General features: G+C 41.7%; 3 protein-coding genes across 3 annotated transcripts in view; 1 reads left to right on the forward strand and 2 right to left on the reverse strand.

Annotated features, from left to right (window-relative positions):
• Positions 1–8,125: 8,125 nt before the first annotated feature.
• On the reverse strand, positions 8,126–34,426 carry LOC310907886 (mycolipanoate synthase-like). The gene is made up of 8 exons (XM_083858395.1): positions 34,415–34,426; positions 20,780–20,884; positions 19,605–19,673; positions 18,753–18,906; positions 17,668–17,828; positions 14,800–15,003; positions 14,515–14,696; positions 8,126–14,230 (listed from the first exon to the last, which is right to left on the reverse strand). The coding sequence occupies exons 3-8, from the start codon at positions 19,663–19,665 to the stop codon at positions 8,672–8,674; spliced, it is 6,321 nt and encodes a 2,106-aa protein (XP_083714521.1). The 5' UTR covers positions 19,666–19,673; positions 20,780–20,884; positions 34,415–34,426; the 3' UTR covers positions 8,126–8,671.
• An 8,044-nt stretch (positions 34,427–42,470) lies between these two features.
• Positions 42,471–48,048, forward strand: PTCHD3 (patched domain containing 3). The gene is made up of 4 exons (XM_083858123.1): positions 42,471–43,331; positions 43,551–43,672; positions 44,076–44,221; positions 46,187–48,048. Exons 1-4 carry the CDS (start codon positions 42,600–42,602, stop codon positions 47,764–47,766), a joined length of 2,580 nt encoding a protein of 859 aa, XP_083714249.1. The 5' UTR covers positions 42,471–42,599; the 3' UTR covers positions 47,767–48,048.
• Positions 48,049–50,854: 2,806 nt separating this feature from the next.
• YME1L1 (YME1 like 1 ATPase) overlaps positions 50,855–67,266 on the reverse strand; it is an 18,399-nt gene continuing 1,987 nt past the window's right edge. Inside the window, exons 3-19 of the mRNA XM_083858112.1 lie at positions 66,407–66,572; positions 65,400–65,498; positions 63,827–63,936; positions 62,670–62,820; positions 62,472–62,579; positions 61,521–61,603; positions 60,583–60,673; positions 59,646–59,798; positions 58,236–58,368; positions 57,712–57,774; positions 57,122–57,234; positions 56,640–56,795; positions 55,712–55,863; positions 54,671–54,797; positions 54,499–54,572; positions 53,769–53,855; positions 50,855–52,648 (exon numbers count right to left, since the gene is read on the reverse strand). Of these exons, the coding sequence (XP_083714238.1) occupies positions 52,505–52,648; positions 53,769–53,855; positions 54,499–54,572; positions 54,671–54,797; positions 55,712–55,863; positions 56,640–56,795; positions 57,122–57,234; positions 57,712–57,774; positions 58,236–58,368; positions 59,646–59,798; positions 60,583–60,673; positions 61,521–61,603; positions 62,472–62,579; positions 62,670–62,820; positions 63,827–63,936; positions 65,400–65,498; positions 66,407–66,572 (2,010 nt within the window). The 3' untranslated portion in view covers positions 50,855–52,504. The remainder of the gene's footprint in view (positions 52,649–53,768; positions 53,856–54,498; positions 54,573–54,670; positions 54,798–55,711; positions 55,864–56,639; positions 56,796–57,121; positions 57,235–57,711; positions 57,775–58,235; positions 58,369–59,645; positions 59,799–60,582; positions 60,674–61,520; positions 61,604–62,471; positions 62,580–62,669; positions 62,821–63,826; positions 63,937–65,399; positions 65,499–66,406; positions 66,573–67,266) is intronic.

The following is a 67,266-nucleotide window of genomic DNA, read 5'->3' on the forward strand; positions in this document are numbered from 1 at the left end:
TATGATTACAATTATATTACTATTACTATTAATTATATTATTACTATTATTATTACTATTACTATACTTTATTTCAATCACTAAACTGTTCTTATCTCTACCTACGAGTTTTAATTCTTTTTGCCTCTTATCCTTATCCCACCAGGGGAGGGAGAGGTTTACCAGGTAGCCACTCATATCCTGGTAGTTTGTGACCAGCTGGAGTTAAACCATGACAGTTCTAAAGCCAAATGTTTCTGAAAAGCACCAGCAAACCTGACATTTCTACGGGCAGGTGACTTGGCTAGTCCAGAGAGAGCAATTGATTTTTCACTTTCAGGTGCTCAGGTGTGTTTTATCTTTTGAGAAAAGAGAAATAATTCCAGGCTTCCTCTACTGGGAGGAGCAGTCTATATTTTCATAAGTGTTTAAGGCTTTGTTTCCCATAAACCTCTCCCCCCCAGCCCCATATTTTCCCAAACTCACCAGCTTATTCTTGCTTGCATAAAGACACTTAAAACAGCGAGTTTCACTTCTTCATAACTCTGTTGTGCATACATTCAAGGACCACAGATATTGAACAATTTCTTCACTGATGTGATGTAAACATCCTTTGAAGAAAATTTAATTAACCCTAATTGATTTTTAACCAAGTCAGCCTTCAGAGTAAGCACTTTTGAAGACTGCTTAACTGATCAAAGATCAACTTGGTAAATAGACTAAATGAAGTCTCGTTAGGAACTGAGCTGGGTTTGCAGCCAGAGTATGGACGGTCTGTTCTGGTTTACCACACTAGTATTTATAGCATGTAATCCATGAAATGCAGCCATAATATTCATTCATAAATTTCAACAAGAATTATCAAAGCTGTTCCTACCATGTTAAATCTAGTGTTCAATCACTCTAGCGTTTCCATCTATTTTAGTTCCTTCTTTGTACCTGAGGAGATACATGTCTCAAGTTGTAACAAACAGCACTCTCTCACCCTGGGACTACTGCCTTTATGACCCCCAAAATACTTGAATCTGTATCTCCCGTCCCCATATCACAAATTTCAAATGTCTTTCTGCTAACTGAGAATACATGGCTTCTACAGTATCTTCCTCCCATCAGAGAACCCTGGGAATCTCTGCGTATTTATTGCTGGTCGAAGCACCAGCTAATGAGGAGCTCATCATTACCTCAGAAATTATGCTCTGAAAAACATAACCTGGTGTTTGAAGACCTGGGCTATCACCATTATGCTGCTTCAAAAAGATACTTTCTTGCTAATCACAGATCATCTCTTGTGTTTTTAAACCTTAGGATCACTCCCTGGGAGTTTACACTCACGTTATCAGCTGTAAGTAAAAAAATTTGTCACTTCAGCAGGTCTACCCAGTTTAATAAAGGGATTATATTTGCTGTAATGCAACTTTAGGTAGCAAATTTTAAACAGATTTTTGTCTAAATAACATTTAAGGCAATTTGAGTCCTTACTCATTGAAATCATTTGGAACAATAATTTTTAGCAAAAGAATTATTTCCCATACCCATAAGCCCTATCTTGAAAACTCTTTTCTCAAACAGATCTCCCTAAAAGTAATGTTAGCACAGCAACTATGGTGCTGCTTAGAGGGTGGTTTCTTTATTTTTAAAAATATTGCAGCATCAGCAAGTAAGTTACATGTGGATTTAAGCAGTTTCCAAAGAAGCAGACACATTCTGCTGAGTTTGCTCAGTGCCATCCTGGCCACAATTTGGATTCCATATTGTCCCCATGGCCACATCTAGCCACAGCAGCCAGCATGGGAGGTGAAATTAACACAGGTAACATTGCCCTGTGCCCATCTCCCTTGTAATAAAGGGTTTTATCAAATAACAGCTGAAAGGTGAAGAACTGTTAATCCAGAAATTACAGTAAAAATAGATTAGGAAACATGCAGACTGTTCAGGTAATTACATGGGAGATAAAATCCAGTCATCACCACTGTTTCCTATGCCCCTTCCTCAATGTAAAGCCAAGAAGATTTACAAGACAAAACAAGGGTTCAGTTCCTGGAAGCCTAAGGGGTGACTGTATGCTCACTGGGGCAGGCTTCCACATGAAAAACAATGAAAAACAATGTCATTTACTTCATAGAGAACAGTATTAGAGTCTCCAGGCTAAAAATCTGATTTGAAGTTTCAGATTGCAGTAATATACCTTCTCAACAGGAAGACGGCTCACGCCATGCGCATTTTATGCTGTGTACATAATGTTTTGATATTAAATCTTTGCAATAGTATCTCCATCACATTAATTTTGTCTGTTCCCAGAAATTATCAGTTCCATCACCTAGTGGCTTTATTACTTAAAAAGCAGAACAACCAACTTTTTTCTCTTCGGTTCACCTATGGAAGTAAAGGTACATTATGTCAATATGAAATATTGCATTCTCTGAATTTCTTAATGGTTTGGCAATAAACGGTATCATGACAAGAAATTGCATTTCTGCACAGAAGCCTGTTCTTCCTCTTCTGAGTATTGAAAAGAAACCCATTGTCTAAATGAAATCTTCCTTTACTCTTACATGAAAGATGTGTGTCTTTTTGAGCCAGTACTGTGGCTCAAGGGGTCCCATCAGCTGTCATCTGTGTCACAAGCATGGACAAGGCTACTCCTCTGCTGAGGGCTGATACAACTAGACTGGAGTTACACCATAATGAATTTTGTCTGACATTTTCCATACTCAGCCCCCTGTCTAGTTGCACAGACTTCTGCCAAGCACAGGCCAGAAGGCTACAGATTGTCCATTCACGCTTATGCAGGTTAAGTTTCTGTGAATATTCAACAAAATCAGTTTGGCTGTCTCCAGGAGAGCACTATGTGAGCTAACTGCCCTGGATTCCTCCTGCTGCCAATGGTAAAGCAGGTGTTTTAGAGAGGGGAGTCATTAGGCCTCATTCAAATCTATTGAATGGTTTTATCTTGGAAAAGATTTCTTTTTTCTTTGGGTATGTGTGCATGGAGTGTCTTTGACTAACTTTGCATCAAAGATGTCACTCTGCTAAATCCATCCATGAAAATAATATGAGAATGGGTCAGCTTGCAGGTTTCTTGCAGGGTCACATGCTGCTGTCCAAGTCATCAACACTAACACTGCAGCTGAAAGAAGCAGCCTGTCTGCTCTGCAAGGTGTCAGCTATTCTCAAAGTACTGTTCTCACCCTCAGATAATCTAGAATGATTTGGCCTGACCTGAAGAGATTAATTGAAGAGGATCTTTGCATGAAGCTGTAGATAAGACTGTCATCTCCTAATGAATTGCAGGTAGCATATAAAGTCACAGGTAATGACAGCATGCATGGAAATTGTATTCTGTGTTTTACTGATGCATGGGATTTGCTTTTAAGTTTGCAATAGAAAATGCTTTCATAAAAGTATAAAAATTACATCTTATAGTTAGATGTCAAACCGAATATGATGGTCTGATTTTTAACAAAAATACTTTTTACAATACTCTGGAATTTGTGGAATTGTCTTACTAATACATAAATATCACTATTTTTTCTTTCTGGGCACTTTTTGCTAAAGTGGGGGGTTAGTCTTCTCTTAGAGCATAAAGACTAGTCAAAAGGGATGTGAAAGGGGAAGTGGGAGATCAGTCACAGGCTTCTGAATTGATTGAGTTTGTTTGGGTTTTTTTGCAAGGCTTTATTTAATGTGGTAGTGTCACATATTACCCATGTTTTGAATTGATGGAGATCATCAAATCCATCTGCCAATGAATTTCACAGAATCACAGCAGCTTGGAAGAGTTCTCCAGAAGCCATCTGGACTAACTCCCTGCTCAATCCAGAACACACAGAACCTGTTGCCACGACCATGTCTAAAGGGCTTTAGAATACCATCAAGGATGGAGACCCCATATCCTCTCCAAGCAACTTGTGCCAGTGCTTGGTCATAATAAAATATCATTTTCTGGTGTTCAGAGGGAACCTCTCATGTTTCAGTCTATGCCTGTTACTTCTGGCTTTGGCACTGGGCAGCAATGAAGCCAGGCTCTGCCCCCTTTGCACCCTCCCCTCATGTATTTATATACACTAATACGATCCCACTGAGCTTTCTCTCCTGAGCAATCCCAGCTGCCTCAGCTTTCCTCACATGTGAGGTGCTCCAGTCCCTTCATAATCCAAGCAGCCTCATGTGTCTGAGTAAGTTTGCTGTAGCTTTCCGAGGATCCTGCAAAATGTATGTCTTGTTTTGTTATTAATGTCACCATTTCTTATAACTGGCTCTGAGGTCACAGGTGTAAACACTGAGTAGCAGAGTCAGGATTACATTCCACCAGCACCATAAGAACAGCCTGTTGAGTAAGACATGTTTTAATATGTTGACTACATTAAGTAAAACATTTACATGGGTCCCTTTAGGATACAGCATTTTTACTTTACAATGATAATCAATGTTTGATGCTCTTGTAAGGTATGACTGAAAGAAGCCATTATCAGTAACATTCTCACTATCAACTGAATGCCTACTTCTCTGGAGTGTTATCTGAAGAAGGAAACACATGTTGGCTTCATGAGATCCTGGGGTTTGGCTGCCTGGGCCTGGGGCCAAGGCTGTTCAGCTGGGACCACGGGGAAGAGGCTCCCAGAGGCATAATGGGGAGGCCATGGCCGCAGCCAGTCCTGGTCTTGGGCCCTGGCAGAGCTTTGGCCACTGCTGTGTCCTAGTCCTACCACAGGTTGCTTGTGGCCCCTGATGCAGGTGCAGAACATGCCTCTGGGCTGACATGGATGTTATCAGGAGTTTTATGATCCAGGTGAAACCAGAAACAGACATTGATTTTCTTGCAGGATAATGCATTTATTAGTTCAGCCTGCAAGGCTGTTATGCAATAGGAGGATGTTTTGATGAAGTGCCTAAGCAAAAACTCCATCCATGAGCACATTTTCCAAAGAAACATTAGGGCTGTGCCATTAATTCTGTATTTATGTTGCTTCTGTTTAGAACATACCTGACTAATTGCATTTATGGTTGTACTCAGAGAAGGGGAGGCAGGTGTTTTAGCAGTTTGTTCAAATATTATATCACTTCAGGCTCTGCCTGGAAAAATTAATAGTTTTTCAAGCATTGTCCCAGAGTCACATTTATCTGATTACTGAATATGCATCCTGTTAATGGGATCCTCGCTCTGATAACAGTATTGAGAGTTTGGAGACTGAGGGCATAGTTAACAATCTGAGATTTTCATTGCAAACTCCAAAGAACATTGTCACTAAAAGCCTTCTGTTAAACACAGATACAGATTATTTTTTCACAAGTGATTTATCTAAGTACAATTCAGGTTTTGAGAATATTTTCACAGGAAGTGACAGTACAGGTCTCTGCAATCATGTTTGACAGCAGCTGATGAAGCAGAAAAAAAAACCTTTTAAACCTATTTAAACTAAACTGGCTGAACGCCAGATCCCAGAGGGTGATAATCAGTGGCACAGGGTGTAACTGGAGGCCTGTCATTAGTGAGGTCCCTCAGAGTTCAATACCAGGTCCAGTATTGTTTAGTTTATTCATCAAGGCTTGGATGAAGGGGCAGAGCCCTCCTCAGCAAGTTCAGTCAGCACAGAGCTGAGAGGAGTGGCCGATACCCCAGAGGGCTGTGCAGCCCTTCAGAGGGACCTTGACAGGTTGGAGAGATGGACAGAGAAGAACTGACTGAACTTCAACAGGGGCAAGTGCAGGATCCTGTACCTGGGGAGGAATAACTCCCTACACCAGGACAGGTTAGGGGTCAGCCTGCTGCAAAGAAGCTCCGTGGAGAAGGACCTGGGGGTCCTGGAGGACAACAAGTTGTCCACAAGCCAGCAGTGTGCCCTGGGGTCCAAGAAGGCCGATAGGATTCTCGGCTGTATTAGGAAAAGCATTGCCAACTGCAAAGGCCTGTTTATCTGTTCCATTTATGACGTTTGGTAGGACAGAACAACACTCAGGGCTTTATCACTGCTCTTACAGTACTGCATGTTGTTTCAATGTTTTTGCAGTCCGTTCTGTTTCTTGTAGATATCTTTGCCTTCTCCTCCAGCCGGTTGCTGCCTTCAGGACATCAAACATACCTCTGAGCTATTGTGTCATCTGTTTGGATTTTCCAGGCTGTTTTTCTGGTCATACGTTCTATGTATTTATCAGACACAAAGGAAAGAGTAGTCAGCACTCTGGCATTGCTGCCTTACCCTGTGTTACAAATTGCTAATTCTAATTGCCCTAGCTGCAGCTGAAAATCCCTTAGCCAGAGCAATTTTTGAGATTAGGTTTCTCACTGTATTTCTGAAGGCTGGCAATGATCTTGTTTTTGTTCAAATATTCTGACCTTTGGGACATTTATGACAGATTCACAGGAGTCAAAAGCAAAACACATAGAAGAGATAAGAGAGAGATTTCACAGTACTGACAGAGCAGTGATTGCTTTGGTGAGAGAAAACCAAAGAGCTGCAGGCAGCCAAAGTTGGTCTTCACTCTTTCAGAATCAGACCTGTCTGTATAAAGGCTGAAATCAATAGGTTCAGTGATAAGTGTGCAATGTGGAGATCTATGAGAGATTGTCATACACCTAACATCTGTCTAACATACCTTCAGCTACTTCTGTGCAAAGCAGCCCTGTTAGATTACTGCTTTGACCTTGACATCAGTGCTGCAAGATTCTTGTGTTTTTGCACAGGGAACAGCACAGAAAACAAGTACAACAAATGTGTTTCTCTGCTTTGTAATTTGCCTAGCTGTTGGTCAGGTTATGCCACACCAGAACCACTCTGGATTGGAAATCCTCCCTCTGCCTTTCTGCATATGTATATGTGTATATATACATATGTATATGTACACAGTTAACTGCTCCTCATTTCATTACCATATTTCCCTCCAAAATGTTTGGGCAAGGTCACAAGGATCTCTACAGAACCAAAAGCTCAGAGTGACTCAGGTAGCAAGGGGCATGAATGAAGAAGTGGTTAGGAACAATCATCATGGATTTTCCCCAGAGATATGGTGGCTGACTAGCCTGATTATCTTGAAGAATGAAAACACTGGGGAGAGAGAGTTTTTATGCCTTGATTCCATAAAAACTTTCAGCAGTGTCCCAATGCATCCTTCTAGCCAAACTGATGCCAGATAGATTGAAAATTACTATAAGCTGGGTGGAGTATTCACTGGACTGCCAGGCCTAAAGGGTGATGTCAGCTGTGCCAAATCCATCAGTGGCAGCACCCTGCCGGCTCTTTATTAACAGCCTAGCCAACATCAAGTTAGATGAGAGCATTTGGCACAATGAAAGGGAGGTCCACTATTCAGAGGGACAAACAACTTTACAGAATGTTCACTATTTCCAACCATGGTAAATGCAAGGCCTTGCACCTGCTTAGCCTCCCTGCACCTGTTCTGCACATGAGGCAGGTGAAGCACCACAGTGTTACATTCCAGGGACTGGCTGGCTGCAGAGCAGCCTGGATGAAAAGGAATGGGGGATCCCAATGGGCAGTGGACTGAACACAAGTTCACTGTGCACAATGACAGCAATGAAAGCAAACAGCCAGCTGGGCAGGGAACTCTTGGCATCACACTGGTGTAACCTGCACCACCAATACATCACGCTTGACTCATTACACCTCATCTAGAACCCTGGTCCAGCTCTGGGCCCTCCACTCTGAAGTATAAGCCTGAGTACTTTTGGCATAAGTATTGTAAGATCATTGAGGCTAGTGCTATGAGGGACTAACAGAATTTTTCAGCTTGGAGATCAGATTATTTCAGGAGGCCCTCAGAGACCGTGGATACTCCATGTACTGGAGAATACTACCAGATCTGCAAGGGACAAATCATCATCGTTAGGAAGAAAATATTTCAATACCCTATTCCCATGTTAAGAGGCTATAAACAGACTCATCAGTGTCTTTATGCAAAAGTTTGGCTTTTTCTCACTGAAAAAAAAGCAGGGCAGGTATTAGGGTTATGAAAAATTTAAATAGGAGAGCAGATAAGGGACAAAAAAATACACGTTAGGGTTTTTTTAAAAACATTTTACTACTCTTGTTTATTTGGGTTTTCATAAAAATTGCTTACTTCATAATAAAAACATATGCTTTACTGTATGCTTCACAATTGGTAACCATTGGTAAATTGTTAATGTTTTTATAAGCAATATTTAATAAGCAAAGCAATAGGTTTTTGAAATTTACATCAGACTGTCAAAAAGATGCCTGTATTTATAAACATTTGCTAATATTAAAAAAATATATTAACAATAGAATATGAAAAATGCAGATAAGTGTATGCAGCTTTATGTGTATATTTACTGTTTAGAGGTGCACATATACAATTTTCATCAAAACGTGAATACAGTTAAAAATGCAATGTGCAATAAAATGTATAGGAATTTACCTACTTATTTCCAGTTTAAACTATTGAAAATTAAGGTAAAAGATGTTGAAAATAAAAAGTCAAACAACTGACTGAAATTAAAAGAGCTAGCAGAATAATGGCAGAAGAACCTGGCGCAGGGTCTTCTGGGTCAATGGAGATAAGTGCATTCCTCAATGCAGATAAGTGCATTCCTCTACCAGAGGACTCTAGAGAACTACCAGATGTTCTACACTGTCTGCAATGACAGATATATTCTTAGATGCTGCAAAGGGTCTGACTATTGTCAAAGTTACACAATTCCTGATTGGGAAGGTTCCTATAGCCAGCTCCCATTTTCTGCGCTTTCAACCACAGCATCCTCCTTTTCAACTGTTCCATTTGCATTGCTTGTTTCTTCTAAAAGTACCACTAAACTTGACAGGGTTGTGTGAGGATCAAGCAGTTTCACAAGGGGTATGTCCACCTTTCGCTGCTGAAAGACACGGTTCTGAATTGTCATAGCTAACATAGAGTCAATGCCCAAAGAGGAAAGTGGTGTGTTCATGGTTAGTTCATCTGCGTTCGCCCCTGTGAGGTCACACACCAGTGAGGTGATGTAGTCCTCAGATTTGAGAAAGGCAGTCTCTGGGACTTCAGTTCCCTCAGAGGCTTCAGTCTTGTTCCTGAAATCTTCTGACATAAGTGATATGAAGCGATTTTTGAGAGAAATAATCTGAGTAAAAACATGATGATACAAAGCGTGAAAGTTCAGTTTGACAACAGCTTGCTGCGGGTTGTTTATATGTAAGGTCTTCCTGAGATAGTCATGAATTTCATGCACTTGCAGAATGTCTATGCCCTTGGATTCCAGAATGCTCTGAATGTGGTTTTGATTGAGCAGAATGCCAAGGTTCAAAGCACCCCAGTTAATGGCCTGGCCTGAAAGGCCACAGTTCCTCCTGTAGAGGCAGAAGACATCCAGGAAAGAGTTTGCAGCTGCATAGTTTGTCTGGGTGGCATTGCCCAGAAAGGAAGTGACAGAGGAGTAGCACACAAAGTAGTCAAGCTCCTGGCCTCTGGTAGCCCAGTGAAGGTTTAGGGTCCCTGCTACTTTTGGGCTCAGCACTTTGTGAAAGTCAGCCAGCTTTAGGACTTCAAGGTGGCCATCGTGTAAAGCCACAGCACTCTGGAATACCCCTTTGATCGGACTCCCCACAAAGGTGTTGGCAATGGACTGGAAAGCTTTCTCAACATCACTGGTCATAGTCACATCACACTGCACTGACACTACTTTGCTGCCTTTGTAGTGCTGCTGCAAAGCCTTGATTTCTTCTTGCTTCTCACTGCTGGGAATCCTCCTGGAGAGTATTGCAATACACCCTCCTCCATTCTCAGCTATGAATTTCACTGTTTCAAAGCCAAGTCCAGTGAGCCCCCCAGCTACTACATAAACAGCGTTCTGCTTAAACAGCTGCTTCTGGGGCTCGTACAACGGGATGTCTGAAAACACACTGATGTCCTTCTGCCTGCTCAGAACAGCAAGGGGCACAGAAGTGCAGGTGAAATAGGACGTCACAGGGTTTAGCCCTTCAAAGTTCTCAGTCTGCTGAAAAACAGAACCTGAGAGATGTCTAAACAGTTTCATATCCATGGAACTGATCCAGGCATGTACGGTCTTCTGCAATTCCTTAAGAGGTGCCTTCCGGAAAAGGCTGGCAACGGTGAGGATATGAAAGCTGATGTTTTCATGATCAATTTCACTGACATTCTGGATACATTCAGACTGTTGATTGCCACACACCATCACCACATCTTTAAGAAAGTGCATGTGGGCCAGATCCTCCCAAGACAGTCTGTTGACTGGAGGAAGAATAACAAGAGCACTGCACAGGTTGATATACTGGAGTACATTAGGAGTGGGCTTTGCAAGGACTGTTCTCCAACCCATCTCTTGTGCTGCTGCAGAAAGAACGTGGCACAAAACTGATGATGGCTCTGTAGTTATAATACCCAATGTTCTGCCATGGTTCCGCTTGGGTAACCTCTGAGTGAAGATTTCCCATGCAATGATGAAGTATGACACACAAGGGACATTCTGGAGGAATGGGAATTTTTTTGCATTGAAGCAAACTGTTCCTGGAATCTGAACTCTGGATGATGCAGCAGTGGGAAAACATGAAACCACATGATCTCCCACTTTCACTTTCTTCACATCAGTGCCTGTTGCAGTGACCGTGCCACTGAAATCAAGACCTAGAAGCCTGTGTTTGTCTCCAGCTTGTGAGTTCCAATACAGTGTATTACCAAAGTTGCAGCTAGAAACACTAATGGGAAAATAATCTTCTGAGTGCAGACAAATTTTATCCACTTGAATTTCAACACTCTGTTTGCCAAGCTCAGTAGCAGTGCTGGTGGATAATTCTCCTGATAAGTCTTTTACTGCGTATGGATCAGAAGTGTACAAAGTGAATGGCTCTGATTTCTTCAGAGATCTTACAGGGTGAATGTAATCTGCATCTACAAAAGGTGTGCGTCTGATTTCAGACACATAAAGTCTTCCCTGGCTGATGCAAACTTCTGGATAGTCCCCACCTTTGTATTTGACAAGAACATCTGCTAACACTGAGATGTCCAGGGAAGTGGAAGAGCTGAGGTCAATCAATTGAAATGTGATTTCTGGAACTTCAACAGTACAAGTTCTGGTCATGCCATACAGGGCAAACCCACAGTTAACGTGGTCCACGTATCTCTCTGTTGTCCTGTAGGTGATCACTCTGACGGAGCAGCGGGATGTCTTCTCTCTTAGGGCCACCACCACCTGGCGATAGGCTTCGCAGCACTTGGCCAACTGATCTACCACATTCATTGGGAAATCTTCATTTAACTTTTGAATTCCCCACAGGAAGAGGATTTCATCGTAATCCTTAACCTCTGCTCTCATTTTATTCTGTGCATCTCCTTCCACCAGGCATTCCCAGCTGTCATACATAACAGATCTTGAAGCAGGATGCAAGTATTTTTTGAGCTGCTCAGCTATCCCGAATTTGTCTGCAAACACAAGGACTCTGGGCTTAAACCCCAGATGTCCAATTGTCTGTGAAAGAGAGACTTCTTTCCACTTGTTTTCAAACAGGAACTCATTGTCTCTGGAAGATGATTCCTTCATGAAAGAGATGGCAACGCGCTTGAGCTCAGCCAAAACTGAGCCCTGTTTGTCCATAAAGCATCCACAGACCTCAAGGCAGCTCCCGGTGGATTTGCTCATTCTCATGTATATCATCATTTCCTCCTCCAGTGGACGGAGCACCACCAGGCTGCCTATCCCTGAAGGAAAACCTGCTCTGGACTGGACTGTCCTTGAGGTCAGGACAGCAGTCATCTGCAGAAAACAGTCGAGCAGCACCGGGTGGATACAGCAGCTGTACATGTCTCTGATGGTCTCCTCATTGACCTTTATGCTTGTTATTGCTTCCTTTAGCTCCTGGCAATAATGAACATCACTGAGCTGCCTGAATATGGAGCCATACTGAAAGCCAACCTGAGACAGTGCTTCATAAACCTCCTCCCTGCTAATCACTGACCTGCATCTTCGATAGATGGCTTGGAAGGAGATGCTGTTTTCTTCCACCACACATTCAAGCCTCTTTGCCACTTGGCCAGCAGCATAAACTACATTGGAGGAAGAAAGAACCTCAAAGGTTGTCACGGCTTCTTGCGGACTTAGCTTGATATTTAGCACTTGGGAACTCTGTGTAAGAACACACGGTGCAGAAAAACTGATACTCAGCTGGCAAGAGCTCAAAGGCACTTTAGGTCTTGAGCTGCTCATCACAGAGGCCAGACCAAGCTCCACATAGAAAGCACCAGGGACTAAGGCCACCCCACTGTTCTTGTGCTCATACAAGTATGGTGTCGTGTCCTGGGACACCAGGCAGCCAAACTCCACGTTGTCACTGTTTATACCATAAATCAAAGGATGACTGGCATTGACACCTCTTTGGCTCGCTTGTTGATGGATATCCAGACAGCTCATGAGCTTTTGGCGATCAAACTGATATTGTGGAATGGCCACAGGAACACTTTGGTACCCGTCATAAAAGTGCTGCCAGTTGGGATTAAATCCCAGTTCAAACAGATTTCCTACCAGGGTGAAGAGTGTCTGATATTCTGCATCCGTTTGCAAAGAGGACAACACCTTTGTGCCTTTTCCTAGCGTTTCTTTTATGCTTCGCTGCAGTGCTCGGTGAGGACTTATTTCCACAAACACCACATTTTCTCTGCCACTGACTGCAGTTTGGATGGCTTGTGTGAAAGCAACAGGCTCACGAGTGTGCTGCGCCCAGAATTTGCCCTGAGTAAAGTCATTTTCAGATGCAGCCACCCCAGTCAGTGTTGAAATCACTTCCATTTCCCCCTTCTGCTTTTCTAAAGGCTCTATCTTCTCCTCCAGCTCCCCAAGTATCATATCCATGCTGGGGCTGTGATATGCAACTGGAACATTTAAAACATGAAGAAAGATATTTCTCTGCCTGAAAGCTTCAGCTAACTCTCTCTGCACAGCTTCCACAGCATCTACACTCCCAGACAAGGTGCAGGAAACGGGGCTGTTGAAGGCAGCAATGCACACCTTTCCCGAGTAGGGGTGCAGGCGTTCAGCAATCTCTTCAACAGGGATGTTTCCAACCACCAGCATCCTGCCACTGCCAGTCTTTGCCTGCAGCCTGCTTCGGTGATAAACCACTTTGACTGCATCTGCCAGGGAAAGGTACCCAGCAATATGTGCAGCAGCAACTTCCCCCACTGAATGGCCAACAACAGCAACGGGCTTAATACCCCAGTGCTTCAGGAGGGAAGCCACAGCAACTTGCAGGGCAAACAGCAAGGGCTGGGAAAGCTCTGGATTCAACAAGTCATTTGGGCTACAGTTTCTTGCTGCCAGGAGGCTGATGGCATCATGCTGCTGAAAAAGGTCTTCTATCTCCTTACACTTGTCTCTGAACACTGGCTCTGAGCTCAGCAGTGCCTCACTCAACTCCTTCAGTGTTACACCGTTGCCACAGAACACAAACACCAGCTGTGGTTCTACTTTGGACATGGCAGGTTCTGTGCTCGCTGCCAACTTAAGCTCTTGCTGCAAGTGTTGGAGGGAATTTGTGACAAATGCTTTTCGATACCTGTAGCTGGCATGGCTTCTTCTGCAGGCAGAGGTATAGGCCAGGCTTGGGAGAGTTACAGAGCTCCTTGTGCTCAGCTGCTCAGCTGTATCTGCCACTGTCATCTGAAGGGACTTAGGGGATGCTGCTGACAGCAGAACTAATTCCAGGGGCTTCTTAAAGGCAGGAAGAGGCTCTGGCTGCTTCACCTGCCTGACTACAACATGAGCATTGGTTCCGCCAAATCCAAAGCAGTTGATACCAGCTACTCTTCCATACTCACTGGATTCTTCCCAGGGCTCCACAGCTGTGGCAACGGCAAGGTTTAATTTCTCTGTATCAATGCTGCTCATCTCCTTTGAGTAATGCAAGGATGGAACAATCTTTCCATGATGCATCATCAGGAGCACTTTGATTAACCCAGCTGCTCCAGCAGCTGATTCAGTGTGTCCAATATTTCCTTTCACTGAACCAATTTTCAGAATGGAAACTCGGGAAGGCCTGTTCTTGCTAATGACACTACCCAGGCTCTCAGCTTCAGTAGGATCTCCAGCAGCAGTTCCTGTGCCATGGGCTTCAATGTACTGCACAACTGAGGGATCAACATGACTTTCATAAATGCTGCGCAGTAACTTCTCTTGCTCTATTTGAGAGGGTCTCGTGATCGGAGTGGTGGACCTGCCATTCTGATTGACTGCACTGACGTTTATCACACCCCAGATTTTGCTGTAGTCTTCCTTTGCCTGTCCCATGAAAAGTTAAATTTTCTTTAATAAACTCATGCTTTCTCTATAGAGAAGACAACAAAACACCACAACAAAGCCAAGAACAACCAGAACATGATGCTAAATTTAAATGTGGGATCCTTTTCCTAGGCTAGGGAAAGTGCACAAGTTCTTAAAAAATTCTTTAATCTTCAACTTGAATTGGAAAAACTTCTCTGGAATGGTCACTATTAGAGCTGAAGATAAAAAAAAATCAGGCAAGCAATCAGTCTTATTTCAGGCTGCTTCACAAGCAATCTTACCTTCTTCAGTGGTTTGAGGAAAACAACACCACAGCCTTCTCCCCTTCCATAGCCGTCTGCTTTTTTGGAGAAGGGTTTGCTTATTCCCTCCGGGGAGATCATTTTGGCTTTACTGAGGGATACAAAGGTGCGGGGATCGATGATACAGTTCACCCCACCACAGATTGCTGCCTCACAGTCTCCTGGAGTCAAACAGAAACATACTCATGTTGAGATGGCTTTGGTGATAGACAGAAACAGTAACAATCCTGATTTCATTGTCCAGCACCTCTTCAGTCCCATTACCTGATTTAATGGCTCGCAAGGCGTAGTGCAGAGCAAAAAGAAAAGATGAACATGCAGTGTCGACAGTCAGAGATGGTCCAGTCAAATTAAATGTGAAAGAGACCCTATTGGCAGCAATGCTCATTGCTGCTCCAGTACCATCATAATGATTTATTTCACTCACTGCTCTGCTTGTTATGATTTCGTAGTCTCGATTCATGAGACCTGGAAAACATCAGATACATGTCAAGTTAACCCACGCCAACAATAGGTATGTACAGCCCAAAACCTGATGGTGTGGTTTGGTTTTCAGTGTTAAGACAAAACCATGTGGCATCAGTGCTCCTGTCTTGAAGCTTTGCTCCAACACAAATCAAAGGTAAAACTCAGAGTAGTTTCCCCTGGACTCAGCTTATGCAAACACACCAAACACTTGAAAATCCTTTCAGGATGGCTTTGCTCATTGTAGGATGTAGCTCTCTGTAGCTTTCTAAGATCCCTGTATCTTGGTTTGAGACAGGTTGTTTTAGTTTAGCTATGAGAACATTTATCAACAAGTTACAAGGAGGGTAGTTCAGACATTAATGTACAAGACATTAGCTTCAGTTCCTCAGATGTACCAAGTTAAAGGTCACAGCACAAACTACATCCAATACTTTGTATTTATCTTTTTCTTTTCTTTTTTTTTTTTTTCACACTTGCAACCAGTAAGAAATAGTAAAGAAGAACAGGGCCTGTGAGAGCAGTTGTGTCCTCTTTCTGGGAACACTATGCTAGAAATATTGTGGATCCCCAAGAGCATGAACACTTGTGGAAAATGCTGTAGCTCTGTTCAGAGAGCAAGGAATAGTGCTCTCAGTGGAGGAAGAGCATCTCTCAGACTAAAAAGTAATCTAAAGCATTTCCCCTGTAGGTACATCAGCCAAACTCCCCCAGAAAACTCCTTTTCAAAGAGACACAGATTACACCCGCAATAATGTACTGTTACTTTAGTATCTGCTTTTAAATATCTTTCAACAGCATCTGATATCATCTCCTCCATAACTGTTGTGATACTGACAAAGGCAGTTAGACAAGTGCATCGTGGTACCATTCTAACATCCACAAGGAGGATTTCTGCTGCTTTAAAAGAGTATTAACTCCCAGAACACCTTAACCAAAGTAATACTGGAAACCAGTATCCTGGGGGAAAAGTGCAGGCCTGTGTAGAAGCCCAGAAGATAAGGGACTAATAGGTATATGTCAAACACTGATTGCCAGATATCCATGAGCCAACCAAGGATTGTCAGTAATAACCAGGAATTGTTGAAAGAACAAGAGGAGGAGGGGGCCATGAGGAAGTAGGGCAGTGCTTCTCTGGGATAAACATCCTTGTTCTGCCCCACAGAGACTCAATCACAGAATCAGTTAGATTGGAAAAGACCACCGAGATCATTGAGTCTACCCTGTGACCAAATACCACCCTGTCGACTAGACAATGGTATGAAGTGCCATGTCCAGTCTTTCTTCAAACACCTTCAGGGATGGTGACTCCACCAGCTCTCTGGGCAACTGATTCCAATATCCAGTCACCCTTTCTATGAAGAATTTCTCCCTAATGTTCAACCTGAAACTCCCCTGGCACAGTCTGAGGCCTCTCATCCTGTCTCCAGTTGTCTGCAAGGAGAGGTTGATCTCCACATCATTACACCCTCCTTTCAGGCAGTTGTAGAGAGCAATAAAATTACATCTGATTTTATAAGCGTCCTCTTCTCAGGCTAAACACCTCCAGCTCTCTCAGCTGCTCCACACAGGACTTGTGCTACATACTCTTCCCCAGCTCTGCTGCCTTTCTCTGGACTTAATCCAGCATCTCAATGTCCCTCCTGAATTGAGAGGTCCAGAAGTGGATACAGGACTCAACTTGTGGCCTCACTAATGCCATATACAGGGGAAGGATCACTGCCCTGCTCCTGTGGTCACACTATTGCTGATACAGGCCAGGATGCCACTGGTGTTCTTGGCCCCCTGGGCACACACTGGCTCATGGTCAGCTGCTGTCCACCAACACCACCAGGTCCTTTTCTGCTGGGCCACTTTCAGACCACTCTGCCCCCATCAACAAATGAAAGACAGCATCAGCACAGACAGTCTGGGGAGGGGGAGGATCAAGACCACCCAAGAATGAAGACCTCCAGAAAGAAGGGACTGGACATGATAACTAATTTGCATAGAAAGAGAGAAACCTGTCTTCAGGACAGAGAAACCTATCTATAAAAGGTATCCCCAAAAAACCTGGGGAAGGGCCTCCAAGACCTTAGACATCCCTTTGGGCAGACCAATACTGGAACCAGGACTAGTGATCTCTATTTCTCTTTTTTTCTCTATCTCTCACCCTTTTAAATTAATGCCTTCCTTTCTCTCTTTTTTCCAAACTACCACTTTATCCACAACCCACTACCATGTGCTGATAGAGCCAGGGACCAACATTCCAATTTCCATGCAAAGTGCGTATTTTACTATTAAAACTTCGTGATTTTTTACAGAATCTAACGATTATGCATTTTCAGTGTTCCCTTCCCCTTAAGGGTGAAACACCACAGCCTGCCTTGGGAGTACCTTTCTCAAGAAAGGTTGGGTTAGGAATGCAGTTTTAACTGTTTCCTGCTTCAAGTCAGTGCCTGAGCACAGGGAGAAGAGCACCAGAAAGAGATACAGGAATTGTACCTTGAACTTCTAGAGTAGCCTGGTAATTCTTACCAAAAATAACCAGTAGTGCCATGGCACAGTAGCCTTAGATCTCCAGTCTAGATCCAGCCTAGATCCAGTGCTATTGAAAGGTTATGAAGGATTGCTGCAAACTTTGTGAGGTTCCAACACACTTTCTTTGCCATAAAATTTTCATCTTACCAATAAAAACACCTGTTTTGGTGCCACTGACAGATTCTACAGGAACTCCTGCATCCTCCAGGGCTTTATACGTGCACTCTATCAGTAATTTCTGCTGCGGATCCATACGTTCAGCTTCCATATTATTAATCCCAAAGAGGTGGTTGTCAAATGAATTAAATCTGAAATGCACAGACCAGAATAGGATAGGACATATGGATGTAAGACACATTTACTTCTAGACTCGCAGTAAACATTTTCTGCAACTTCATGAAAAGCAGAGCAGTAGCTGGGGTATAGGCCACAGTTCCCGTTTATGAAATTCAGAAGAAAATGTTTATAAGCCAAAGATGTTTTATGTCCCACCACAAAGTGTGTCATTTTTTCAAGGATTCTGCATTTCAGAGGTAAGGGCCCACTCCTACCCATTTTTATCATCATGGTTATTGCACTACTGCCAACTGGAATCCTCAGATCATGAAATGTGCAGAATGAGGCTCCCTCTGCTGTAATGTGGCTGTAGCCAATAATTTATAAACAAATACTGTTTTCTACATTGTTCTTAACCAATACAGACCAATGCTTTACAATTTAAAACCAAAAAGTAGAGGATTCATTCAGGTGATTTCAAGGGATACCCATGCTTCTCTAACAATACATTCAAAATGCTTTCTGTGTGGTATGTGCATGTTTGTCCTTAAAAGCATCTTCAAAATAGGCCCATGCTTACAAAAGACCAAGTCCAACTTTAATCTTGTGTCCCAATATCAGATTTATTTGGCTTTCTATCATTTCCTGATCTCAGAGCAGGATTCAGTATCTAACATGGGACTAAGCGCTAAATTAATTCGGGGTCCTATGGATCAACCCTGCCAAGTACAAATCTCAGGACACAATAAGATTTCTTCGGTGCATGTCAACTTCTCCTTCGACTGAAGCTCTACAGCCTGAAGATTTAAGGTGAGTGTGGAATTCCAATGAAAGACACTTATTTTCTGTCACCCTACTGTAATTTGCTATTCTTCACACTATCACAGCCCCTGAGAGGCTGTACCCATAGTCTAAATACTACAAAAATCAGTGGTGCAGCAGGGTAGCAGACTCACTCATCGAGAAGAGCAGCTCGTGTTGTACATATTTTTCCCGGCTTGTTATCATCTGCATCATACCATTCCTTGGCATTAAATCTCTCAGGAGGAATTTCTACAGTGCAGTTTCTGCCTTCTTCCAGGACTTTCCAGAAATTGTCAATTCCATCTCCTGTTGTACAGAGTTTTAAAAACAGATTAAATTATGCCCTCCTCCTCTCTGTGCAGACTCAGAAATGCACAATCAGCTACAAGGACCACCTACATGTCCATCCAAGCTGCTCAAGCAGACTTGCCACAGAAAGAAGTGATCATTCTTTGGTGAGAGGAAAATGAAAAAGCATGACTGATGCCCTCACTGCTTGTCTAAAAGCAAAGGAACCCCACAAAATCCTTAACCACTTTCTCTCCCCATTTTTCTGCCATCTCACTGCATCTACTCTACATACTGCAGTAAAGCAGAAAGCTTTCTTTTAGGAAAACCCAACCTGTTTATATTACAGGCATTACTGATAAGAATGTCTGGTCCTGTCCCTATGGATGCAGGGTCCTGTAACAACGCACAATCACCCAGCCAGGGAACACACAGAAAGTTCAAATCATCCCACGCCCATCCAGCTCATTTGTACAAGCTCAATGCCCTGTTCACAGCCAGCACTGCAGCTTCTTTTGTCTGTGTGTCCCTCTGTCTGCAAACAAATTCAAGCCAAGCAGTTTCCACCACAACACCACCTTTCAAAAAGATCCCACAAGCAGCAAAGCAAGAAACTCAACAAAGGGACAAACATGTTGGTTTTCCTCCATTTCAACATTAATAAAAGACTCTGCTTTGCACACTCACAGCCTGCTTTGCTTTTACCCCAAACTTACCTCCAGGAAAGTTGCATCCTATTCCAACAATAGCAACTTCATCTGCAGTCTCGATCTCCATCTCCTCGGCTGAACAAGACAGAAGTAGTGTCAGTCCAATCCAACAACTGAATAATTTTATTTATCATTCAATAAATACTAGGTTAAAAGGTGAACTTTCCACAAGCACACAAACTTGTTCAAAACTTAGTTAATCTGGAATGATCTACTCTTGGTTGTGATGACAAATGACACTGCCTACAAGTGACCAGAGCTGTACCATATACTTCCTCATCTCTACTTTTAGAGGAAATTCCCCACTTAAATGCCCAAGCTCTCTCATGCACAGGCTCATCCTTTTTACTGTTTAACCTCTGCTGACAAAAGTTGAATCTTTTCGACAAATTAGATGGCAAAGACAAGAATTCTCTTTGGGGTCAAATTAAATACTCCAGGATAGAATTGACAGATGATTTCATTTTCCTTGATTCTGGGAAAGGAACTTGTCAGATGAAAATCAGTTCAACTGAACTAATTAGAACTCACTAGGATGCCCACTTCTAAGCCCTGTAGTCCCTGTGGACTTCCTTCAACACCCAAAGAGGAGGAGGAGATTCCTCTAAAAAGGTTTTGTGGAGGACTCTTGGCAGTGGAGGGAGATTCTCATCTCAGGGATAGCACAGCAGGTCCCAGAGAGGCTTTCTCAGTCACTGACTGACAGCAGTGAAGCAGAGATGAGGCTGTTTCACAGCCCCACACATCACTCAGAGCTATCATTTATTTTTTGGAGGTTTGCTTTGAAAGGTGAAATTAAGAATAACTTCTTAGATTCATACTTTGAAAAATTTACTTCTAGGTTCCATTAAGAACAGAAAAAGACAGAAAAAGTTAAAAGACCACCTAACAAAATAGGGAAACCAGAATCTGGCTTTCTAGGAGTAATTTCTATTTTACCAATAATACAAATGTCTAAATTCTTTCAGAATTGTCAATGATTTCTATGATTCTATGATTTCTTATTTTAATGTAACTGCTAAACTAAAGTTGCAAAGCCCAACAAAATACTTTTATCATAGAGGTACTTTTAAGCATTTTTCCTAAGTTAGTACTTAAATAGGAACTAATAGAAAATTAAGGACCTTCCAACCACAACATAAAACATATCTTTGGCATCTCTAGAGCTATATAACTCTTACCTTATATCATCCCAGTGGGGTGGATCAATAGGCTGTCTGTGGAAGTCCTTTATATAGGATTCTGTGTGGTTTCTTTTTTAAGTGGGCATGCTAAATTGTTAACGCCTTTGAAAGGAAGAATGAAAATGAGTCATGTGGTTAGTCAGTAAACCTGACTAAAGTTCAAAACTAATTCCCTGAAGCAGTAAATTCTTGATGTCATAAGTTTTCACACCAAAACAGTAATAAAACCTCTGTCTTATCTTTTTACAGTTAGCAAAACAATTAATTTGAGATATCTTGCCATAAACTAGTCCATAAAATAAAATCATTAAAATAAAATCTTTCTGATTATTTGAATCATAAAATCTTTATGATTCTAAGACTATGATTTAAAAGACTCTGTCTTTAAAGTAACAACTCAATTTGGTTTGCTCTTAATACCAGTAAATAGGAACAAGCCACATCTATTTGTTGGAGGCATCATTTATGAAAATGAAGAATGCTCTATAAACTTGAAACCCAAGTCTCATGTTTGACTCCACAGCTGCTTTCTTTTACTGAACACGACCATTTAAATGTACAAGCACAAAAGCCCTGTCAAATGACAAGAAGTCTTAAAATATTTCTGAGTCTACCACAACATTCAAGGCAATATTGAGCTTTCTTTCTAAAAACTGCCATGTGCTTAAAAGCCAAGCAACAGTGGAATATCCAGAAGTAACCTCTGAAGGGATCAAGTCCAGTAGTCACTGCTAGATGCCTTTTTCATTCTCCTTCATCTGAATTCATCCCAACCACCTAAACTCATGTTCCTCCTCTTCTGACTTTGTCATGGAAACACAGGCTTACATTCACTTATGGTTAAAGTTTTCCTTGATGGTGGGACCCAACTCTTTCCACAAAGGCAGCCAAAAAGCACTGTGCTGAGAATAAACAATTTATTCTGCCACCAAATAGCTTCATAACCTGCTCTGAAAAGTTTTAAATATTTCATAGCTGAATATCTCAGTCACTCACTTTTCTGAATTCTGAGGTGGTTGGGAGTTATTTAATGATTTTTTAACTTAATTAACCCACTTCCCTGATATCATTACAAGGCTTATTAACAAGATGGCTAGTCTGAAAGTGACTTGAGAATCTCCATGGTTTACACATCTCTGAAGAGCACTCTTGATAGTGCTGGTAGCATTAACATTCTCTGGAAGAACAGAATGTGGATTCATCAAGTGAATCAGGAATGCACTGTGGAACCAGTGCACAATCTGCACCTGAAAGCAATGGTTGCTAAGCCGTATTTTGAGGTATTGGTCAGGTATTGGTAGAATATTGAAATGAATCCTGCACATCTGTGGCCACTAATTTCAATGCAAGTTAAACCAATCTGAACCCCATTGATCCAAACACAATATGAACAATGTGAACACTAGTGCAGGACTAAGAGCTGTTCATATCATTGGTTCTGAATTGGTTTTGTTTACTGTTTAGCAGTGTGTTGCCTGCGTGTTGATGACTTGCACTAGTCTCATCAGAGTTGGAATATAATAATAAACCCAAGTGCTTGCCCAATCCTTTTAAGCAATGACAGAAACAGAAATAGGAACTAAGTATGGATGAACATGTAGCAATAATAGATTGAGTCTCTAGACTGTCTATTTATAACTGAACTACATGTTGTTTTGTCATCAAGTTACATGTTGATTTGTCATGTATTTTATCTAAATTTAAAAGTTGAAAAGGGAGACAAAGACCTGTCATATAAGAGTCACTATATTTGTTTTGTCTCCCATGCCATTACAGTGTTCACCTCTGAATGAAACCTTTGGTTTCTTCCATCCAGACCTATGTCTGATCATTCCAAAAAGAAAAATAAAATATATGTGTATTTCACCAAACAATTACATCAAACTGAGACTCAAATGTAGGCAAATAGCTATTTATTTGCCTAGTCTTCATTATTTCAATCAAGTTTTTACTGTCTTCTGGTGGGAAAACATGCATGACTGAAGTATCTGTGAGACTGCATGTGTTTGAAAGACAACACAGACAAAAAAATTTGAATGCTTTTCAACTCCAAGTAGATATTAAGACTTAAATACTTGTGGGATCCCTGTTTCCATCAGGACAAAAGAATGATTACTACACAAATCACTAGATATTATTTCTTCACTGAAGCAGTGTCTGACAAGATAGGAGGTTGTGACATAAATATGTCATTCTGCATTATTATGGAAACCTAGTAAGAAAAGGCACTGGGTCTTGGGCAAAACAATTTCCAATCAGTCAAATCTCAAAAATTAGCTTTGTACAGAATTATAATTAATAATACTTAATTCATGTGTCATTGAATAAGGGAGCAGTTTTTACCTTTTTCATTCTACAGCTATGAAGTTTTCCACTTATTATCACTGTTGTTGTTATTGTTATAGAAGTTTTAACACCAAGCAAAGCAGTGTTCTGCTATGCCAGGAGCTATTCCAATCCATAGGGAGAAAAAGGACCCCACCACAAAGAGTAGCATGTGTGATAACCCCTAGTTCTTTTTATTAGCTCTGCAATATAGGGCTACTCAGGAGGAACAGAAGTAAAAGGAAGAGCAGCTTCTGGTCTCTAAATTATTTTTCTTGGAATTTTTTTTCCACTTTAATAGTAATCTCATGTATGATTGCAAAAACAAGATTTTCATATGACAGTAAATGATGCAAAGCTGTCTGCATGCATTTGTTGAAGGCCTGGAATAATATCCAGGCCCTGCCTCGTCCAGACCAACCGTGGATAGTGTGGTACCATCGCTAATAGTTTGAGCATGGACAGAAACAATTATTTTCCTCATGATTAGCAAGTAGAAGAGAAGACATGACATCATAGTATGAAGATGTTTGCAAAATTTTCCTAAAATTTGAAAGACAAGGAAAGGATGGAGAACAAAATGATTTCTCTTAACTTCCTAGAGGTGGAATCTGGAAGCTGCATGCCTCATGTAAACTCTGAACATTGCTGGGACATGGATAGGGTTCACCCCATTTAACCTGGGCTACACAAGTGTTATGCACATTGTCTATGGCAACTGTCTAGCTTTCTTCTCTAAAGACAACAGAGAAAAGCCTGCAGTGGGAAAATCAGATTAATTTAGAGAGTTAAAGTTATATAAAACCACTTTCCCTGGCAAACACAGTAGAAAAGCGATTTCCCTGTACTTATTCAATATTCTTTTTCACGTATGCAGGGATGAAATTAATTCTTTTTTCCATACACTTAATCTGAGATGTGAAATAAGATTATTATCTAACAGGACTCCCAGTTTCTTTTTCAGAATTGCAGCTTCTCAGAGGGAAATACCACATCCTGTCAAATCCTCGCTTTCTCTGTTCCTCATACATGACGTTGCATTCAGCTACCTCGAAAAGTTCCTCTGAAAATTCCACTATTGAGTAACTGCATCCGGTGTCAAGGCTTACATTTAGACGTTTAAGAAGTTCCAATGATTGGTTGTCCTTGTTGTGAAAAACGTTCATCTTCTGTCCAACTAGAATCTCAATTGTTGTAGTTGACCTCTACATATTCTGTTTTTCCTTATCATACAGCATGACTAATTTTCCTCTTCATCCCTGCCTGGCTTTAAGAAACAGTCTATTGCTATCCATCATAATTCTTCAGTCATGTGAGTTGTCCCACCATGGTTCAGTTATCCCTGTGATATCATAACTTTCTGACTGATGTACAAAGTTCCAGCTCCTCCTGTTTGTTCTCCAGACAGTGTGCATTGATCAACACACACATGAGGTGTCAGGTGGCTTCCTTCTGGTTCTATCTGGCCAGGCAAATAAGGAAAATTCATCACTACTCTGTTGGCCTAACTTATTCCAGGATTAGTTGCATAAGTTGTTGCTACTTTGGACCACACCCCAGAGTCCTCCTGTTTAAAGCCAAGCTCATCAAGTTGTCCATGCTGCTACCAAAGATTGCCCTTCCACTTCCAGAGATATGGATTCCATCCCTCCTGAATAGGCTACAGTCATCAAGGAATATCCTGTTCTCAGGCCAGCAGATGGGTGCCTCAACACCCCTTACCAGTGCATCACCCACTGCAAGCATTTATCATTTCCTTCTGTGGCATCCACTGCCTGTTGCTCATACAGTTTCTCCTTGCAGACCTTGTTCATGGGTGTCTATGGCAGTTAAAGCTTCATATCTGTTTTTGGTTGCAATGCTAGAGGGTGAGAAATGAAGCAGAGTCATGATTTTGTGGATCACGAGGGTCAAAGAGGTTCACATTCTCTGTGTTGTCTGCTATGGGTGTATGGTTCTGAAGCCACTTATCTCCATCTCAGCCTCTCTAGTACTGCACAGCCTTTTAACTGTTTCTTGCAATTCATACAGCTGATGCGATACCCTGTGCTCATCTTTTGCAAACATTTACCTTTTCTCCAGGAGAAGAGTGTGGTCACTCATTGCAAGCTACTGCTTCTACTCAAGTAATTTCTTTCTTACCAGTCCCATCTGCATGGAAGCCTCAAACATCTCAGAGACTTTCTCTGTAGAAACATTGGCTTTATATCTGAGGAATGTGCCCACCATTATGGCAGAGACTTCGAGCACTTCCCTGGGCTGTGGGCCCACAGGCAGGGTGCAGAGCCCTCATGTCCCCTTCTGTGCAAACTGCTGCACTCTCAACCCCTGTTTGCCCTCTTAATCCCCACCTGCTCACCCTGGTCCCATTGTTCCTCAGGGCCATTTCAGTCTCCCACAGCTCCTGGCAAGGCCTGAACTGCAGAAGCCTCTCTCAGGAGAGCTGCTGGCTGCAGGCAGGAGCTCCCTGCCCTGTCTTGGGTGTTCCTGGCACCAGGAACCCCCTGTACCCTTTGATCTATGCTCAGCCATGCACCTTACTTACCATGCAGCCACCACTGCATGACTCACTGACTCCCCTTAATATTCAAGAGCAGAGAATTTATCCTTTTCTCCAGTATTAAATTATTGAACAATTAAGAATTTTAATGCAAAAATAAATCATGTACATTTTAATCTAGCCTGCAACCAAAATGATTATAAGCAAGGCAGAAGCTCTCTATTTGACAGCTGGTAAATTGCAACCTGAGGCCTCAAATAACAGCTCAAGCAACTCAAAACTGTTCCTTTAAGAAAAGCTGGTTTTCTTCCTGGTCCCTATAAACCTGTTAGCAGCTGTCAACTGACAGCATGTATCAGGCTTTGCAGATTGGCAGGCTGTTACTGGATTACTGACAGCAAACAAGTTTTCACAGAAATTGCATCTTCTGGCAAATCACAGGGGTCTTATGCAAGTGGTGAGACAACCATATAATTCTGTTAAAATATACACAGGTATTACTGAAGGGAGCCTCTATCTGGCCAAATGTATAGGTTGCTTTTTCAGTCTTCTAGGCAGCAGTAACATAATTAACTATTTTAATAAACTTCACCTACATCGACACAAGATATGCACACTTCCCAAACATACACCAGGCTATGAAGTGCAAATGGCTAAATGTTAGCCAACAGAAAGATAAGCTAAAAGAATTGAATAATCCTTGCTAAAGACAAAGGAATTAAGAAATCCTTGCAGGATCTCAGATATACAAATCATACACATTCATACTCACAGTGAAAAAAAGCAGCCAACATACACCTGGTCATGCAGTTAAGCACTTCACTGTAGAGATACCCCTGGGACTAAGGAGTGGGCAGACTAAGAAACAGAGTTTCTCAGTAACAAAAGTATTCCTAAGATGCAATATGTGTTGTAGCATTTACTTGGTCCTAGCAAAGTAAACTCAGATCCACCTCAGACATTTGCAGTTCAGTGTACAGTTCCAGTATTTATTAATAATTCTTTACAGCACAATCACCAACACAGGGAACAACAGGTGAACAACAGCCCAGGAGAAAGACTACTGGTGACTCTTTGGTCTGCCTGTGTGCTTGCTTCCCTACAGGCATGACTAACTGGCATGTCAAAAAAAGTTGTGGGAAATGCAAGTTTTCCTAGAATCACAGAATGGTTTGGATTGGAAAGGACCTATAGAGATCATCTGATTTAACTTCCCTGTTCAAGCTGGAACTTAAAGCTTGTCAACAGAGTTCTGTGAAAACCGGAAAGTTGAAGCAAGGCTCCTAAACACATTAGTAATGGAAATAGAAAAAAATTACTAAATAAGTGAAACAGTGGTGTAGAGACCAGCATGCAATGACCCTTTTATTTTCTGTACTCCATTCTGCACTCCAACAAAGATTATTTTTGTTCTCTGATTAAAAACATCTTACAAAACATGTTCATGTACCATTGTCAACAGGCAGGCAATATGGACTATATCCGAATAATTATTTCAAGAGCTACCTAAGAATTTCAGTGAGTGTTTGGGACTTAACAGACAAATTTAATTAAAAACAAAACCAAACCAACAAAAAGACCCCCAAAATTGCTCACCCAGCAGACCAGAATGTGAACTGATGAGATACCTCTGTCTCCAATTTAGAAGATCCCTGAGCTCCTGTTGTTGCCATCCTGCTCACACCCATAAGTTCTGTGTGCTGAAAAAGTATCTTGTTCTAGCAAGCCTACGAGATCCCAGAGACACACCAGACACTCCCGCAAATTCAAGCTGGTCTAACAGGCCCAGAGCACAACCAACACATGTAGATTATTTCAAAACATAACACTGATGACATTAATTTCATTTAGCTTTGTGGGCACTGAGGATGGTGACACATTTTCAGCCTTTAGTCAGAGCTAATAAATTGCTCACCATAATGAGGTTCTCTGTCATCTACACACCTAATCACTAGAGAATCACCAAGAAGACTTTGAACCATCTAAACTGAATTATTTTTCTAGTGGAAGCAATTTTATCTGTTTCAGATAAAACCCTTAATCTTGATTCAGAAGCAGAATCAGTAATTTTCACCTCCCAAATGAGCACCCTAGCTGCCAGATTGCAGAGACAAGCTCCATTGCTTGCCTTCTTGGCACCCTCTTTAACATCCTCATGCAGCCACACAGCTAAAGGCACTCACGTTCAACCCTTCCTGGACAATGGCTGTAGATAATAAGAGGCTATTGAAGAAGTTGTCTACCTTTTAACTCCAGGTACACAAAGTTACCCATCTGCAGCCTATAAAACATGCCACCCAGAGTGGTAATTTCCTCTTTTTTACTGGTAGTAGAGCTTATTCCCACACCTTAACCTCTGCATTTCTTGTTGTTCAGCCTCCTGAATCTCCCATTTCCTCATCCCACTGGGGGATTACAGCCACCTACCTTTGGCTTCTGGATTCACTGTAAAGTATATAAGCCTGTCAGCTAGGTGAGTGTCCACTATTAAAGTCTTAAAGTCTTACCCACCAAATGAGTTTATCCTTTCTGGCTACAGTCTTTCTTATAATTCCACAGTTGATTTCTTCTGAAGGCTGTAGAAAAACTTCAAAGTGTCAAGTGAGATGGCATTTCTTGACAACAAGGTTGACAACAACCTATGTCATGGAAAATTAGCCTAAAAATACTCATGAATGGATCTTCATCTTCCACATATTTTCTCAAATGACAAAAAACACAAACAACTCCCTCCCAAAAAATGAAAAAAAAAAAAAAAAACACTTAAATACCCAAAGAAACAAACAAAAAACCCCACAAGCTATGAAGGAAAAGTTTTGAACTTTCAAAATCACAGAGAAGATCCCATTCAGAGACAGGTATTATGCTTCAAATGAAAACATAAAGAGTATGATGCACACTTGACCCAATTATCCTGTAGCAGATAATTACCTTGCTTATTCCTGAGCAGGGCACTCCCTACCAGAATTATGTTCTCTTGTTTATCTTGCATGACAAGAACTCTCTGTGAGAGCAATCCCAAAACAGAGGAAGGAAGACAAGTAAGTACCAATTTTCAAGGAGTCTTGAGGAGAGGAACAGCAGTGTTGTGTTGTGCAAAAATAATTGCTCCTTTGGTCTGCCTCTCTGCATAGCTTCTGTTCCATCAACTAACAGTCCTTGCAATAAGGCAGAATGGGTTGGTTTCTTGGTCTTTTGTTTATTGATATTTTTTAACTCAAGCCATTCCCATTAAGCAAGATATCTCAAAGTGATTTGAAATGTAATAGTTTGGGTGGGAAGGAACCTTTAAAGTCGTCTAGTCAAAGATCTTCAACTAGACCAGGTTGCTGAGAACTCTGTCCAACCTGATCTTGAATGTTTCCGGGGATGGAGCACCTAACACCACTCTGGGCAAGCCACTCCTGTGTTTCATCACTCTTACTGTAAGAAATTTATTCCTTATATCTGCTCAGAATCTACCCTCTTTTATTTTAAAACAATGAGACCTTGTCCTATTACTACAGACTCTATTTAAAAATCTGTCTCAGTCTTGCTTAATAAGCCTACTTTAAGTGGACACAAAGGATACAACAAGGTCTTTCTGGAGCCTTTTCTTCTTCAGGCTGAACAACTCCAGCTCTCTCAGAGCTGTTTCATTGCTTTGATCTTTTTTGTGGCGTTCCTCTGTACCGCCTCGAACAGGTCCATGTCTCTTCTGTGCTGAGGACTCCAGAGATGAATGCAGTATTCCAGGACAGTATCACAGATTAAGTGATGCACTTCACCCATCAGAGAGAAGTAGCAATATGTTTATTGATATAAACTAGCAATTTAATGAAGTCTGATAGTAAATGTGACAGTGGTTTAACAAGAATTAATTCAAGGTACATTTGATTTTTTACTGCATAAAGGTCAGACTCAGACAAAACTGTCAAGGGCACCCTCCTACCGAGTTACGAGGTTCAGAAAAAACCCACTGCTTTCTAAACTGCTTTCTGAGGGGAATTTAGGTGGATGCAGACTTAGTCCCAGACTAGGTCAGTGGTTTTGTCTCAAGGATAACCTCTGCACAATCAATCCTTTATATCATTTAGCTATGATTTCAAAGTTTAGCATGCTATTTAATCACTTATCAAGAATCTGTTGCAGTAAGAAGTCTCTCAGCCATAAGGAGTAGACCTGAGAGGCGTTTCTGCTCAAGGGGAGATCCTGGCATGCAATTCACTCCCATGCAGGACAGCTCAATGGGCCCAGGCTGTCCAGTATTCATGGAAAAAGAAGATTGACTTACAGTCATATTTACATGCCAGATGTATTTTGGGTTGTTGCAGGCTAAGCTAGCCCTGAGCTGTTAAGCAAAACTAACTGCCCTTAGTTCTCAAGCAGGATTTAGGACTCTTGGCTGTTGTGCTGTTATCTGTAAGTCAGACACAATCATCACAACCACCACTAGAGGCTACTACTTAAGCAGAAAAAGGCAGGGTGGGGACCACACTGTCACATTGGTGTCCCACAAGAAGAAAGCAGAGGGGCAGAATCACCTTTCTCAATCTACTGGCCAAACATCTTTTGATTGAGCCCAGGATGCAGTTGTCTTTCTGGGCTGTGAGTGCATTGCTGGCCAAGTCCAGCTGCTCATCCACCACTGTATCCCCAAGTTGTCTCAGCAGAGCTGCTCTCATTCCCAGTCTGTATTGCTACCAGACATTGTCCCAACTCAGGCAGAGAACTTTGTACTTGGCCTTGTTGACCCCCATGAGATTCCCATGGGACTTCTTCTCTATCTTGTTCAGCTCCCTCTGGATGGCATCCTGTCCTTCAGGGCTATCAACCACACCACTGAGCTTGGTGTAATCTACAAATTTCCTGAGGGAGCACTCAACCCCACTGTCTATGCCATTGATAAAGGTATTAAATACTACTGATCCCAATTTAGAAGCCTGATGACACCATTGATCACTAATCTCCATTTGGATATCAAATAATTCAGCACTAGTCTCTGGTTGTGGAAATTTGGCTCTTCCTAAAAATTTGTTTTGGTAAACCTGTAGCCTTAGAATGAGCCAGAAGAAACTAAAAAACTGAACTTTTGCTTTAGTGACAGAAAAGTTCTTTAGAAGACAATATTCTAAACAGACCTCATGGAAATGGCAGACAGGCACATGAACTGCAGATTTACATATTGATCTGGCACACATAAATTGAAGCCTCTTTACCTAGAACTACCCACCCACTCCAGATGGTGACTGTGTAAGGACCTACTTACATGGGAGATGAGTGACTAAGTAAGTGCCTTTAACAATTCATGGAGATCTGGTGTGCTGTTTTGGTCTGTGGTAGTTAACTGTCCTCACAGTGGCTGATATAGGGTTGTGTTATGGATTTGTGCTGAGGAGAGCTGATAATAGAGAGTTGTTTTTGTTATTGCTTACACACAGCCAAGGCCTTTTCTGCTACTATTACTGCCACTCTGGCGAGGAATTTAGGGGTGCACGAGAGGTTGGGAATAGACACAGCCAGGACAGGTGACCCAAACTGACTGAAGGGATATTCCATACCATATGACATCGTGGCCAGTATATCAAGCTGAGGAGGAAAAGAAGGAAGGGATAGGAGAGACACAACACATTTGGAGTGATGGCCTTTGTCTTCCTAAGTAACTATTGCACGTGATGGAGCCCTGCTCTCCTGGAGATGGCTGAACACACCCACCTGCCCATGGGGAATAATGAATTAATTCCCTGGTTTGCTCTGCTTGTTTGCACAGCTTTTGCTTTCCCTGTTAAACTGTCTTTATCTCAGCCCATAAGTTTTATACCTTGTATCCTTTTAATTCTCTTTCCTAATCCTGCAAGTGAGGAAGTGAGCAAGTGTCTGCCTAGGCCTTGGCTGCTGAGTAGGGTTAAACCACAATAGTCCTCGTTTGGTGCCTAATATGGGGCTTGAAGGGCTTGAGATAATGACAGATCTGATTGGGATGTGCTAGACTGAATTTATATCTGTTAGTGCTGTTGAGCTGGTAATGAGTGGGCACCTATGCTTGCCATGGGGTCCACGCTGCATGTTAGAGCCTAGTGCTAGTTGGTGACTGCTTTTTGCTTTTGCTGCTTGCTGTAGTGCTCTGCTACTTCTCCCCTTACTGAATTGTGCCTGGGAACATCTTGATACCAGCCATGGCAACGTGCTTGGGCTGGCAGGTGGCCAGGGTACTCCTGCTGTTTTTGTGCTGCTGCACTGGACAGGCTGGAGCATTGGTCTGAACTTGAGCTGAAGGTCAGAGGGAGTGAGCAGCTGCCTGGTGCTTGGTTGCAGCCTGGGGTTCAACCATGACATCGTGGTCAGCTAAGGCAATGCAGCACTGAAGAGAGCTGGCTGTGGAACCAGTGCAAGTGGTCACTGCTCTCCCACTCCAAGTCTATGCAATGAACATGAGAAATGGCTGAGAAAGGAAGGAAAAAGTCTCTCAGAGGATAATTCCTATCTGAGAAAAGTAAAGGGAAAGAAAGGCAGCCAGCATTACATTTGTGTTTTACAATTAGTAATCTGAGAGCATTGCTAACTGAACAGGAGTGATTTCCCTAGACCATATTCCAGTAGCTGACCAGTGAGGAAAAAGAAAGGGGTGAAGAACGATGAAGGTACCAGGGGAATACCAAGGCAGGATCAGGATGCACTCTGGTTCATTTATGAGAAGTAATATTTAATATGGTTCTCAATACTCAGGGGTCAAAAAGATCTTTATCTAAGGACATGAAGTCTCCCTGTGACATGTCAATATTCTAAGAAACATACTCCCAAGCTGACAAGAATTCAAAAAGCTAAAATTCTCTATAAGGTTCTGCTATATTGTATGTAAAGCAGGTACTGACATATCTGCAAATATTCTGGCTCACAAAACCACACGTTGACAAAAATATATAGGCATAGATAGAGCCAGACAAGCAGACTTCCATGTTTGCACCAGCAAGGGAAGAAGATATTATCCTGACATGCATACCCATAATATATCAACCTATGCCAGAGACTGGATTACCCTAAAAAGGAGACACTTTCTCTAATACCCTGTTGGCACAGAAACACTGTGGAGCAGGAGGGCAGTGGTTACACTAGTTGTGTGTTTGACAGAAAACTTCCTTGTCATGGAAGTATAAAATTTCCTTCCAGTAAAGGAAATGGGGAAGGATTTGAAAGGTCATCCCCTCCACAGATAACAGTATAAATGCTCACATTAGCCCCTGCAACATCTTTGTTGTGTTTCTGAGCTCTAATAAATCAGAGTTCAGTTCATGTTCAGATCAGTATTCTCTGATATATAAACATACAAAATAATAAAGTAGTGTTTAAAATAAAAGCTACCAGAAAATTTCAAGCAGACATTGCCTGATCAAAGAAGGAGTAAAAGAGAGGCACTGTAGTTCTACTCTGTGGTTTTTCTCCATAAATAATGTGCACTTATCACTCATGTACATTTAGAAAAGTGAAATATTATGGACTCTTTATAAGGATGTAAAAATACAAAAGTTGATTAGGTTCTTCAGTAGAATGATGTTCACATTACATCATATCATCATGTTCCAGGGTTTTTATGCAGTCTTCTTGGGAAACCTCATGATTATGAAATCACTGTGGATTTTTTCACAGGAAATTTTTCTTTAAGTCAGCTTGGAAATAAATATTTCCCACAATTAAAGTAATAAAATATGGCAGTTCACCTTGCCTTTCTGGTATGCTACACTGATGAGTTGAAATTCTGAATTTCATCAGAATTGAAACAGACAGTTTCTATCCACAGTATCACCCAGACAGTCAAAACACTTAGGCATCTTCATTCTTCCCAAAAACAAAAATGAAAAATCAAATGAATGCAGTCTCCTCATGCAGCAGAGAAGTCACCCATCCTGCCAGCGCCCAGCACATGGCAATTTCACAGTGTCATTGTGCACTCACAGAGGAAACAAAAAGCAGCTCCTCAACATGAATAAACATCTGTTAGTTCTGGGTCCTGGTGCCAGAATAATTTCTGGGGTTTCTTTGGAATCTTATATTCTAGACAGACAAGCCACCCGAGAGGAAACCAGGAATTCACCTCCCATTCTGCTGCCCCCATCACCCGGCCACCCCCATCATTCCTTTGTGGGCATTTTCCTGAAGGCCAAAAGAAAAGTGATCCTTTCTTGCATGCTGGCTGAAAGCACAGAGGGCGCACACACATCTCCCACTGGCAGCCCCCAGCTTGACAATTAAACTGCTCCCTTTGGACACACGGCTTTGAGGTGCTGCATTTCCCACATGCATGGAAAGAATAGGATAGCATAGCATAGGATATAATTTCTCTGTCAGGTGCTGTGGGGGGCACTGTAGAGATCAAGTCCATCAAATTTCCTTTATAAATGGCACTGGCATAATTATGCTACATCATGATGGAAGAAATGGGATAGAATTCTTCTTCATGTCACTTTGATTTACTTCAGTGCCCAGTGTGTCTCACACAATGTGCAAAGCACTTTCCAAGGGCAAACTGGATGCATATGGAAATGCCCCTCTGTCCTGGTATTCCAAGGAGAGGGTCAGAAATAAGCCATCTATGCTCTGACTGAAAAAGTGGAACTACAAACATCCATTCCTGATGTAAGAACACCACTCTGCATTTTGAAATTAAAATACACCGTGCTTTCTGAGACTCGGTTGTGTGGCACTTCACCACAGTTTACCACTGAGCTCAAAGTGTTGGGGAAGATGAATCAAGGAAACCTTATAAATATGATTGCTTAGCAAAAGATTCTGAAAATATGAAACCTATAATTGAAATAGAAATGGAAGCTTACTTTGAGTTGTAGGATACCGAGTCTTAGTTACTATATAACCTGAAGACAACAGCCTAACCAGCTGAAGGAGAATCCCTTTTGATTTAACAATACCTTTTGGCTGGCTAAGGGATCCAAAGGTCAATGTAGCAAAACAGAAAAGTCTAAAGAGTAGTTTTTAGAGTTTAAAATATAACACATGGTAAGGTAGTAGTTCTCATAGGCTGTATGTAGATTCTATAGGATTTTGTGTCTTGTATTGGTTGGTCACTGCAAATTAGAATATTCATCACAAAAGGGGATATAACGTATTGTAACCAGGGCCTCGCTCTCTTTTCTCCCTCTCTTTTCCCTGCTCTTTTCCCTGCTCTTACCTCTGCTCTCTTCCCCCTGCACTCTGACCCCTGCTACCTTGCTCCCTCGCTCCCCTCTTCTTAGCCCATACCCTCTTGCTCTCTCTCCCTCTCTCTTTGGGACTTCCCTTCAGCCGAGGCTGGTGGCTGAAGGGAAGGCCCTTTCTACCCACAACCCTTGCAATAAAACCACATACTCTAGAATATCTCAGGTTTGCAGAGTACCTTGTCCCTGTAAGTCACAGATGCTCCTACACAAAGACTTTATGTAAATAGACAAACAAGACTGATTCAATCCTTAGCTTCTTGAGAGCTGCCCTGGTGTTCACAGCTGATTTTACAAGTTTTCTAGAGTATCTCTATAGTAAGAATCAAAGCAAGACCTTTTTACAGTGAGGATTCTCAGGTACTGGAACAGGTTGCCCAGACAAGTTGTGGAGGATCCACCACTGAAAATGTTCAAAACTGGACTGGACAATGTCCTGAGCAACCTGGTCTAGTTGATCCTTCAGCAGGGCAGAGTGGACTAGTTCTCCAGACAGTTCTCCAACTGGAACTATTCTGTGAAATTTATTTTGCTTTACAATTAATTATGACATATTGATTTCCTATTTTTTCATGAAAGCAGACAGCTAAGAAATAAAAAATAGCTAAAGAACAGTATTAACATAACTTGAAAAAAAGCATAGAAAAATTGTCATTTCTCCTGTGTAAATGAAACATTCCAAACAATAGAACTACAAACTAGAATTCTTGATGAAGTTTTCAAGAAATTGGGAAAACTTATTTGAAATGCTATCTCATGGCATTTTATTTCAAATAACATGATTGCAAAAGATCTTTTCAGATCTTTAAGGAAATTACTTTAGGCTAAAGGGATTTATTGAAAGGACAGAAATCACAATGATATTTTCTACCTATGAAACACAGAGCAGACAGGGATTTTCATTAATTCATGCTTGGAAATAAATACTCATGGAGCTGAGAAACTAAAAAGTGCTAAGTTTGTTGACATCCCTTCCTCCTTATTTCAAAACAATTTTCACTTCACAGTTTTATTTTAGGACTACATTCACCACCCACACAACTTAGCATGAGTTAGCAGTGGATGCTCATGAGTCAACAACACAACCTTGTGGTGGCGACAGCCAACCACATTGGGGGCTGCATCAGCGAGAGCGTAGGCAGAGCTTCAAGGAAAGTGATTATCTTCTTCCATTCAGCACAAGACTTCATCATCACTGTGGTGCTCAGGGCAGGCTCCCCAGCTAAAGAGAGATATCAGCTCACTGGAGTGAGACCAATGAAGGGGCACCATGATGGTTGGGTTGTGGAGCACTGAATGTAGCAGGGCACAGGACCTGGATCTCATCTGGAGATGACCCTGGGTAGGGAACATCTTCTGGCTGTCCTCAGACATGTGATGGGAAGGTACAGGAAAGACAGAGACAGGCTGTTCTCAGAGGTATCTTGGGAAAGAACAAAGACAAACTGTTAAAAAATGTATCAGAGAAATTTCTGTTAGATATTGTCACAGGCAAAAACTGTTTCCTCCTTCAGGGAATTTCCATGAATTTCATTTATTGCCAATTAACAATCTATTAATTACAGATTACAGGTATCAAGGGAGACTGAAAAAAACAAACAACCCTCAGGAAAAATTCTGCTTTGCTTCACACACTTCTTCCTCCCCCACCAGGCCTTTTGCTCCTCAGTGCCCTGACCCCAGGCCATGCTCAGCTCTTTTGCTGAGGCAGTGGCCAGCACAGGAGACTGGGACCAGTGCACAGGGGGCTGGTTCCTTCACTGGCAGCAGCTTCTCCAGGCTGCACCTTTCAGCTCCTGCTCTGGCAAAACCTTGGACCCAACCCCTGCCCAGGTATCCTCTTCTCTCTTCCTTCCTCCTGCTCTGTGGACTTCTTTTGAAGAGTTTTCAAACAAAAAAAGCAGAGACTGAACCAGGGAGTCTCACCAGCCAGGCACATGTCGATTCTTAATTTCTAATGCTGTGCAGAAAGTCACACATGCAAGAGACTGCATTTGCTCTTCCTACCCCAGTGTCTCTTCAGCTAGGAGCTGGCTCACCCCTGGAGCCATTGTGACACTCAGGCCATAACTGAAGTCATGTCTGCATTTGCAAGCCTGCCTGGGCTGTGCCTGAAAGACACCTGGGCTGAATTATTCTTCTGGCTTCTGGCAGGGTAAAAATGCCCCAGAGACAGATGGTGGACCCTGCTGTGGAAGAAAGAAGGTCCTGGCTGTTTCAGTGTGGGGTTGAGCCTAGGTCTCCTGCTCTCTTGAGAAATGATCTGACCATGAGCTGTGCAACAGAGATGTAACTCAGCCACCTGAATGGGGTCTGCTCGTTCTTTTGTTTTTCAGGCTTTCTCTTATAACTGCTCTTGACTGGTTTATGTGGACTTCAAGTGGACAGTGTCAGGCATATTCTGACACCACCTAGAGATGAGGCCACTGGGGATATTAGTAATTAATTGATTGTCTTGAAAAGAGGCAAATACAACCTGCTTAAATGTGGGGCACCAGCTATCCCTCTCAGCTCTCTTCTCAGGCATGGCAAGTATCTATCAGCTTGTTTGACCATCCAAATAAAATGTCCCAACAATGGAGTTCCCCATCTTTCTTCACTTACACCATCAACAGTGGATTTCTTCCACATGATGATGAACTGCAATCAGTCCTTTGTCCTTTTTGTTGTGCTTGCTTCAGTAGGAGCTTTCTCATCAAGGTGAGATTGATTCCAATCGGGGTAGGCTGCATAATTATCTTGTATATAATTAAATCATAAGAGTAGGTAAGTGCATAATTTAATAATAACAATAGATAAGATATAACAGGAGCTGAATTCTATAATCACATCTTATAATTTCAACAGTTACGCACACAAATATAATGATGATTACTTGAATCTATCATAAGGTTGTCTACAAGTACAAAGTCACAATAGGTTCTTATAGAGGTACATCCATTCCCCCAGGGCCATAATCTGTTCTCCAGGGGTTAGAGTGCAGTTCTGATGTGATTTAATTCTCACACAATGATTTGTACAGTATATACCATAGCATTGTGCATTGTTAAAACAAAAACTGTGCCCTTACTGCTAGTTGCACTATAAGTGAAATTAACTAGCTAACACCAAGAGTGGAACTCCCTTTTAAATCTACTTGCATTATCTCAGGTTATCTTTTGAATTTCAGTGGGAAAATTGCTTTCCTCTCCTTTATCATTTCTGCCACAGTAAATTGCACCCACAACTGAGAAGTGTGTGTGGTGGGGAATGTAGTAGAGTTTCTGTACTGATTAGCACAAATAAAGAAGTGAGGGTGCCGTGTTCCTATGTGGGAAACTGCAATGAGTTCTTTTAAAAATATGTGGTCAAGAACAAAATTAAGCCAAATGAGGCAAACATTGTATCTGAGAACTGTTTATTGGTAATGAAAGAGAAAAATAAGAAGGAGTTACCATATTAAAGAGAGGTAGAGAAGACAGAGCAAAAGGAAGAAAAATGGGAGGGAGAGAGAGAAAAAGAGAGAGAGATCGAGAGAGATCACGGTGGTGGCAGGCTCGGAGGCAGGCAGGGCTGGACACGGAGGGCTCAGGCAGGGTGTTGGTCAGGGACATAGGGAGGCAGGACAGACTTGAGGGTGAGCAAGAGCCAGCGAGGGCAGGAGAACCAAAAGGCAGGACTCCAAAAGCAAGTCAAAAAAGCCACAAAATGCATCAAAAGGCAAAGGACAGAACAGCCCCCATAGGGCCCACAAGGCTTGTGATGCAGTTACTTTTATGCCCAAAGCCACCTGCCAACGGGAGGCCATTGGCCCAGTCCAATGTCCCACTGCAGTCCATCTTTTGCCATCTGATTGCAGAATATCCCTGGGATATAGTTTCTTTGCTGTTCCCCTGCAGACTGCCTGTCCCATGAGAGACATGACATGGCTGCCAGGCAAGGTCTCCCCAGAGACAAGGCTTTGCTCCATCTTCTCCCAGTTGCCTCCTGGACATGGCACACATGCACCTCTCCCCCATGTGCCCCTGACAACCCCTGCCATAACAAAACTGAACTGGCTCCTCACAGAGGGTCTCCACCTTGTGGGTCAAGCTTGTTTATGTGCGAACCAAATTTAGTTCATGCTGGCAACGACTGCTTCTGCAAGAAGGATGAGCAGTCCTTCTGTGGTTAGCTTGATCTTCAGTGGGGGTGCATGGCATCATTCCCTGGGAAGAGAGACAAGACAAGTCCTGGAGGGGTTAGTCCAGACAGTGACTCAAGTTGTTTAACAGCTCGGGCTAGTGACAAATGTCCTTTTTCCTACTCAGGATATCTCTGTTCTGTCTCTTTAAATGCAGCTGAATTGAATAGTAAAGATCTCTTTCGTCCGTCAGGATCAGTTTGGCCTTGACATTCCTCAGGTAGAATCTCAACTTTCAATTCATGAAGTGCTTGCCATATTACTGTTGCTGCTTCCTCCACCTTTCTGGTGGACGGCTCCTGCGATTAGAGTTGCCCTCCGTGACATGGATGCTCTCTCAATTTGCCTTACCAGTTTTGCAAAATTTAGCACAGCAGCGGTTGAGGCACGGAATATCAAAATTCAGAATGTTTTCAATATGAAGTTTAACAGCAGAGTGAGAAGCTGACATCCGCTTCTCAACACCACCTGCTCTTTTCTTTTTCCTGATGGCGCTCCTCAAGCATTGTCCCGCCAGCAGCTCACTGTCCCTTTGCCGACCCTGCTGAGCTGCGAGCAGCCCCTGTGCCCGCACCCCTGTGCCTGCACCCCCTGTGCCTGCGGCCCCTGTGCCTGCACCCCCTGTGCCCGCGGCCCCTGTGCCTGCACCCCTGTGCCTGCACCCCTGTGCCTGCGGCCCCTGTGCCTGCACCCCCTGTGTCTGCACCCCCTGTGCCCGCGGCCCCTGTGCCTGCACCCCTGTGCCTGCGGCCCCTGTGCCTGCACCCCCTGTGCCTGCACCCCCTGTGCCTGCGGCCCCTGTGCCTGCACCCCCTGTGCCTGCACCCCCTGTGCCTGCGGCCCCTGTGCCCGCACCCCCTGTGCCTGCGGCCCCTGTGCCCGCACCCCTGTGCCTGCACCCCCTGTGCCTGCGGCCCCTGTGCCTGCACCCCCTGTGCCCGCGGCCCCTGTGCCTGCACCCCTGTGCCTGCACCCCTGTGCCTGCGGCCCCTGTGCCTGCGGCCCCTGTGCCTGCACCCCCTGTGCCTGCACCCCCTGTGCCTGCGGCCCCTGTGCCTGCACCCCCTGTGCCTGCACCCCCTGTGCCTGCGGCCCCTGTGCCCGCACCCCCTGTGCCTGCGGCCCCTGTGCCGGCACCCCCTGTGCCTGCAGCCCCTGTGCCTGCACCCCCTGTGCCTGCGGCCCCTGTGCCCGCACCCCTGTGCCTGCGGCCCCTGTGCCCGCACCCCTGTGCCTGCGGCCCCTGTGCCTGCACCCCCTGTGCCTGCACCCCCTGTGCCCGCGGCCCCTGTGCCTGCACCCCTGTGCCTGCACCCCCTGTGCCTGCACCCCCTGTGCCTGCAGGCCCTGTGCCCGCACCCCCTGTGCCCGCACCCCCTGTTCCCGCAGCCCCTGTGCCTGCAGCCCCTCGAGGCGCTCCGAGCAGCGGGCCCGAGCCTCTCCTCCTTTCCCGACGGCGCTCGGCAGCGAGCAGCCTGCAGCCTGTTCTCCCTTTCACTATCGCGCTTGGCAGCAACCAACACTTGCTACCGAAGCCTATTTCCTCTCTCATTTAAATGATCCTGCAGTCCTTTCACCAAACCCTGCAGAGATCCAACCATTTCTCCCCCTGCCTGTTCGTTGGCATACCTTTTGGGCAAAAACTAGCAGATAAAACTGCTTTGCTTTTCCCCTTCCATGCCTTTTGTTCGCTTAACACCACATTTATCCATTTAAGCCCCTGCCTCAGGGCTATTCAAATTTCCATTTGCCCATTCTGTGCCTGTGGGAGTTGGGCACACCTTATATTCTTCCCACCACTACCTGTCTGGAATTCACGGGTGATATCCCAAATGGACCCCTTTAACCACGGCATCCTGTCCGTGAGTGATGCTAAAAATGGGGTGTCACATCCTTAAAGGGAAAGGAGCTTTGTAAAGATTTGTAAATGCTCATGGTTGAAAGAAACGACAAAAGTTAGAGGGTCTGCAAAAAACCACACAGTTTTATTATACACTTGGTGTGGAAATTGGAGTGTTAGTCCTTGACTACTATACAAGTGGAGGGAGGGAGGGAAGGAGGAAGGAAGGAAGGAAAGAAGGAAGGAAGGAAGGAAGGAAGGAAGGAAGGAAGGAAGGAAGGAAGGAAGGAAGGCCAGCCAAACATTAATTCACTGGAATCTAATTTTGAAACTTCCAGCAAATACAACATAATAACAAAGAGAGATTGTGCCTTCATCCAAAAAATACCAGAAACCCTGACTTGATGGAAGTGCTATGACCAGTTCCTGGCCCTGCCCCAAGGAGCATATTTTATCTTATTAGAACTTAATATAAAGTGCATGAATAGCCCAGGGAACAAGGACGAGCATTCAGATTCTAGGAGAAGACTGGCATGCACTACCTGCTTGAACACTACTGAACTGAGAGTTGGTGGACCCATCCTTCCATGCTGTAAGGCAGATTCCCAAGCCTCAGAGTTAACCTAAAGGCACTGGCCTGTGCCCAGTAGGTACCCTGACTGAGTAGCTACTACCACCAGGCCAGTTCCCAGGTTTCAACAAGTTAGGAGCTACAGGAAATAGCTTCTAAGTGCCTGTCTGACATACCTATCTCAGAACACCTGTGCACAGAAAAGAGAATCACCAGGATCCAACCTGCCCTAGGTGCTGACTGCAGCAGGAGATATGTAACCTTGCTCAGAGCCTGTCTGGCTATTTTACACTCAGAGGTGGCAAGACTGTCTTCCCTAGATAAGAGAGAAAAAATACCTATAACTTTTCTGCAAGTAATGGCAGGAGAGGAGAGTTGCTTCTCTCAAAGGCAAGGAGAAGTGTCTGCCTGGGAGAAATTGTCTGGACACTTCTTTAGCACTGTCACATCTGAGCTGAATGTTCTTCTCAGACTGAAACCACTCAAATCACTGTCACTAGTTTCAAGAATACCAGGATTCGGGATAGTTGTTGGACTTGGAAAGACCCTTTCTATTATTGCTACTGCATGAAGCTCTGGCACATCACACCGGTAATATTCTTGTGACTTGCCAATTGGAGTCGCTAACCCTTGTTTCAAAGTCTTTTATTTCTTCCACCGCCCCTTTCCCGTTTTCTAAACCAGCACACTAGAAAAGAAACACTTCAAAACGTACATCACTGTCGGTGTTTTGCTCTCAGATGGAAGAACAATGCATAATAGCAAAATAGCGACTGCGGCAGCTTCGGGGAAACACAAAAAAAGCCGATGACACCCAGAGGATGAAATGCAGGGGCGGGGCGGTGCCGGGAAGCGGCGGGGGGGGCACGGGGCCAGCGCCGGGCGCGGGGGCGCGGCCGAGGGGCTGCACTCCGCCGGGCCGGGGGGAACGGAGGGCAAGGGGGACACGAACCCGGGAACCGGGGGCGGGGCGCGGCGGGGGGAGCAGGGTCTGCCCGCCCGACCCCACGGACAGTCCCGGGGAGGCGGCGGAAGCCCCGCTGACTCACGGCGGGGGCGGTCCTGCCCGCAGAAAAAAGCCGGTCCAAAGTCCTGACGGGAAGAGGGATGCTCTGAACTCCTCTCCCTCTATCTCTCCTCTCGCTGTCCTGTCCTGTCCTGTCCCTCTCGTCTCCCCCGGCGCCGGCACAGAGCGCCCCGTCGGGTCCCGGCTGCAGCCCGTGCCCGCCCGGCCATGGCGGGGCCGCGGGAGCCCGCGGGGCGCTGCTCCTGCCGCAACACCGACTGCCTGGAGCGGCCGCTGCGCCGGCTCTTCCAAGCGCTGGCGAGCGGCGTGGCCGCCTGCCCCTGGCCCTTCGTGCTGCTGCCGCTGCTGCTGTCGGGCGGGCTGGGCGCCGGCTTCCTCTTCCTGCCGCGGCGGGAGGCGAACGACATCGAGCAGCAGTTCACGCCGACCCGGGGGCCCGCCAAGGCCGAGCGCGACTTCGTGCGGCGGCACTTCCCCCCCGACGACTCGGAGCGCTTCTCCGCCCCGCGCCTGCCCACCGAGGGCGCCTACGCCGCGCTCATCGCCGTGGCCGCGGACGGCGCCTCGGTGCTGGACCCGGCGCCCTGGGCGGAGCTGCGGCGGCTGAACGCGGCCGTGCACGACGCCGAGTACGAGCGGCTCTGCGCCCGCACCGCCGGCCGCTGCGCCGGCCCCAACCCGCTGCTGTCGCGGCCGGGCGATGCGGGGCCGCCCGCCCCGGGGAGCCTCCTCTTCCCCGTCAACGGCAGCGTCTTCCTGGGCACCGCGCTGGGCGGCGTGCAGACCGAGGGCGGGCGGGTGCGCTCGGCGCGGGCCGTGAAGCTGCTCTATTACCTGCGGGAGGACGGCCCCGAGGCGCGGGACAGCCGGCGGTGGCTGCAGCGCTTCCTGCGGGACATCTCGGCCAGAGTGGCGGACCTGCGCCTGGGCTCCCTTCAGGTAACACGGGCTGGGTTCGGCCGAGCCCGAGGTGTCCGGGCAGCGCCGTCGGGCGTGGAAAGGGAAGGAAAGGGGACGGCGGCGGGAGAAGGCGGGCGGGCTGCGAGGGCCGGGGCAATGCTCCTCTGCCGACGTGATGTTTGGCCTTGCCTGTGCGTGTGTACAAAGACCGAGAAGAAGAGGAAAAGTGCTTGATCGCTTCTTGTCGATTTGCGGCAGGTGACTTACTTTACCTCGCTGTCCAGACAACAGGAATTTGAAGGAAATACGAGTAGCGTCATCCCGCTCTTCTCCATAACATATTTCCTGACGATAACCTTTGCAGTCGTCTCTTGCCTAAGGTAAAACATCTCTAGGCTATGGCTGAATGAGCTGCGATCTTTGCTCTCCTTTACCTTCCTCAGCTGGTTTCTGTTTTGGCTGAGTGAAGGTGTTCCTGAAGCTGCAGACTTCTGGTGACATTCAATCGTAGACAAAATGTATTTCTTTGCTATTTCTTGTCTGTCTATAAAATTTCCCAACTGTTTAGATGGATTTCAGGGTAAGTACCAGATGAATACCTGAACAAGTGTTCAGTGGAGACATGGCCAGCTTGAATGCTCACCTCCTAGAGAAATTAATCTTCAGTCCAGTGCTGACTCCTGGAATCTCTCACAGCATCATTCCTTAGGTGTTCTTTTCAGACAAGGTATTGTCTGTGAAATATTTGACAAATAACTAAGATATTCCTTGAAATATTTTCAGACTGAGCTGTATAAGAAACAATATCTGGCTTGCAAGCTGTGGAGTGCTTTCTTCTGGCTTAGCTGTATTAAGCAGCTTTGGATTGATGCTCTTCTGTGGAGTGCCGTTTGTAGTCACTGTAGCAAATGCACCATTCCTCATTCTGGGTGAGTAGAAAAAGTGAGTTATATTGAGATACAAAGATCAGAGTGAAGTTAAAACAGCCTAATGGTGTCAGTCTTTTATGATGTGAATGTCAGATAATAGAGAATTTTCTCCTGAGGTGGGTGGAGGAGATATCCAGAGGTGCAGCCCCCTCAAAGCACCTACAGGTGGGGCAAGCCCCTCAGCCCAGCCCAGCTCAGCTCAGTGTGCCCACAGTGGGACCATGGGAGATGGGTTCTGGTGCAAGGGCAGCTTTTCCCAGAGGACAAGGCCTGATCTAGATCCACTGCTACAGCAGGAAAACTGTAAATGAGAGTGGTAAGGTTAGCACTTCTGGCATTGTTGTCGTGTCCCTGGAAATGTAGCCAGGGGAATTAATCCTCTGCAATATAACATCTGTGCACTAACCATTCTCATTCAGCTGCACGACTGAAGTGATGCACCATTTGTGCAAGCAGCTCCCCCAAAAACCCAAGGAAGTTGGTATCATTGCATCCTTGTTACACAGACTGCTTAACAGCCAGTGCTGAACTTTCCAAATACTGTTAGATAATGTTGCTGCAAACAAATGACTGCTTTTAAAATCCTTACTGGTCTCCTATTTGATACATTCATCTGAAGTTTTCTTGGGCTTGGTCTCATGCTGAGGAAAACACATGGAGCTCCCAGGTTGAGAGGTTGTGCATCATCCTGTGCTGTCCAATGCAAATGTTCCTTTGGGCTGGCATTGTTTCTTTGCTTTCTGCATAATTCCAATGCATTTTTATTTACTTTTGTTTGCTCATCAATTGCAGTGGCTCTGATTATCAAAAAGACCCTTCTGTATCCCTGGGAAAGGGTTTAAACCAGTCTCTTCAGATCATCAGAAATAACACACAGACTTCTGTCTTCCTTGTGTTAAAGCAAACAAATTCTCAGTGTATCAGAAGATTTGCTTTGAAGGCTTCTTGCTTTCTGAAGCAGCCAGGCTCACTGGCTCACAGTAGTACCTTTTGATGTCCTGTTTAATTCATCTTTGCATGTTTACTGGCAATTGCCTGTTCAGGTAGCAGGTAATGATTTCATCTCTTCTTCTGTGCTTGGCTAAATCTCACTCCGCTGCTGGTGCAGCCTTGCTTTCCCTTTGTGTGATTAATTTTCAGTGAATAGAAGAGCCCTTGACAACATGGCAAAATACTGAAAAGTGTGAGATAATAATCTTGAGAGTTTGCAGAGGTGAGAGAAGCCCATTAGCTCTTCATTTTTGGACTTCAGCTCACTTACTGTGGCATCTTAGCAAAAACCCAAAGCCAGGATCCAGTCTTCCTGGCAGGTTTTCCCAGGCACCCAGTAGGCAGTATTTGTGAGCGCATCAGTATAAATGTGAACAAAAATGAATAATAAATCATGAATAAGTGCTGGAAGATAAACTGCAGAAAAGTGGAGGGCAAAGAACATTAAAAAAAGTAAGGCACTGTAAAACTGGAATCACTCTCCTTCCGTATGCTAGCAACTGCTCTTCCTGCCCTCTGAAGGTAAACCAGAAATTACTGCTCTAAGTTGCTGCAGTGCTGAAGAAAAGATTCCAGAGATAATGGGGGATGCTTCCAGCAATAGAAATAGTTGAGCATCAGAATATGTGATGCTTTGAAATCTATGTCATCTGCATCAGCGGACATGCGGACAACAGCTACAAGACACTTATCAGAAATGCAGTAGGTGTGCTCAGTCCTTCAGCAGAGTCAGTGAGGGATCAACAAGCCATCAGGTCATCAGGAGGTGTTGGAAAGTAATACATTCAGCTACACACAAAGGATCTGTTTTCCTCATTCTCTTGTAACTTGCATTAGCGCTCGAGCAGTGTTAGAAGCTCAATGTAGTTTTTCAAGATTTTATGTGGAATGAAATATGATCAATATTGCTGTTTTGTTGGGTGTTGATGGAAGGTGCCATTTGCAGTGCAGCGTTAACAGTCTCTCCTCTTGCAGGGGTTGGCGTTGATGACATGTTCATCATGATTGCTTCCTGGGAACAAAGTTTAAGGAAGATAGAAAAATCCAACGTTAAATCTCTGCTGGCTGAGACTTACACAGAGGCAGCACTTTCTGTGACCATCACCACTCTCACAGACGTTTTGGCCTTCTTCATTGGCACCTGGACTGCTTTTCCATCCGTGAGGTCTTTTTGCCTCTATACGGGCACAGCTTTTGTCTTCTGCTATGTATATACCATGACCTTCTTTGGGGCAGTTCTGGTATTAAATCACAAAAGGGAGCAAGGGAACCGGCACTGGCTGACTTGTACGCGTGTGGACGTAGGTAAAGATCAGGCTGAGAGTTCCTGCTTGTACAATGCTTGCTGTATTGGCAGCTGTTCTAGGCAGCCATCTCAGCCAGAAGGTGAGCACCCAATGAGCATATTCTTTAAAAAGTATTACGGCCCTTTTGTTACAAACAAATGGGTCAAGCTGCTCATGGTGTTGCTGTACGGAGCATATTTGGGTGGCAGCATATATGGGTGTACTCAGATCAGGGAAGGCATCGATCTTCGAAATCTGGCAAGCGATGACTCCTACGTCATTCCATACTATGATGATGATGAGAAATACTTCTCCACATATGGACCCAGGGTCATGGTTGTCATTACTGAGAGTGTAGATTACTGGAATGAGTCGGTGCGTCTTGGCATTGAGAGCTGTGCACAGAATTTAGAGAACATTTCCTATGTAGACAAGAACTACTCAGAATCATGGCTGAGAGTATACACAGAACTTGCCGAAAGTGTTTCGATAAATATAAACAGTAAGACTGACTTCTTAAATGGCTTAACTACACTGTTCGAATTTTTTCCCAGTTTTGAGTGGGACATAAACAGGACTCAGGATGAAATAGAAGCTTCACGTTTCTTCATCCAGACAGTGAACGTGACATCAGCCGTGGATGAGAAGAATCTGGTCAATCAGTTACGAGAGGCAGCCAAGCAGTGCAGCATTCCGCTGCAGGTGTATCACGCAGCCTTCATCTACTATGACCAGTACCTGGTGATAGTGCAGAACACTGTCCAGAACGTTGTTGTTGCTGCCGGGGCGATGCTCGTTGTCTCGCTTCTGCTCATTCCCAACCCGCTGTGCTGCTTGTGGGTGACTTTTGCTATAGCCTCTGTTATAGTTGGCGTTGCTGGTTTCATGACGTTCTGGAACGTCAATCTCGATTCCATATCCATGATCAACCTGGTCATTTGCATTGGCTTTTCAGTGGATTTTTCTGCTCATATTTCCTATGCCTTTGTTACGAGTGGAGAGTCATCAGCCAATAAAAGGGCAATTGAAGCTCTGTCCCTGCTAGGTTACCCAGTACTACAAGGTGCAGTTTCTACAATATTAGGAGTAGTTGTCCTGGCTGCAGCCAACACCTACATCTTTAGGACATTCTTCAAGATCATGTTCCTTGTAATTTTATTTGGGGCTCTTCATGGTCTTGTTTTTATTCCAGTGTTTTTAACCTTTTTTGGAAACTTTGGCAGATCACCCAATACCAAATGTAAAAAACTTGAGCTTGAGAAATTATAAAGGTTGATTGTGAATAAGTTTAATGTGTTATAATTTATATTTATTATATGTAGGATCAAATGCAGTGACTGTCAGGGAGTATAAGACATGAAAAAAATGAAAGACAAAAAAAAAGAAAGACAACAGGAAAACAAAGGCTTCAGAAAAGCCAGGCAAGAAAAATAACAGAAGAAATTAAAGCTTAGAAATTGCATTTGCATTTCTCATTTTTGTGTCAATGTCTTAATGTTCTAAAATTTTTTTTTGTGTTTACTGAATGTATTAAACTTATTTAAACACTGACTACTGTGTCAGCTTAATGGATTACGTTACATGTTTGTCAGGACATGTTCACAGTGGGGAAGAGTAACTTCCACTGGACTGCATTTTCCACCTGTTTGCCTTGGTGCTGTAATTCATCCCAAAACTGAGCTGGAAGACAAGTTTTGCTGAAGAGACTCAAGCCTGGGTATTTTACAGCAAAATTACAAGAGGACAGAATTTTCTGAGACTGCAATAATTCATAAAATATGCTTAGGTTCCTAATGCACCTAAGGGTTGCACAAGCAACCCTAGGGGAAGACTCACCCTAAGCTGACTCCCATTTTCTATTCAAATCCTTTTCTTGGTGTCCTGTTCTCTAGCTAAGGTTGAATATCTGGTACCCTTAAGAAATTTATGTGTAGCTTCTGTTGGCTGCAGTTTGCAGAGGGATTATGTAATTATTGACTTTGCATGGACCTCTTGAGAAGCACCTTGGGGGATGCTGTGCCATGGTATGACAGGGTAAAGATTCCTGTGACTTCCGGCCTGTTTCATGAGACCCAGTAGACAGGGCAGGATCCTTCTGTTTCCTCCTGAACAGTTTTTGAAAGAGTAGTTTTTGAAAACTACTATTAAGCTTAGAACAAATCTGCTCCTGAGCTCAAAGTCAAAATCCCATGCTGAATCTCAGAATTACAGCCAGCAGCATTAGGTTTCCAGGACAGAGCACTAACCACAAAGCTAGATTTGGGAAAAAAACAAATGCACTAGAGTGCACAATCCCATGCACTGGAGTCCCCACTTTTCCCATTAACTGTTTCATGTCCATACTAGTGCTCTAATGGCAAATGTTCCAACCATTTACACACTGATGATGCTGTGGAAGAAGCAGATGAAGCTCTCACATTGGCCAGCGCCAAAGGCCTCTTAATAAACACATGTGAGTCATGGGTTTGGAAAATCTACTTCTGAGGGAAGTAGAGAGAACAGCCTATTTAAAGCAGGTACTCTCAGCTCTCATTGTGTTGTTTGGCCATGTTTTAGAAGAAAAAAGCTCTCCTTGCTTCTAGACTAAGTTTCCAAGCAGAGCAGTAGAGCAGAAAGTTAGGAATGGCTTAATTGTCAACTTCACACCCAGTTTAAAGGGTTAAGATTTAAAAAACTCTTCTGACATTTCAGCTGACTCAGGTCATCAGAGTAGGAAGGAGCCAGAAAGAGCAGGCCACAACTTTCACTGGAACTTTCCATTTGTTTTGTATTAAGCTTGCTGGTAGAATTCTGGCGTGTCAGTCTCAGGAATGCAGAAGATTCAGAATTATGTCCAAGTTTGAATTTCTTATTTTTATGTGCCACCCTGCTTGTGACCACTTCAGAACTATTTAAAAAGCAAAGTCTATCTAAGCACTTAACTCTGCCGCATTTTCAACAGCAGGAGATTCTTTCTACTTAAAGGGAACTGAGGTTATTCTCACCCTCTGAATGATTTCTGGAAGCTGCTTTTGTGGTTGTGATGTGTTGACCCTGCCTGGACACCAGGAGCCCACCAAAGCAAATGTCTCACTCTTAGCTGGATAGGGAAAACATGGCAAAAGGCCTGCGGGTTAAGATGAAAGCAGGGAGAGATCACTCACCACTTACCATCACAGGCAAAACAGTTCTGACTCAGAAAAATTAGTTTAGTGCCAATCAAATTAGAAATAAAACCAATCTTAACACCACCTCTTCCCCTACCCCTCTTCCTTCCTGTTCTCAACTTCACTTCCACTTATCTCCCCCCATCATGCAGTAAGAGCAGGGTGGGGGTGGGACAGGAACTGGGGCTGTGGTCAATTCAGCACAGGTTTTCTCTGCCACTCCTCCCTCCTCAGGGCAAGGACTGCTCTCACTGTAACCCTGTTACATCTCCCTCACTGACCTTAGTGTCTGCACAGCTGTTTCTCTCTCATGCTCACTCCTCCCTCTCTGGCTGTAGGTGTTCTAGGGCAGAGCTTCTTCCCTTTAAGTGTGTTACCTCAGAGGTTCTATCACAGGGGCTGAAAGGCTCAGCCTTGGACAGGAGCAGGTTCTCCTGGAGCTGTCTGCCAGTGCTCTATTGGACAGAGATAAGCTTCTGGCATCTTCTCCCAAATGTCACCCATGTAGCCTCCTCACTACAAAAACCCTGCCACACAAACCAATCCCGTATTATCCTATCTCTGCCCAATAAATATGAAAGGAGAAATTCCAGCTCCTAGATGCTCCCAAAAAGAGCACCAGAGATCAAATCCAATGCCTCAACAGACATGTTTGCTGGAAACCTCACATATGTTACACACACAAAACCAACTAGGAATGACAGTAAACTCTTCAGTAACACTTATGCTGCTAAATAGGCTAGAAAGCAAAGATAGCCATAAAGTGCAAAGGCTAATCTTGTAATAATCTTTAATGACCCAGTGATACATCACTATTTTTTTCCTTTTTGACACTATCCTATGCATATAGAAGTTTTTGAACAAGAAAAGTAAGTTGGACTTCATGGATGTGCCCCGGCAAACAAGATCATTCAATATAAATTTTAGTAACTTCGAACAAGAAAAAGTTTTTGCTTCTCTTTCTAAGTGCAAATTCACATTATTTAGCTGGAAAAGATCCCTCTCAAGTCCCACTACTGAAGCAGCAATTGAAAAAATGTGTGAATTTCTAGGGAGAACATTCCCTAGAAATCTCATTTATAGAGTGCAATTTTGCCATAATTCTTCAATTTATTTACAATTTTAAATGTTTTATATACCTCAATTTACATACTAAGGAACTTGGTATTACATTTTATAGCAATTTACAATGAATAAGAAGAAAACCAATGTGCATAATTAAAATTAACCTTTATTACTCCAAAAACAGATGCCAAATATGCGGTATATTTCTGTTTCTGTTGGTGTATTTCTGAAATACATGTACAACTGTAACTAGTCAGCCTAGACGTTTCCTATGCTGTTTTATAACATTTGGAATTTCTCCCACGCTGAGAGGGATGCCACTAGAGTAAGCTGACAAAAACAGGCAAAAAGAAAGTTGATCTTGTTTTGAAAGGGGAAAAAAAATCCACATGTGCTCTTAATGAAAAAAACTAAGTTATAATCAAGCATTACACTCAGAAAATTCTAAAACACTGTATTACTTCTAGTTTTAGGTGCAGCTACCAGTTTCCATTCACATTTATTGGCATCAGCCCAACTATTTTAATGTCCAAGTATGGCAACCCTCAACATTAACATGCTAACACATGCCCTCTCTGCAACAGAAGCTTGTAATCCCATAATGCTACAACTGATTGTGCAGAAGGATTATGACCAAGATGTGTTATTCCCAAAAAAAGTTCTACAAGATCAGAGGAATATTGGCATATAATTGCTAGCCATCACTTTCACTTGATTGGAAACTGCTCCTGTTTTCAAAACCTTTTTTGTATTTTCTTCAAATTTCCCAAGGTTTCTGTAAGGATTGAAAGAAATGGTTTTATTTCCCTACTTCTACCATAGACTGGGAATGTTGTTTGAAACAACACATGCTTCAAACATTTTCTGAATTACTCTTCAGTGAGCAATGTTGTCCTCTTCAAAGAGATTATCTGTTGGATTATCAAACGCCTGTACATAGTATTAATAGAAACTAGTTCTGTAGAATTTCTAGCAGTGTAAAAGCACTGTCTTGAAAGCACTGTCATCTGTCTACTGCAGTAATAAAAATTTTAAGAAACTTGTCAGCAGCACATCAGAGGTCACAGGTATTTCTCTTATCCCTGCTATGGTTCTACCCAAAACATGGTCCAAAGAGGCTTAGACACATTTAGCCTGTTGTTTTTGCATTAAAATTTCTCTCCCAGCCATACATGTGTGTACTTTAACCCCAAAAGTACTGGAAATATGACCAGTAACATTTTTGTCAAGCATGGTGCTCCCACAGTGTAGCTTGTTCGTTCTTTGAGATGTTTTGTTACATTTCTAAATCAGAAATGTCTTTAAAAGTGGTCTCTAGCCTCAGAGTATGAGCAATAGCTACACGGCATACTACTGCTTTACATCTCAGTCTATCGCTCTTCATAACACATTCCAGAGCACAGATTGTGGGGTCTCACTTCAAACACACATGCAGCAGCACAGCCCAGGAAGCTGTGCCAACACACACCAGTGTATCTGCATGTTTTTCTTCTCAGCTTCAACATATTTGATTGAATCAAAATGCTGAATTCAACCCTGAGATTTATCCTTCTGAATAACTTCTTGTGCGAAGAGTATGAGGAGCAGAGGATGAGGAATTTGCTTTATTTTGTGTCTTATTCTGATGAGACACAACAAATAGATGAGTAACAGGAGCTCACAAGAGACAGACTAATATTAAAATGACACTAATGCCATACACACATCAGGAAGAGGAAGAAAGGCTTTGCTGCGTAAGACTACTGCATTGCTAGATGTACATTCTTCAAATTATCAGTTACATATCCCAGAAGTTATCATCTTACTTCTAGTTTTTTCCCCTCTAGAACAATTTGGATTTCTTTGGCATCCAAAGTCTCATATTTCAATAAAGCTTCTGCTAAATTCTTGTGTTCTTTTGCATGAGTCTTCAGGATGTTCTTTGCTCGCTCATAGGAGTCCTAATTTGAAGAACAGGTAGAAGGAGATTTTAAGACTTTACAACAAAAACAACAGCAAGACTATGCTTTAAAAATTGTTTCCAGGTAAATATAGCTTGAGACAAACATTTAAAGTTGTGCCTTATGTTTCAAAGCTAGCACAGCTCCTTACTCACAAAGCTTTAAAATATAGCTGACATAATTAATGAAAAACAACCAAACACTTTATGCCACCTGTGCATTTTGCACACATAGGGCTAAAAACAAAATTCTGAGACAAACCTTAGTATTGTTACATATGACTTAGAAGACTTACTAGATTTGAAAGTTTCCTGATTTTTATAGCAATTTTTTTTTCACTATGAGCAAAGCTACAGCATTCACAGATTGTTCCTCAAGGACTAGCCTTTTTTAATATTTATAAAACTCAAAATACTATGTAGTTTCAGAAAGCTGAAAGCTACCAGCTACTGAAAGTCGCCAGTTGCTGCAAGTAGATGCACACTGCCAGCATTACCAGCTTCAACTTTTAGTTCTACCCTGGTAGTTCTCAAAAGGCCAAGTCAGTTTAAAAACAACTACAGCAGAAGTGTTATCCATTTAAATGTTATAAGTAATTCTCCTGCTTGTACCAAACTAAGTCAGATTACTGGAACAGTGATTATGAAGTTCAGTGATTATGAAATGTTCCAGACTTCCCTAAGCATCTGACACTTATCACTGTGAGGAACAGGATACTGAAGGCAACACTCTGATCTGATATAGCCATTTCTGTGATTTTATACAAAATTACTTATCTTGGGAGCTATGAAATGTGAAAGTAACATAAAATAGCCACATCTGTTCTAAAATAATTTGTAGCCATACTTTCCCTGTGAATTGAATAGGAAAAATACAAATCCCGACCAAATACAGGAGAGGTGTATTAAAAAGCTCAACATCACCAACTTATTTTGATATGCAGAGATTCAAAGTTGCAGCTACATTAAATACTTGGGAATACTTCCATCCTTTTGTGTATTTTTACCAGTACAGATCACTTAAATGTCTTAAGCAAGCAAGCAGGTGTTCAATTCACCTGCTTGTGAATGGCATGTGTGAAGTGTGTGAAGTATGAGAGTGGAGGGGGAGAGGCTCTTACCCGTAGAAGTGTCCTCACTTCCTGTTCAATTGCAGACTGGGTTTCAGGGCTGACTTTCCCAGTATCAGTGTAGGTCATAACACCAAGCTAAACAATAACAAAAGTATCTTTAGCTTGCCACTGTTGGAGGAATATACATAAAACTCTCTACAGTTTCAGCACCTGTTGCTTCTGCAGGCAAACAAAATCATGAGTCAAATGCCTCACAAAGTGCTTTAAGCAGAAGCGAAACAAGAAGCCTATTCATCAACCATGTAGGTACTGCAGAATTCTGTTTCAATAGGTCACAGTATAGATCCTAATTAGGCACTTTATTACTTAAAAACCAAAACAAAATGCCTACACTACTAATACTTGATGGACAATCAACATGACTAAAGAAGCTTCCAAAGAAAATCTAGAAAACTTACTGTTGTTACCCCCTTTGCCCTCCCAGACTCTGAATTATCCTCAATTCCAAAATGTCTGGCTTTATTATAACTATTTCCTGGAGATATTAGAAAATTTCAATGCAATTTTAAAATGAAAATCCTGTGAGGTAATTTTTTGAACTGTCAAATATACAGGTTTTCTAGTTGAGCTCTCTATAGCAGACCAGGTCATAAGGCTTACTCTTTTTGTGAAAATTACTTACCCTAATCTCAGAGATCACTGACAGACAAACAGGATTTAGCTACAGAACAGAACTTGGTTTAGCTCCATATAAATATTAAAGGATTGATGATACTACCTTCTCACTCATGCCAAATCGAGTCACCATCAGTTTTGCAATTTTAGTAGCATTGTCAAAATCACTGGAGGCACCTGGAGCATAAACAGATCTAAAGTTACATTACTGAAATCCCATTAAATATGCCAGTCCATAGTCTTGATCAGAAACTCTTAACTGCCAATCAGCTGACCTGTTGTGATATGATCACTTCCAAATATGAGCTCTTCTGCTACTCGTCCTCCCATACAGACATCCATCTGTGCGAGCAACTGGGATCTAGTTTCACTCCATCTGTCATTTTCTGGGAGCAAAGATACCTGTAAGATACAGACCTGTGGTCAGGTAACATAAACCGAAGCAGTACTGAAGTAATCTCAAAAATATTGTTTCTATCTGAAGCAGATAAAGATTATGTAACACTTCACATGCTCTGGCCTGCCTCTAGTATATGCATTCATCAGGATTGCTTGGATGTGCTCAGTCGAACCACTGGAACAGCCTCCTCAGATCCTGAGCACCCCATCAATGTGAGCAACTTACACCTACTTCCAGAAGAAACAGAACAACCCATTCTATCAATTTCTCCTTATTTCTTACACTTGGACTGAGTACAAATCAACTCGCCCAGAGGATTCAGACCAGTGGTTTTTATTAACTGAACACATTAACTTGAAGTTCAACAGGAAGAAACATAATAGAAATATTTTTCTGTTCAAATGCTTGGTAGATAAAGGCAAATCAGAAAAACTTATGGATATCTATGCAAAAAACAAGGTATGTAACTGAAGAAGTTTTAAAAAGCCAAACTGGACAAAGAACAATCTGATAAAAGATGTCTGTGTTAAAAGTACAGTTGAGCTTCTACGTACCAGTCCTTCAGATGTACTTCAACATTTTGCAGTGGGGTGCTATTTCAACTGCAGCAGAATCAAACTTATATTTCTCCTTCCTTGTACATGTGAACTGTTATACTAGTGCATGGTAATTTATTACAAAATGAAGAAAGAAAGCTTTTTATCACACTGAAAAGATGACCTTGGGTTTTCCAAGAGATTGCTCATAACTGAATATTTCAACAGACTAAAGTATTCATTAACAATCACAGCAAATAGCATTGTTACAAACTCCTCTACACCACCAAACCAACATAAAAATAAAACTTAATAAAGAAAAATTAATAAACTAAATGATTTTTTTTAAAACTAAAGAAGCTGGATGAAGAAACACTCACGTGTCCCAGTGTTGTTCCTCGTGTCATGATTGTGGCCTTGTTGATTGGCATTGCATCCTTGGTGTAATAGGCAATGATCGCATGTCCAGACTCATGGTAAGCTGTGATGGTTTTGTTCTTCTCATCAATTTCTACACTTCTACGTTCAGGCCCTTAAACAGAGGAACATTAATTTAATCTTTTTGTACAGCTGGCCACCACAATCCACACATTACATACACTCAGAGCACAAAGCAGCCGAGGAACAGCACGTGATCAAAGGGAACTAACTCTTAAGTGCAAAATGTTTACGAGTCAGATTGTAATGCATAAAAATGGACCCAAACATTATTCTACAGACAAGGTGCTTTTAAAGTACTAGATTTAAAATGCAGTCTAAAAATCTGAGAAAACTGCATTTCTTCTCTCAAGCATGAACAGACCAGATTTATAGTGGTTATGTCTAAGATTTGTGCTACAACATGAGAAGTGAAACAGAAGTTCCAGGTTTCTAGTCATAGGTAGAGGAAGGATAAGAAATCAAGCCAGTGCCTCCCTCCAGGCTGAAGTATGACATGCAGCATTTTTAACTTTAACAATGGTATGAAATTTTAAAGAACGTATGCCACACTAGATTTTACATACCACCCACTGGTTGCAAAAAGTTCTATTCAGAAATAACTAATAAGAAACTTTATTTGTTTAAAAAAAAAAAAAAAAAAAAAAAAAAAAATCTTCCTCCAATCCCATGATAAAAAAACCAAACCAAACAAAAACTACAACAGAAAACCCACCAACCAACCAAACAAAACCCACAGCGCAACAATCCAAAAACCACCACCATAAAAACCTTCACTATTTCCCTACAAAAGGGAAAACAAGACTTCATCACATGAGAATAGCTCTGTGTATTGTAATATACACATATGTCTTTCATGTAAAATCCTACCCATTAGAATTTTGTCCTTGGAGAACTCTAGTTCTTTCATGGTTACCATATCTTTTCCATCAACAGCTGCCTTTAGGGCAGCTTGATTTACAAGGTTTTCAAGCTCTGCTCCAGAAAATCCTACTGTGCCTCGTGCAATTATTTCTGGATCAACAGCTGTAGAGGAAGAAAAAAACCAAAACAAAGCCATTTTATTAGAGTCCGTATTGTTCCTGAAATTTTAAGCAAGAATCATATTCTATTAAAATTATGCATTAAACAAAACACAACCAACAAAAAAATCAGTTTTAAAAGAAATTAAGCCTAATTCTCAAGACACTATGAACTCCTAGGGACTAGAGAGAAACACTATATATGAGACAAATTTTACATTCTTTATTGATGCAGAAAAGCCACAACTGGAATAAGAGACTAATATGAAGGGGCTGATCCAGTATAGAAACTGTTACACAAGAAGATATTACAGTAAAATATTTACTTACATGGGTCATACTTGATTTTATTAAGGTACCACTTCAGAATTTCTGTGCGACCTCTTACATCAGGCTTGGGAACAGTAACTTGCATATCAAAGCGACCAGGACGTATTAGAGCACTAAAGGAAATAACTGTTTAGTACATTGGCTCAAAAATGCTGCAGTAAATTTACTAATGTCTATCAAGGACCAAAAATCCATTGCTGTTTCTAAAGATATCCACACAGATTATTGTCTTGTGCACAATGCAAAAAATATGTTTTTGCTATCTGCTTGTAAAAAGACATCTGAAAGATATTTATTGAAACTCATTTTTAAAGGGCTTTTTGCATTTCAAAATTTTGCATTGTGAACAAGGAATGCAATTTAGCTGAAAAACTCACAGAAATTTCAAATGTTTAAAAACATTATTTCTCCGTATTTAACTCTGCAACCTATTAAATGCCAAAACCTGGCCAATACACATCATTTTTAAGCTGAAAAACTCCAGCTATGACACTGTAGTACTTCAAGATTATCATAAGCAACTTTGTGTAGTAAAAAAAAACCCCTGCAACAAAACCAATCTGTAAAACAAGCAAACGCATTATACTCACTTGTCCAATGCTTCAGGGAAGTTTGTTGCACCAATAATAACAACACCTTCATTTGGTTTAAAGCTGTGTGGAAAATAAAGTGTGAGGGTTTTTTCTAAACACAGAATTTACAATTTTGTCAATAACTACTGCTACTGACCTCACTGGCCAGTCAAAAACATGCTTTCATACTACCAACATGTGATCCAAGAATGACCATGTTTAATCCAGCAACCGGTTAAAAACATGGTCTAATCTCATAGTTGAGTTTCTTTCTTTAGAGATATAACAAGGCTAAAAAACCTGAGAAATTATTTAAAATAAACAGCAACTATTGTGCAAATACAACTCAAAAGCTTCTATATTCCATTAATGCGACTGTTGGCAGTACTAGGAAATAGCCATAAGCATATTAAATATATATCTTTAAAAGCATTACCAAATAATTACACAAAATGTCCAAGCTGTCAAGAAAAAGTTCACCCACATATCCAAAATACCAGTCAGTCAAGCACCTTCTGTGCCCTCAGAAACCATATATTTACCCATCCATTTCAGCAAGGAGTTGATTAATGGTCTGTCTTGAATAGGGGTGCATTGGAGATTCAATTCTCTTCCCACCAACAGAGTCCAATTCATCAATGAAAATAACACAGGGTGCATTTGCTTTTGCTTCCCCTGACAAAAGGAAAATAGCAGAAGGAGTCTTGAACCACACAAAGGAACAGGCAGTGTATCAGGTAGTTTAGCATTCTACTCTTTCTGTTATTCTTGGATTATAAAGTGTTGTATTAGACATCATCAAAACTGTTTTGCCTAAAAAAGAGGAAATAGAATCTTTATTCTCTTTATCTCGCCATATCAAAAATGTATCTCCCCATCAGCTTATTCTTATCATGCTACAAGAAATCACTAGTAAAATAAACTATGAAATTGTCATATTTTGTATGAACTTCCTACAAGAGTTTATTTTATAGGCCTGGGTAGAGAATATTTGCCTATTAAATAAAAACAATATGAAATGTGATGAGCCTCAACATCAACTTACTTTAATAGAACTTGCTTGTCATTTTACAGAAAAGGGTTCACTCTCAACAGGTATTAAACCACAAAATAAAAATGCACTAATAAATGTGAAGACCATCAATTGGTACATGCACACCAGGATGCAATTCATCTCACCCTCCCCGACATATCTGTAACATTAATATTAATGTACAAGTCAGCCATCTACACTTCTGTAGTCAACAGCAGGAAATACATTTTTAAGGTCTACATGTATTATATTTTGTATCTCATCCACATAAAGTCACTTTTCTTCTACAAATACAAACTACTTTGTACATTGTATGTATCTGACCCTATCAATCTTACATTTAAGAGGGAAGCTGGATTTTCTCCTCCCCAATAATATTGTCACACTTAAAATAGAAGTCTCTTTTGTGAAAGTTATAAAATCTAAAGGTTAGTTTTAAAAGTTTTGTTACCACACCCTTTATTCTGTGCCTGTTGATGGGGCTGAGAAAGGAAATCTCAGCTTATTACCATGCCATGATGCCATAAAGCTTTGATTTAGAAAAAACTTGAGAAGATTAACACATCTTTTTTATCTTAAATTTACAACAATTTGTGTATGACTAATTAAGTTACAACTCCAAATATTTAATTTAGTTTATAGAACATTACATTTCTAATTAAATTACTACTTCTCTCGGGACCATTGTAAAATCAGTTATAAGTGAAACTGTAACTTCATGTGACGGTTAGGAAGATTCTACAGTTAACTGATGCTCACAGAATTGTGACTTTTACCTACACAATTAAAGCTTTGTTCATTAGCCACATACAGTACTACTTTACAGTAACCAAAACTGTAACTAATCAAGCCCTGTAAACTACACTGAATACTTCATCTTGAACGTGAAAAGATTTCAGACCCATGATATTTAACTTACTGAACAGGCTTCGGATGCGACTGGCTCCCACACCAACAAACATCTCATCAAACTCCGACCCGGACGCGTAATAAAATGGAACATCAGCTTCACCAGCCACAGCCCGTGCAAGAAGTGTCTTGCCAGTACCAGGTGGTCCAACTAACAAAATGCCTAAATGACAAACAAACAAACAAAAAAAACCTTTAACAAAACCAACACAACCATACAGTCTTCTTATAAGAGTAGTTTCTTCTATGCATTAGAAGAAATAACGCACATTTGTCTCCAAAAAGCTGTTAAGATCCTGTTTCAGGTACGGCTCATTACTGCCAGTGTGAAGGACCTTCCTTGCAACAAATCTAGATTACAATTTGATCCATATTTAAACAGAGACTTGCGAGACCATCAAAACAGAAGCCTGAAGTATTCTGCAAATTTACTGTCAAGTTTAGTAGCTAAATTTCTAACAGTGTTTGCTTCAAACTGACATTTTCCTGGCTGTTTCTGTGGAATCTTTTTTTTTTTTCTTAATTAAATCCTTCCAAGTAACTGTCTTTAAACAGTTAGAGCACTAACAAGAAGCAGATTTCTCAGGTCTGCACATTTCAGATTCACATGGATTTCTACTATGATCTTAATCATCCTTTTACATGAAAACATTTGTTTCTGAACTATCTAAAGAAGTTAGGAAGCACTAAAAGTGCAAAAAGCCATAAGGAAGAAATAAAGGCCTTTCAGGAGTTAATAAACTCCCCTGCTGTACAGGACAAAGTATAACTGTTCATTAGTTCAATAACAGAAGAAGGCACAGTAAATTTTGTCTAACTCCAAAATTTTCATTTGCACAATACATGAAGAAACAGTAATAAACTAGGCTGTAAAGTAGTCAGTACAGGACATGCCTTGCAGCCGTGGCTAAACAAGTTTTTCACTTCTGCTGAGCAATGATTCTTACCTTTTGGAAGTTTACCTCCTAATACAGTAAATTTGTGAGGGTTTTTCAGAAATTCCACAACTTCTTGCAACTCCTGCTTAGCTTCTTCAACCTGTACATGAAAAACATGCCACAAATATAACTAAGCATTTAAAAAATACTGCACATTTTTATAGGTAAGTTTTGCATTACAGATTAATTGTGTATTGGTCAAAAATACAAACAGAAAAAGATTAAAGTTTACCACAGAATTTGTGTGGATACCAATACCTAATTCAACCTATCCTAAAATTGCATGTCTATGTAAACAGTAAACTTAATAACAGTGAAGGAACAAACAAACAGTTTAAGACCAGATCTGACTAAAGAAAATAAATACAAAACCAAAAATTCTACATCAAGATATTAGTCTTATTAATTAAAAAGAGATTAATTCTATCTATTTCTCCAAGGAGAAGGGAAGGGGGAGGCCCTCATTCTGCCACTAACAGTTAAAGAACAATTGAACAGAAAAAAACAGAGGTATCCCATCAGCAGTGACACACCCACTTCTTTCCAGGAATCTCCATATCTCCTGTCCCAATAACACTGCCTGAAAGAGATAGTACTAAGAGAGAAAGGATCAAATGGCATTTATCATCATCTTATATCAATTAACTTCTGCAAAAGGTAGATTAACATTGATATTTATGGCCTGTCATTTGCTATTTTAGTCTTTGGAAATGGCATTCTGCAAGTGGAGAGTGCACCTTTTGTAAGGTATTAAATGCCACAAAAACAAAAGCAGAAAAAGTGGTTAAAACCTTTCTTCATCTTGGAGTGGCCAATGCACATAAAGCTTCAGTTCATACAAAGAAATTTCTTGAACAGCGTAAGACATTCATAATGATTAGTTAAACATCAGACTAATAATAGTTACTTAAAACAAGAACTTGCATATATTTTACTTATGATCTTACCCCTTTAACATGCTCGAAGGTGACATTTTTCAACTGGATTGGATCAACTGCTGCATCAAAGATACTTGATGTTCGAAAGCGTACTAAGAGCAAACAGCAGATGACGAACAACAAATTTACACACAATGTCATTTCATTGCAAGACTGTGCTGCACCTGAGCTCATGCCAGTAAGACACTGACCTTACACCTGCCCTTTTGACAGAGCATGTGTTCATTTACAAGTGTCCGGCAGGAGTAAGATTTATGTTTCAAAAAAAGAAAAAAATCTTTAAAATATTTGCAGTTAATTCAGTGATATGCTTTTTAGTCGTGTGGTACAGAAAGCTCTTTATTCAGAAGCATGTAAACAAAGCCAGAACTTCTTCCTCAATGTTTTTACACATATCCTAAACTTTCTTGAGACCCAGGTGGTAACTTAGCATCAAATTGAATGTCTGCAGTTACATTAGCTCAGCTTTTTGATTGTTCCACTATTTCCAATAGTTTTCTCAAGATGGTGATTTAGCAAAGCAAGTTCCTAGTTGCTATAAACTAGGCTGTGAGTACAGATTGAAAATGCAAACCATCTTGCTGATCTAGATAACACATCATTTAAATTGAAAATCATAAAATTAAATTAAATGAAATTAAAATTAAATTAAAATGAAAATCATGAAATTAAATTGAAATGCATAATTAGTGACCAGTCTGACTTCTCTGGTTCCATGTAACTGCTTCACCAAAAGAAATAAAGTAATTACACTGATACAGATGACATTTTTGTCTTCATAAATGTTTTTGTCACACTGTCATCTGAAAGGCTGTAGCCAGAAGCAGTAAATAACTCTTAGGATAACTTTTCAGTGTACTCATAAAACCAAAACATAACGTCAAAACATATTTAACTTATGCTAAACCTGCTGGAAGAAACAATGCAAGTGAAATAGTGTGGAAAAAAAAGTTAACTAACCAGCATCAGAAAAGGAACCTTTCCCAGGTAAAAATGATGAATATATAGCAAGATAAAAACAAAGAACGAAGAGAAAGAAAGAAAGCAAACGTGATCTTCTTAAGGAATCTGTAAAAGAAAATAAAAACATATTTAACATGGGCTAAAATAAACACTTTCTAATTACAAAGATAAGATATGTAAATTAAAACAACTTACCAAGTGTTTTTTGTAGGAATACCTGTGCTTTCAAAAAGCCTTCTGCAAAACCAGTTTTAAAAGCATCCTGGTGTGCCTCCGGGATGTTTTTTGTTTTCATTAGTGCATCTAAGTTTTCAACATCAATTCTTCGCTTTCTCAGGATAAAACCCTGCGATATTTTCCAAAGCAGTGTTAGTATACACCAAGTTTTCATAAACAGTTAACCTACCATCTGGCTAACATGGGTGATAGGAAAAAAAGAAAATTACAACAGCATGTAATTCATGTGCTATTGTCCTGGGTACAGGCCAGTAGCTCAAGTGTGGAACCCCCATGATCTGAACATGGATGTTCCCATTTTTGCTGAGCTATTCAGTTTTGGAGCCCCCCTGGATCCCAGTTTCAAAGTGAAAACGCAGCCTAAGACAGATCTGTACACAGCCAGCTTTGTTCACTGGCTTCAGCAGGACTTACTAGCTTAAGCTTGCTTTATTTCCAATTGCAAAATATCTTTACAAGTATCATTTTGATGGAGCTTAAGCAAATACATCTCATATGCCCTGTCAAATTTCAGAGCAGCAGGGCATGGAGCTAGCTCTGGTTTATCTTCATGCACAGTACACCTAGTCCACAGATGAAATAAACCACACAGGCCTAGAAGAAGGGAAGAGTTCAAAGAATTTACACACACAGTAAAATGAAAAGCCCTAATTAGCCTGACTTGTGTACAACCAATTAGAAGCAGAGTGTACTCGGGTTAACTTGGTTTCATTAGTGCTTTGGATAATTATCTGCTGACTTGAAAACATACATTCTTGTGTGTTAAACTCGCTGTATTTCTGCTTAAAGAAATAAATCTTTTGACTGGAAGTTATTTTTAGTTTATATTCTGTTTTAGAAACAGAATATAAAGAATTTAATTTCTAGAGTTAAAGCCATAGATATTTGCTGAAACTGCTCTCCTAAAAATTCAAATAATCTCATTATTAGTAACATATGAAGCAAATCTATGCATTAATAAGAAAAAACAATAAACTGCCATTAGTTCAAGTTTTTGAATTAAGAAATCTTTTCATGCTAGTGAAAGAAAACAGTCCAGTAAATTTTGAAGATTTATTCAAGAGAAATAGGTGGTCTGAGTAAGCCCAAAACAACTTAATGTTACTCATATTTACCTTCAAAATTGAAGAAAGTGAACTTTTTGTTTCCGTGAATTGATCAGATGTTGACTGCAGACGTCTTGCTCTTGATCTCAGTGTCTTGAAGTTCCGTGTCTGTATGTAAACTTTACATAGTAAGAACAAACAGAAGTTAAAACCTAATTATTACTACCAGTACAAAAAATAAGATTTAAGAAATTTCAGAAACTATTAAATGAAAGAATATGGAATATAATCTTCCCAACATATCCACTGTACTGTGAATGGATAATTATGTCATCACAAACCCTATTTGTGGTCTGACCTCACAAGCAAACTTCTAACTGTTTCACCTGAAATTTCCTGTTAAAATAATCAGGGTTCCTGTTGTAAATTACAGCTAATTGGCCGACTCAGGGAAGAGAAGCCATTCAGACAATTAAATCCAGGCAGTCTGACAAACATGAAACATCCAGAAGCAAATTCAGAAGGATGAGAATAATGGTTTGTGAGCTCTGCTGGTAAGGTGCCCTGAGGAGATCCAGAATGGCTTCAGTGTGCTGTTAACTTTGGAAGTGACAAAAGAAATGAGACTATTTAATCACAGTGAGCTTATGGAACTCTAAGTCATCTCTTGCCACATCAGAATCCTAGTGATAGATATTCTACCACAAGCAAGGAATATTTTTCTTCTTTCACTACTAAGTTTCAAAATAAACACCAATTAGATTGGTTTCACTAGGCTTTTTGTTATTCAAGAACAGCACTGGATAAAAAGAACTTCTGCATTTGACCCTTGAGCCCTGCTCAAAAAGGTCTAACATTCGATCAGGTAGCTCTGGACCTTGTCCAGCTCAGTTTGGAAAATCTCCAAGGCTTAAGACAACCAAATTTCTTCAGACAATCTGTTTCAGAACTTAGCCAGTCTCACTGTGAAAATTTTCAAACCAGTTTTATTTTATATGCTTTTACTTGGGATTGCTGCCTCTTCTTTTGAGATGGATGTGAGAAGGGCAACTGATATGGCTCCAACAACAATTGGATCAACTCCTTGCCTTCTATTCTGCTAAGACCTCAGATCCTCCAGCTTCCCCCCTATATGAAATGCTTAAAAATCCGCACCCTTCCTTGTGACCCATCACTGGGCTATCTCCATGTTGTCAGCATTTCTCTTCGCCACAGCATACAAACATAGATATATCTAGAGGCAGCATCAGAAAAACTGAATTTAGGACAATACCTGAACTTCCTGAACTGTTGATTATGTTCCCACTAATGCTGCCAGTCACCCAATCTCTCAGAAAATTCAACAAGATGAGTACTGAATTCAGCATATTTATTGATTCAAAAATAGTCACCTCATCTGTGGTCTTTCAAGATTATGATCCACAAATACTGACATCTTGGAACATGGTGTTTACCAACTTTGGGAAACACAATACTCAAATGCAAAAAACTTCATGATTTAAAGTGTTAATATAGACATAAGTTTCTCTGGGAAGCTTACTTGTATTTCCTGAGTGATGCCTCCACAACAAATGCAAAATTACTTTTCCAGATTAGACAAATTCTATAGAGACTAAACCCAGTGTAGTTAAATGCTTTATACCTGGCCAGGACCGAATGTCTGAACAGAAATTTTGGAGGGGATTAGGATGTTGTCCATACAAACAAGATGAGCGTAAAGCACTGAAAACATCCACAAAACCTGCAAAAAGATACAATGAAGTGTAAACACACCCCATCTTAAATGGCATCTCAACAGTATTTCTTGCACAGAAGTTCTTTTAGTTTTTTAAACACTAATTCTATTTTACTGCAGTATTCCAGGCATTCTTAATTAAACAAATTACCAGAACATCTATCAAAGGTTTGAAGCATTCCAAAGAATTTGTTTGCTTTCAGGCAACTGTCATTGAACTATTTTTTTTGTAACTCACAACACAATGCGATTTAATATTTTTTCTCTAATAGCAGCCCTGCAATATTATTTTTAACACTCCTTCTCTCTATTGCAGTACTATATAGGCACTATCTCAAATGCCAGCTCCATACTTCTTTTTCTAATACATTCTTAAGCATCTGCAATGGTCTCACTTCCTTCATTTTAGACTAATCCCAACAAAACATCTTCACCTGCAAGGAACTACTTTTATTTCAGCAATGAAATACTCTACATGGAGTGCTCACAGTTTGCCACCCTAAATTCCTTTCTAGTTCATATCTTCACATAGCATTGCTTGAAGCAAAAAACTGATAAAAATGTAAACTGGAGATGTCTGTGACATAAGTAGATTAGCAAAATCTAATGTCTCAGTGAAACAAATTGGTGGAAAATTCACAGCTCAGGCTCATCATTAGGAGAAATGCCTTTGTACTACAGCTGAGTTCAGAAACGTTTAACGGCAACCAACTTGAAATCTGAAGAAACAATTTGTTGAATATTCTGAATTTCCCAAGTTCACAGAGACAAGCTACATACAACAAACATACATTAATACTCTTTTTATTAAATACATTTAACTACAAATTATCTACAGCACAAGAGATTAAACTAAATAACAACTGTATTCACCTTTATAATTTAACTCTCATAAACACTCCACTCAAACATACCATGCTTATTTTCAAAGAAGGACTGAGCAGAGACGTATGACGTGTGCCATTGCGAGGAGACTTTGCTTTCTGTGCAATAGCCAGGAAGTAGCCTGTTCACCAACTCTCTGAACTGGTTAGCTTTCAAATCAGACAATCCCAGATCTCTTAAATTTCTAAATACAGACTGAAAAATAGAAATAAATGTTCAAAATTTACATAAGATTACCCTAGGGAAAAAAATTTCCCAGTAGCACCAAAACCAAATATAGACTGCAAAAAAACAAACAAAGCAAACAAACAAAAGAAACCCACAAAAACCCAACAATGGAATCACAACACAGTGGTGAGCAACTGAGTACAACCCATGCTGATTGCCACAATTCTGCAGTTACTGAGAGATTACATGGTTTTCCTCCCAAAAAAGTGCTTAGTTATCAGCTCGTAAGAAATAAGTTCTATGAGAAGTAGTAATACCTAATACTACTTGGCACTGTGTTTTAACTTTCAATGTCAAAAGCAAGAAATACCCAATGATAATGAAAGAACAGAAAAATAAAACTGAACATGAAAATATGCCATTTGATCTCTCAAAAACCTTCAATGCATCTTAAGTGACAGTCCCCATTTTCTCACAAGCAATAATGAAGCAAACTTTGCTAGAACTTGAAAGAAAAAGATACTATAGGGTTTATTAACAGAAAACTTATTGCTACTTGACAGAAAGAACCATTAAACTGGAAATGAAAACAAATCCTTTTCCTCATTTGCAAAGTATTACTGAGACAAGTAGCAGCTCTTTTTTTAAATAAAATACCGTATTTTTATAGAATCCTTACTGGCAGAACACTAACTGACTGCAGTTCTGCCAAGAAGATACA

This window comes from Zosterops lateralis (assembly GCF_965231275.1).
Source record: "Zosterops lateralis genome assembly, chromosome: 1".
NCBI lineage: Eukaryota > Metazoa > Chordata > Aves > Passeriformes > Zosteropidae > Zosterops > Zosterops lateralis.

Excerpts from the sequence above, each read along its gene's own strand:
- PTCHD3 (XM_083858123.1), top strand. The coding sequence starts at position 42,600 with ATGGCGGGGCCGCGGGAGCCCGCGGGGCGCTGCTCCTGCCGCAACACC. Across the intron at positions 43,332-43,550 it reads TGCGCCTGGGCTCCCTTCAG|GTGACTTACTTTACCTCGCT; the intron begins GTAACACGGGCT and ends GATTTGCGGCAG. Across the intron at positions 43,673-44,075 it reads GCAGTCGTCTCTTGCCTAAG|ACTGAGCTGTATAAGAAACA; the intron begins GTAAAACATCTC and ends AAATATTTTCAG.
- LOC310907886 (XM_083858395.1), bottom strand. The coding sequence starts at position 19,665 with ATGGAGATCGAGACTGCAGATGAAGTTGCTATTGTTGGAATAGGATGC. Across the intron at positions 17,829-18,752 it reads CGAGCTGCTCTTCTCGATGA|ATTTAATTCATTTGACAACC; the intron begins GTGAGTCTGCTA and ends TGTGCATTTCAG. Across the intron at positions 14,697-14,799 it reads CTTGCGAGCCATTAAATCAG|GAGACTGTGAGGCAGCAATC; the intron begins GTAATGGGACTG and ends GTTTGACTCCAG.